Raw genomic sequence first — 72089 nt, 5'->3', positions numbered from 1 at the left:
ATTCTAATAAGTATCAAAAACACCCAACTTAGATTCTTTTATCCGTGAACTATCATAAATGATTTTATTCTACCATTCAACCAAGCATTCATTTTAATCCCCTCATCCAACACTTTTTCTTATTTTTGTATCCAAAATCTTGTCAATTCCTTCTGTCTTCTTCCTAGGATAATTTAGTGTATCAATTATTTCCACATTAGCTTCTTGGTATTCAAAGATGTCTAAACTATCAAACATAGGTGAAATATTCACATCTTCAAAAACAACTTCAAAAACATTATCATTACCATGTTTCTTCAAGATTCTAAAAGATCCACACTTCTTCATCATCAACTTATCATATGCACCAAATGGAAATATATTCTTTTTCTAGTGCATCATTATCAGATTACCAACCCCAAAACTTTTATTTCTCCTCTTTTATATGTGCTATGCCTTTTATATCCTTAATCAGTACCATGTAGATTGTTCTTTACTCTCTCATGTAGATTCTTCTACTTCACCACTAGTCTATAGTTTAGTATCTTACATTCTCAATTCAATAGTTCCTCTAGGATTCATTCCATTTACAATATTAAAATATATTCTTTGTACTTATATTCACTCAGTTATTATACCAAAACCTTAGATGTTCACTCAACTCATAGCTCAAGGGATCAAGAAATGTCTCCTAAGGTTCCACTGCTTGAATGTAAGTGTGATCTATATCAAATAAAATACATATATCCTCCTTGAATCTATCTACAACTGCTAGTGAAATCCTAAATCTTTGGTTCATGTCATTTTGGAATTTTTTCATTATTAAGTTTCCACTATCTAGTATCTTTTCTATAGGTTGCCTTCTACATACTTCTATAATCTTTTTGATAGTGCTTCTATCACTACTCATTATATCTATAAGGGAATCTCTTTAGTACATGAAATAATATGTGATTTATCAATTATTCAAATCTAAACATAGCATTCTTTTTCCTCTTAACCTTTTCAAGTTTTTCCAATAGTTTCATTCTTAGTATTTCCTTCAAATTAACTCACTCTTTCTTGACACATATCTTATAAGCTACATAAATAAATCTTTTTCAAAGTTCATCGATCTTAAAACTTGCACAAACTAAATAAGCAATAATTATACTAAGAAATATCACATCAACTTTCTTGATGGAGCTAATTACCATAGCTTTCCCATTTTATATTGCCTTAGTGTAATATTCCACTTTCTTCTTAACCATCTTTTCACCTATAGGTATACTACCTTGTTTGCTAAGACTAGTTACCTCATGAATAAGGTTGGCTAAGACATATACTTTATTATCTTACATCAACAATTTTCTATCATATATCCTACTCAATATGATTTAATTCCATTCATCTGTATGTAGCTTGTGGTAGAAATGATGCATATGCAAATCAAATTCCTTTAAGTAATCAAATCTAGGCTTCATAGTCATGTCATGGTTAAAGACTAGCTCCATATCTTTATTCATATATTCACTGCTAATTGAATCAAACTTGGAATTCAAATAATTTTCTACATCTTCAAGGTAAATTATGTTATTTAGAGTTATAGACAATTTAGAGTTAGGGTTTCCATCACTAGGCTTTATGAAAATTATCTTAAACTTAGTACTATCCTCATTTTCATCATTATATTCCCCTAACATATCCATAATTCTTATTGATATGAACATTTACTAAGGAAAGTTGTGGAAAAAATGATAAAATAAGTCTTTCTAAAAATAGGGATTACTTCAAAATCACTCTGACAAGTGGCTTTTGAATGATCTTTACTTAGAATGTGTTCGCAATGAAGTAAAATTAGTTATGTACTCCATTTATGTTTCAACTTGAAACTTGCATTAATTGCATACTTTGTAAATATGACAAGTTTTCAATTATGTCCTATAATTAGATAACTTCTCAAACTCATCTATCCAATCTTCAAATGTCACTATGTCACTCAAGGTTTACTATAGCCTCCTTCTAACATGACTATCATCCTCAATACTTCACATCACAAAGTTTTTTGCAAAAACTTTTGTTCATCTTTTGTTATAGAATTAGCCTTTACTATAATACCAGTAACTCTAAATTCCATCATAACTTATTTAGATGAGCTCTAAATCACAAGGAAGCCTAGCTACAATGTAAACACAACCAAATACACCTGTCTTAACTTCACTACTTCTAGTTTGGTCTTTGAATGAAGTTCTCAAATACTGATGTTGTGAACAAGCTTAATTCAACTTGATTGAATCAATCTCAACAACTGAATTCATTCTTTCTATCTCATCATCATTTAAATTTTCTTTTGAGATTTTTGTTCCTTTCACAAAAGCTTCATTATGTTTTGGAGTTCATTTTTGTTCATTCACAATGTTTCTTTGTTCTTCATTGTTTCTACTAGTTTTGGAGTTCATTTCTTGCTTCCTTTTATCATTCCTTTTGTTGCCCCAGTTTCTTCCATTGTTTCTTCTATCAATGAATTTTTTTTTCCATTTTATAGTATCTCATTGTTTTTCTAAAACTATTGCATAACTAACATATAGGTGCTCTACAGCTAGACTTCTATTGATCATCAGGTGCATGATAATTCCAAGCAATGTGTCCTAAGTTTTTATACTTATAACACACTATATATCTTCTATCTTCATAAGATCTTCTTTCTCTTGATGTTCTTTCATTATATCTTCTTCTATCTATAGGGTTAGTATATCTAGAGATGCTACTATTTCTCTTATCATTATCATACTTAGGTTTCCTACAATCAATTACATTATGACCCATACCATGACAATTATGACAATAAAAGTCCTTAACATGATTAAATGACTTAGTAGTACAATCTCTTTTCATATGACCTATTTCATTACATAAAAAGAGCTTACCTCTAAATTCATACCTAGTTGCCTTAGAAGTTTCCACTTGCTTTGGTTTATCCAAGATTTCAACTTCTTTATTTTGATCAACTTCATTAGGTTTCTTAGAAGATTGACTATATTCAATCGGATCATTAGATTTGTCTTTTTCTTTCAGATCTGATCTAATCTCAGCTTTCTTTGTAGACATGTTAATTAGTTAGCCAAGACTATTCATTCCATAAGAAGGTCTCTATATAGACATAGACTCATCGAGCTTTACTTTGCCAGAATAAAGTTTCTCTAGCTATTGTTTGCATTGTGTCAATTTAGCTTTCACAATAGTATTGTACTTATGCAGTTCTTCATGATCTTCTTTCAATGTTTCAAACTTAGATGTTTTCTTTGCTGGACTTGCTCTTAGATTTATATTTTTAGTCTTCGAATCAGATTCAAATTTACTAGGATCGTTTCTCAAAGTCAACTTTAGATTTGTTATCTTCAATTCATGGTTCAAGATCTTGTAATATTTCCTCAACATTGAACAATCATCATCACTAGTTCCAAATTTAGTAGATTCAAGATTTGATTTAAGATGTTTAATTTTTTTCTTCAATTAACCAATTTATACTTTGGAATCTTCATATCTATCCTTCAGCTTATCTCTTTCTTCATTAAGGAGATCAATTTTTTCAAGAGCTTCTTCAAGGTTCTTCATCAATTATTCGATATCCATAGGGATCTTATTTAAGCCATTGGGCCTCTTCAAAGTAACTATGCTCTAGTAAAATTTGTTAGAGATAGGGATTAATAGGGTGCGGGGTGTTAGTGCTCAAAATTGTAGCCCTAATTTTGAGCACCGTTGAAAAAATCAAGCCCTTAAACGCTTTTAAAATGCATATGTGCCTGGTTGTACCCGGCTGTCCATTTGAGACCCCTAAGGTGTTTAATGCTTATAGCACCTTTCATTCAGCATGCCTAAGCATTTCATGAAGTTAAATTGATTTTCTGAGTCATTTGGGAAAGTCTTGTTTCAAGCATTTGTCAAATTTGCAATTCTGCCCTAGTGTCAAACAACAACAGGAGGCTGTGTTTGCCAATGAATATCTTGCACCAAGATTTGCATAATGACTTGCCACTTTGGGAGTGCCTAGTATCCATACCCAAAAACCTATGTTTTAAATTTTGAGTCATTTCGAGTCCATTTGACTAGGTTTTGAATCCCTCAAATTTGGCAATTTAATGGTTTCATGCTGATGCACTTTGCACATAATTCTGGGAAGCCCTATTTGATGTGCTATAACTTTGACCCAGTTGACCCAAATGATAAAATTCCTTTTGTGTTATATTGTAAATGTTAGAGACTTACCATCTTTCAAGTTTTAGCTTTTGACAAATAATTTTGATCAGTTTTCAGACATGATTCCAAACGCAATCTGTAACTTTTTACTAGTGTCAGCATTTGCAGATTTCTCAGTAACCTTGTTCGTGATGCCATAACTTGGGATTCATGATTGATAAGATTGAATGGATTGCACCACTATGATGTACTCTAAAAATACTCCAAGTGTGCCATTTTTTAGAACTTGATAAATCCGTATGCACACTTATCTAGATCAATTCCATTTGCAAAAAATTGTTATCTCGTCAATGTTTCTAGTCAGCAATTCGAGGTAGCCTACATTGCACACTTTCCAAATGCGTCCTATGATTCGTCATGAGGTAAAATTGTAGAATCATACTCACCACATGACAATCTACTAGTACCCCATTTTTCAGAGCCTCAAGTGCCCATTTGCTCAGTTTTCCAAGCCATTTCAAAATGCAATTTTAAGCTTTTTGACATGTTTATTTGTAGGTGAAATTAAGTTGGAAACTTCGGGGGTCGATATCTTTTGACCTCGATGTTTTCATGCAACGAGATCTGGCAGGCTTATTGTACATGTTAGAGAGATGTTATATCCAGAGTTCCAGAGCTTGGGTAGGTGTTTGAATCAATTTTTAAGATGAGCTTATAGGCCCTGCCATTAGAAAATCACACTTTGAAGAGAATAGTCAAACTGAGTCTTTAATGATCATTCTATGATCAAAATTGATTCTAATTAGTTTGAGAAGGTCAGTGGATCAATTTAAGGATTCAGTTGTTCAGAAACAAAATTTTTGTAGTTGGAACTACTTTAGGCCCAACTAATTCCAGGTGGAGAATCCGAGTTTTGTAGAATCTTGAAGGTGCCTTGATGATGTAAAGAGGGAAAGTTTGTTCTTAAGAAAAATAGAACCTCATGCTATAAAAGGATGCATCAGTGAAGGAAGCTATAGTACAGGCCATGGCATGAGAATAAGGAGAAAACCCATGCAATTTGATAAGTAACTCACGTGAGCAGAACAACATGAGGACGCCAAATCAAAAGCACAAGCTAACAAAAGTATAAAAGTGCAAAGTTAAAAGTAGCTTCCATAAAGACAGAGGCCCGATTAGCAGGAAAAGAAAAGAACCTCGCATCTTAGCATGAAGATCTAGCACTAAACAAGGAATAAACATGTAAGCAGGGCCCCATTTTAACAATGGAAGATGCCATTATTTTAAATCAGTTAACGAATGTTTAAAATAGAATCCCACGCTATGCATGAAGTAGGCATCCACGAATTGATCAGCAGACCCATAATATTTCTAGAAGCTTGCATGAAAGGGCAAGAGATGTAACAAACAAAGCTGGTGCTATGAAGAACGCAGAAGACAACCTCCATGTGTGAGAGAGGAACCAACATTCTAAATAGAGGAGCTTACAATTCAGAGTTAGGAAAAAGAAAAAAATAATGCCAAGAGCTGATAAAACACCCACAGACAAGTGCCAAAGCATAGATAGGTACTCCACAATTTGGAGAAGACGTTGAAGATAGAGGACCACATTTTGAGAAAAAGGAAACGCATAAAGTGAAAGCTGTAGCATAAAACTAAAAATAATATCCATGGCTTTTATAAAGGTGAGGCTAGTATTTGAACATGGTGAACTGATTGGAGGAGGCGCTCAAGTTTCTTGCAGAGAGTTACAATGTTAAATCCCACATTTCTTGTGTGGTTAGCTTCTAAAGTGTTTAAATAACATAACACTCACAATGATGAGTATCTAATAAGATAGGTTTTTATGGAGCCATGCGACTGCAGGTGGGTCCGACCTGAACATTAGAGGTTAAATTTTGAATAGTCACACAAGTCAAAGTTGATGACATCAGTAGAATAAGATGATCAGAAACTCAGATTTCCAGCTAGTCGCCACTTCGCTAGCCGAAAAAAATCTAGGAACTTCGGTTGGCAAAGTGGCAAGGTCACCGGAGAACTCAAAAATTTGGTGACGGTGAACAAGATCCAATGGGCATTGCTACTTCGCTAATGTAGAAGAGGCACGAGAATCAACATGGCAAAGTAGTGAGAGGATTACACATGGCACATCTAGAGGTTCTCGTTATGTCACTAACCAAAGTTTCTCATCGGTTAACCATAGCGAAGTGGTGAGAAGACAATACGTGGCAGATGATGTGAACCATGTGGGCCAATGAAATGCAGACACATGGTAGCTGGTTAAAGTTAGTTTGACCCCAGATTCAAGGGCAAGGAAAAAATTGTAGAAAATAAAAATTAATTTTTTATTTTTTCTGGGCAGTGGGTATGCACATTCAAAAATTTCAAAGAGAAACATTTTCTAAAGTTTATACTTTAGAATTTTTTTAATTTTATAAAAAATCAAAGTTGCAAGCCTGAACCTTTTAGCAGGGGACTAATTTTTGAAATAAGATTTTGGAGGTTTTCGAGAGGCTAGATAAGCGATGTTATAGATCGCTAGAATTGAGAGAAGACAAACTTTCCAATTCTGGGGTCAGTTTTTGCACAGGTAGCAGTTAGTTTGAGCTACACGAGGTTTTCTATGAGATATTTTGGTGATTCAAAAAGCTTTCATCATTAAGCAGAGATATTTTGCAAATCAGTTGTAGATAATGATGAAACAAAATCAGATCAGATGGGATGAAAGAAGAAAGAGGTTACTTAGTTGCACAGGATTGATTTCCAAGTGGATAGATGGCAATTGTAGATCAAATCCAAGAATTCATCTGGGCTATATCATTCTTTCTTTTTGTAATTGTAAGGGTTCCAATTTTTGGGAAGTCCCAGTTCTTTTGAGAAAATCTACACATTACTGTGATACCAAGGTCTTGGATCTAGTTCTGGTTGCATTCCCATGACTATACACCATTTTCCTTCAACAATATTCTTCTTGTATGAAAAGTAATAGGAAGATAAATACAGATAGTTCAGATCTGTTACGTTGTTTCATGTCTTTCATTCCATGCATATGATTGTATATTTTCAAGGAAATAATGCAAAGAGCAGCAGATGATTAAGTTTCAATTGAATCTTGTCTCCATTCTCATTGAATTTCAATGTTTTACGATCTCTGAACAAAGAGTTTAGGTCATAATTGCAGTCCCCTAAGACTGTATGTTGTTTCTTTGTTGTTGATAGTTCAAGGAATTGTGTAAATGCTTCATAGAAATCAATAGGGTTGTAGATTTATTGAGGAGGATATCATGTAAGAATGAGATTTTAAACTGAACATTGATGTCTATTTACAAGTTAAATAGATATATCTATATCTGAAGATACACATATGTCTCAGATATTCATATGTATGTTTGCGATCCATGAATTTTCCCAATGGACTAGACACTGATCAGCTACAAGGTCATTACTTTCTTACTACTGCATATCTGAGGGTTGTTGAAATCAACATTATAAATCAAATGCTTTTCCCCTTTCATGTTGAAGAGCTATAATAGAATGCCCTCACTCAGCTTATGAGGTTCCTAGATCTGCATTTAGCTACTATAGATTGATGCTACTTCATGAGTTATCAGGAGAAATAAGGGTTTTATTTCCTTTACATTAGATTAAGTGTATGCTTTGACAACTGGTACCATATAAGGAATCTATAGGTCCACCCACCTAGGTTTTGCAGAGCCTAAAGAAGAAGAAGGGTCTAGCCTTATAGTTGGCCTAGTGTCTAAATGGATGTGTTGATAATGGGAGTTAGCTACCCCTAGATGCGTTTTGTTCTCATCAGGGTAATTGGAAATGGGTAACATTTTCAAACACCAACAAAATGGCGACTCTACTGGGGAGTTGCATATAGAAAGAAGTAAACTCTTTGTCGTGAAACAGATTGGATATGGTAAATCTACAGCAAGATGTGTTCCTTTTCCTTGCTAAAGTTTCATGTTCCCCAGTTAAGCTTTATTCATTATTAGCAGTATGTCGAAACTAGATGAAAATTGTGTTCTATGAATTTCTTAGGTCTATCTTCAATTAGTCTAGTTTGTAAATACTGTTGAAAAAGTTTCAGAGTCAAGAATTCATTTATAAAATGTAAATTCTTTTCAGGATGTTAGTGATCTGCAATTTTCCTACATTGAAGGTCTGGTTCAAATTTGTCAAGTGACAAATTATGTTTTATTTCTCACCAAGTGTGAGTGGTGACTATCCAATATTTGTACCAATTTGTTCCTAGTTGATTTCATTGCAGAATTTTGAAGGATTTTCAGTTGTATGGGTAGATCTGAGACTGTTGATAGATCTTGGAAAAGAAGTTTTAAATTCTTGATAAGTTTTAAAGTGTTGTTTGAAATCTACTGTTATAAAGAAATTGAAATGTAAAAAATCAATCACAGCAGTGGTTATTTTATTCCTCTTGCAAAGAGGTGGTGACTCTACAAAGTTTGATCAGTGGTGTGAAGGAATTCCAGTCTTGCACCTGTGCCAAATCAGCAGATCAAAGTTTAGCATCAGCACTAGAGGTATTTTGATTTTCATGCTTCTTTTCATGAAGGTCAAGTGTTTTAAAACGGTTGCCTCTATTCAGTGGTTTTAGCACTAGGATAAAGAGGTAGAAATTTCATTCTCAAAATGGATTCAGATTGTAGATCTGATAATACTCTATCAAGCTATGAAGAGGTACATGAAATTTTTTTTATGTTGTATGGAAAGCTTCATAGTCGAGTCATTTCTTCTTTCTGAAGGAATGTGGGAAGTGTAGATGACTTGGATACAATTCAGATTTATATGCAATTCAAGTTGGAAATCTTAGAGCTTCCCATTTCAGCAAGACCCAGTGAATTATCATGGGCTTTTTTGTTTTTATTAGTCTTCATGCCGGATTCAGTACATTGGATAGCAAAAGCAAGATTTGAAAAGATCCAATACTTTGAGAGAGTATTTAAAGAATGTGAAGGATATTTAGAAAAGAATGGCTATAGTATTGTTGAAATTAAAAATGTTGATAGTCATAGTGAAAGCGATGAGTCCTATGACAATATGTTTGAGAATAAAAAGGGTTATAACAGTAGTCTTGAAATATCCTCCTGCAATGAAGTTGAATGTAGTGAAGCATCTAATGTCCAGATGTGGTGTAGGGAAGAAGATATGTATTGTGAAAGTACTACTAATTGTTCAGATTGTATGACTAATGGTGTTACTGTTATAAGTTCTTCAGATTATCTAAGAAATGTTTGCAATCAAGATGAAGAAGTTTGCGAAAGAGATTTGTTGAATACAAATGAGGTCTCAGCCTTGTTGCAACATGATTTTGAAAGGTATATGTCAATGTGTGATTCAACTTAGCCTTTATTAGTGCATGCATCTTGTAAGGACGATGTAAGGTATGATGTATACCCCTATGTTTGGTCTCCTGCATATCAACATTGTTATTCTTTTGAAGATTTTCAAAATAAGCATGAAGATTTGTTTGAAGAAATGAAGACCAGTAGAGATGTATTTACTACTGTCATGAGTGATGTTAAATCAAATCTATGTTATAGAGATGATAATGAGAGGTTGTTGATATCTTTTGATTATGATTTAACATTTAATGAAAAAATTCCTATGATTAATGTTACTAATGATGATGAGAGATCAGTTGGTTTTTTATCCGATCTAGATGGACTATATGACAGTAATCTACAGTTACTTGAGATGAGATTTGATGATTCATGCAGTAAAGTGAATACTGACAATGGTACACATGAATCTATAGTTAAACCTTCTCTACATGTTAGTGAGTCTTATGCTAGTGAGTTTGATACATTCACAAGTATCTCTAGCAATTTCTTTGATAAGAATATTGACTGCAGTAGAGTTCCTACTTATGAGAATGTTAATGAAAATGCTTTTCATATGTCTAATGAACCTTTTTTTTGAAGACTCTGGTGGTAATTTTTCAGTAAGTTTCAGATCTGATTCGGTATGTGATGACATGATACATGAAGTTGATTCAGATCCCTTGTATTTTTTGAAGTTGGAGGCACAAGGTGAGTTGCAAGCCTTTAATACATGCAACTTGGTGAATGATGTAGAATATGGAGTCTTTGTGTTTCCGATCAGCATGCACGAATCATCGTTGGATTTTGATTCTCAGTTTAGTTTGTGTAGTCATGAGCATGCTGATGCCTTTTCTTATAGTGAGCATGAAGATGAAATGGTCTTTGAATTTTATATGCACTATGAGAATGAAGGAAGTTTTTTTTTTTTTTTTGGCAAATTATTTGTTTCAGTATGGTGATCTGATTGGTGAAACAAATGATAATGAGAATTTCAGTTTACCTCAGGGAGATGTAAATGAGAATTGGGTTTATGATAGAGGTACGAAGCTCTGAAACTTTCTGATGGCTCGGGTCATTGTGTGTACATAGTAGAATAGTTTCCCTGCTTTCAATAAAGTTGTTCAAGAAAGTTTTCCTGTTCAGGAGAGTTTTGAAGTCTCAAAATGGTCTGCTTCTTCCAAAGATCTAAAATCTTGCAATTCCCACAAGGGACATGCATCCCCAGACAAAGCCACTGTTAGTGCTCAAAATTGTAGCCCTAATTTTGAGCACTGTTGAAAAAATCAAGCCCTTAAATGCTTTTAAAATGCATATGTGCCTGGTTGTATCCGTCTATCCATTTGAGACCCCTAAGGTGTTTAATGCTTCTAACACCTTTCATTCAGCATGCCTAAGCATTTTGTGAAGTTAAATTGAGTTTCTGAGTCATTTGGCGAAGTCTTGTTTCAAGCATTTGTCAAATTTGCAATTCTGCCCTAGTGTCAAACAACGACAGGAGGCTGTGTTTGCCAATGAATATCTTGCACCCAGATTTGCATATGACTTGCCACTTTGGGAGTGTCTAGTATCCATACCCAAAAATCTATGTTTTAAATTTCGAGTCGTTTCAAGTTTGTTTGACTAGGTTTTGAATCCCTCAAATTTGGCAATTTAATGTTTTCATGTTGATGCACTTTGCACATAATTCTTGGAAGCCCTGTTTGACGTGCTATAACTTTGACCTAGTTGACCCAAATGATAAAATTCCTTTTAGACATTAGAGACTTACCATATTTCAAGTTTTAGCTTTTGAAAAATCTGTTTGATCAGTTTTCAAACGTGATTCCAAACGCAATTTGTAACTTTTTACTGGTGTCAGCATTTGGAGATTTGTCAGTACCCTTGTTCGTGATGCCATAACTTGAGATTCATGATTGATAAGATTGAATGGATTGTACCACTATGATGTACTCTAAAAATACTCCAAGTGTGTCAATTTTTAGAACTTGACAAATCTGTATACACACTTATCCAGGTCAATTCCATTTGCAAAAAATCATTATCTTGTTAATGTTTCCAGTCAGCAATTCCAAGTAGCCTAATGTGCATGCTTTCCAAATGCGTCTTGTGATTCATCATGACCTGAAATTGTAGAATCATACTCACCTCATGACAATCTACTAGTACCCCAATTTTTAGAGTGTCAAGTGCCCATTTGCTCAATTTTCTAGGCCATTTCCAAATGCAGTTTTCAGCTTTTTGACATGTTTATTTGTAGGTGAAATTAAGTTGGCAACTTTGGGGGTCGATATCTTTTGACCCTGATGTCATCATGTGATGAGATCTAGTAGGCTTATTGTACATGTTAGAGAGATGTTATATCCAGAGTTCCAGAGCCCAACTAGGTGTTTGAATTAGTTTTTAAGACTAGATTATAGGCCCTGCCATCAAAAAATCACAATTTGCAGAGAACAGTCAAACTAAGTTTTTAACGATCATTCTATGATCAAAATTGATTCTAATCAGTTTGAGAAGGTCAGTGGATGAATTTAAGGATTCAGTTGTTCAGAAACAAAATTTTTTTTAGCTGGACCCACTTTGGGCCTGACTAATTCCAAGTGGAGAATTTGAGTTTTGTAGAATCTTGAAGGTTCCTTGATGATGTAAAGAGGGGAAGTCTGTTCTTAAGCAAAATAGAACCTCACGCTATAAAAGGTTGCATTAGTGAAGGAAGCTATAGTACAGGCCATGGCATGAGAATAAGGAGAAAACCCATGCAATTTGATAAGTAACTCACGTGAGCAGAACAACATGAGGACACCAAATCAAAAGCATAAGCTAACAAAAGTATAAAAGTGCAAAGTTAAAAGTAGCTTGCATAAAGACAGAGGCCCAGTTAGCAGGAAAAGAAAAGAGCCTCACATCTTAGCATGAAGATCCAGCATTGAACAAGGAATAAACGTGTAAGCAGGGCCCCATTTTAACAATGGAAGATGCCATTATTTTAAATCAATCAACAAATGTTTAAAATAGAATCCCAAGCTATGCATGAAGTAGGCATCCACGAATTGATCAAAAAACCCACAATATTTCTGGAAGTTTGCATGAAAGGGCAAGAGATGTAAGAAACAAAGCTAGTGCTATGAAGAATGTAGAAGATCATCTCCATGCGTGAGAGAGGAACCAACATTCTAAATAGAGGAGCTTACAATTCAAAGTTAGGCAAAAGATAAAAATAATGCCAAGAGTTGATAAAACACCCACAGACAAGCGCCAAAGCATAGATAGGTACTCCACAATCTGGAGAAGTTGTTGACAATAGAGGACCACATTTTGAGAAAAAGGCAGTGCATAAAGTGAAAGCTGCAGCATCAAACTAAAAAAATACCCATGGCTTTTATAAAGGCGAAGCTAGTATTTGAACATGGTGAATTGATTGGAGGAGGCACTCAAGTTTCTTACAGAGAGTTACAATGTTAAATCCCACATTTCTTGTGTGGTTAGCTTCTAAAGTGGTTAAATAACATAACACTCACAATGATGAGTATCTAATAAGATAGGTTTTTATGGAGCCATGCGACTGCAGGTGGGTCCGACTTGAACATTGGAGGTTAAATTTTGAACAGTCACGCAAGTCAAAGCCAATGACATCAGTGGAATAAGATGATCAAAAACACAGATTTTTGGCTAGTCGGCACTTTGCTAGCCAAAAGAATCTAGGAACTCCGGTTGGCGAAGTGGTGAGGTCATCGGAGAACTCAAAAATTTGGTGATGGCAAACAAGATCCAATGGGCATCGGTACTTCACCAAAGCAGAAGAGGCACGAGAATCAACATGGTAAAGTAGTGAGAGGATGACACATGGCACATCCAGAGGTTCTTGTTATCTCGCTAATCGAAGTTGCTCATCGATTAACCATAGCGAAGTGGTGAGAAGATGACACGTGGCAGATGATGCAGACCATGTGGGCCATCAAATGCAGACACATGGGAGCTAGTCAAAGTTAGTTTGACCCCAGATTGAAAGGGCAAGAAAAAATTTGTGGAAAATAAAAATTAAATTTTTATTTTTTTTGGGCAGTGGGTATGCACATTCAAAATTTTCAAAGAGAAACATTTTCTAAAGTTTATACTTTAGAATTTTTAAAATTTTATAAAAAATCAAAGTTGCAAGCCTGAACTTTTTAGTAAGGTACTAATTTTTGAAATAAGATTTTGAAGGTGTTCCAGAGGCCAGATAGGCGATGTTACATATCGCCAGAATCGAGAGAAGACGAACTTTCCAATTCTAGAGTCAATTTTTGCATAGGTAGTAGTCAGTTTGAGCTACATGAGGTTTTCTATCAGATATTTTGGTGATTCAAAAGCTTTCATCATTAAGCAGAGATATTTTTCAAATCAGTTGCAGATAATGATGAAACAAATTCAGATCAGATGGGATGAAAGAAGAAAGAGGTTACTTAGTTGCAAAAGATTGATTTCCAAGTGGACAAATGGCAGTTGTAGATCAGATCCAAGAATTCATCTGGGCTATATCATTCTTTCTTTTTGTAATTGTAAGCATTCTAGTTTTTGGTAAGTCCCAGTTCTTTGGAGAAAATCTGCACATTACTGTGATACCAAGGTCTTTGATCCAGTTCTGTTTGCATTCCCATGACTGTACACCATTTTCCTTCAACAATATTCTTCTTGTATGAATAGTAGTAGGAAGATAAATAAAAATAGTTCAGATCTGTTAGGTTTTTTCATGTCTTTCATTTCATGCATATGATTGTATATTTTCAAGGAAATAATGCAAAGAGCAGCAGGCAATTAAGTTTCAGTTGAATCTTGTCTCCATTCTCATTGAATTTCAATGTTTTATGATCTCTGAACAAAGAGTTTAGGTCGTAATTGTAGTCCCCTGAGACTGCATGTTGTTTCATTGTTGCTGATAGTTTAAGGAATTGTGTAAATGCATCATAGAAATCAATAGGGTTGCAGATTTATTGTGGAGGATATTAGGTAAGAATGAGATTTTAAACTGAACATTGATGTCTATTTACAAGTTAAATAGATAGATCTATATCTGAAGATACACATATGTCTCAGATATTCATATGTATGTTTGTGATCCATGAATTTGCCCAATGGACTAGGCACTGATCAGCTACAGGGTCATTACTTTCCTACTGCTGCATATCTGAGGGTTGTTGAAATCAACATTATAAATCAAAAGCTTTTCCCCTTTCATGTTGAAGAGCTATAATAGAATGCCCTCACTCAACTTATGAGGTTCCTAGATCTGCATTTAGCTATTGTAGATTGATGTTACTTCATGAGTTATCAAGAGAAATAAGGGTTTTATCTGCTTTACATTAGATTCAGTGTATGCTTTGACAACTGGTACCATATAAGGAATCTATAGGTCCACCCGCCTAGGTTTTGCAAAGGCTAAAGAAGAAGAAGGGTCTAGCCTTATAGTTGGCCTAGTTTCTAAATGGATGTGTTGATAATGGGAGTTAGCTACCCCTAGATGCATTTTGTTCTCATCAGGGTAATTTGAAATGGGTAACATTTTGAAACACCAACACGGGGGGTGTGGGGTGGGGTGGATGAGTCAATAATCTACAAACTTTAGTCGCCAACTAGATATTATTACTTACTTAAAACCATGCATAACAAAGAAATAAATTAATGTTCAACAGTAATAATAGCAATGCACAAAGACAACTCATAACACTAGTTTTTTAAATTAGGGAAACCCTAGTGGGGATGATACCCACTAGAGAATATTCTGACATATATGTTCCTTGTTAGAGGATGGACACTATTAGGAGTTAATGAGAAAATTTAGTATAAGAAGTCCCTATTAGGAGACTTTAAATCCCTGTTAGGAGATTACAACCCTGTTAGAAAGTGTAGTATAGTGTATGCAAGAAGAGAACACTATCCAAATATGCAATTTCAACTGCAAGGAAAGCTCACTGCTCAAACAAGTAATCTAGTATTATTTCCTTCCATGGCTGATCTTTGATCTTTAGCTCCATCTTAGATCACTAGATAGTTCATACAAAAAAATTCATATATCACTTTCACAAAAGTTCACTCACTTCGTAGTCTTACTTGCTTAAAAAATGTTACACAAATAACAAATCCAAGCATACTTCTTCTTGCAAGATGTCTTTTTCATAAATACTATGCCTTTACACAAATTCTTGTTGGGTCGACTAAGACCACAATTCACTCTTCCAAGTCAAAGTAAACATCTAGGATGTCTCCCCTAATTAGACAAGTAATTTATTGAAAAAAAACAATTCTTTCCTTCAATTCCACTATCCTATATTATCAAAACATGATTAACTTTGTTCCATACAATCTATACAAACTTTCAAGGTTATACACATCATCACCAACATGAATACTATCTCCATGTAACTTCTGTTGTAATAATATGATATATGCAACATGTTATAAACAAAAGAATACACTGTTGTAAATCAAATTCTATACTTAGACAGTATTTTGATAACCAAACACTAAGTATCTTTATTTTTGAGGTTTCTTGTCAACATGTACATCATGTGTTGCCATTAATGACAAAAATTACATTTCACTAATAGCCAATTGTCAACAGTAAACCACATGGGGGCCTTCATTGAAATAATCTATGAAACTAAGCTACAAACTGCCACCCAAAGTTTTCATAGACAATGTTTAGGGTTTTCTTAAATATGCAATTTTATGTCACCTAGTAAGGCTTTAGATTCTCAAACTTAATACCTAGGGCCAATAGACCCTAACAATACATATAGTGTTGGCTAAAATATATTTTTGACAAATTATTTTACAAATTTTGGTAGCCCAACTTCCGAAGGCCATAACTCTTGAACCATTGCTCTAATTGTCTATTATAACCACTTTATGGAAATGCCAGGTAGTGATCTATATGCTCGAAATTGTGCAAGAACCCTTCGATGAATTTTTTGGATTTCTTCTGGGCTCTCTAAGGCCTCCAATTGTGCGCATGAAGATTTTTCTCTAATTTTTTCCACTAAAAATCAGCAATAACTTCTTTGATACTTAAGCTCGAGTAATGAGATTTTTATGGCATACTTATAATTCCAAAATGAACCTTCATGTAGGAAATGAGAACATTCTGAGCTCATATGAAAAACATACAAAAAATAGAAAGTGTTAGGAAACTCAGGTGCAGAAACAACTTACTAAACTAATCCCTTAAAGCAAGTATTGTGCAAATTCTTTCAAATCCTTACAATTTCAAATTCAATATTATGTAAATAATAATATTTTTATCAACCATGAATACAAAAAATGGATATAGAAATAATAACACATAAACAAAAAGATATGTTGTTCAGGAAAAACCTTTCAGTAAAACAACTCCACCCCTGTAAAACTTGCACAATGTGTTATCTTCAACTCAAAGGTTACAACATGCTTATAGTGCAAGCTCTTGTAAGAAATGAAAAACTTATCTAGTAGCAACATACAATCCACTACTCACACTCACACTATTATCTATGGCCTTCAAAGTGCTTATATAAGACACTTTCCATTTTTAGGGCATCTTCCAAAGATAGCTCTTACATGTCATAGGAATCTACCACAACCATTTTAGTCATGATTTCATTACACACAATTAAATCTTCCAAAAATAGTTTTTATGCATCATAGGAATCCCTCATAACTATTTCAATCATGATTTCCTTACACACAATTAAATTTTCCAAAGATAGCTGTTATGTGTAATCATAATCTATCATAATTATTTCAGTCATGGTTTCCTTACAAATTTACCTTTCCATCTTCCACCATATCTCTCACAAAGTGAAACTGCACATCAATGTGCTTTATTCTAGCATGGAAAGTTAATTTCTTTCCAAGGAAAATAGCATTCTATTTGTTGCAACAAATTGTAATTTATCCTACATCAACACCAATATCAGAACACAATCTCCTAAGAAAAATGGCTTCTTTACAAGCATGAGTCACAGCCATGTACTCAACTTCTTTAGTGACTAAAGCAACCATAGGTTGTCACTTACTCATCCAACTAATGGCACCACCAAACATAGTAAACACATAAGTGCTGGTGGATCTCTTGTCATCAACATCACCTGCCCAATTTGAATCCACAAACACATGAATAAAAAATGAATGTGAAGCTCCAAAATAGTTACCATGATAACAAATGGAGTAATCTAATTTACCCCTCAGATATCTAAATACTTACTTAATTGCATCCTTATGTACCCATCCAAGATTAGCCATAAACTGGCTCAGAACTCCCACTACTTGGGCAATGTCTAGTATAGTACAAACCATATCATACATAATACTACTAACTATGCTAGCAAAAGGTACTCTACTCGTGTTCTCCACCTCACTAGGAAATTTTTGACAATCATCTATACTTGTTCCCATAGAAACAGGAACACACAATGGTCTACAATCTGCCATCTTGAACCTTTCCAACACATACTTTACATACTTACTCTGAGTCAACCAAAGCTTTCTATTAGATCTATCTCTTTTGATTTCCATACCTAAGATGTACCTTGTTGCCCCAAGATCTTTCATCTCAAATTGTGCTGACAATTGAGATTTAAAATCAGACATCATACCCTTACCCTTCCTAGATAGCAACATATCATCAACATATAATGCAACAATAAGAAGGCAATCATTTTCAACTTTGAAATAAACACAATTTTGATCTTACAAATCCAATTGACAACACAAAGGCATCAGACTTAAGGTACCACATCCGAGGAGATTGTTTCAAACCATATAGAGACTTATTTAATCTGCAAACCAAATATTCTTTACCTTTAACAATGTACACTAAAAGAGGGGTAAAAATTTTATTGAATATGAAAGAAAGCTAAACAACACAAGAAACAAAGATAACTACATAGCTTTATCTTGGTCCACAAGTTGAACTAGCATTTGAGATAAATCAAGGGGAAGCATCCTATGATCAAGAATATTCCAAGCCGACCCCTACTCAGAGGCCCATTTAGCCAAACAATCAGCCACACCATTCCACTCATGAGGGATATGCATAAAAGATACAAAATCTAGAGAATTGAATAACTAAATGATCTGCTGAATAACCAGAGCCAAATGCCAATCCACATGCACAACGTTCCTATTATGAAATAAGTTCACAACCACCTATGAGTCAGTCTCATAGATGATTCTTTTCCAGCCATGTTGGCAACACTATTCAACGAAGATAACCAAGGCTTCCATGATGTTATTAGTATGGTAACCCTTGTATATAGAAAATAGAAACTGCACATCAAGAGGAGACCAATGTCCTTGATGATTAACACAATGAGAGTATTGCTTAGCTCTACTCCGAGAGTGGGTGTGGGGGATCGAGGGAGAGAAACCCTAAAGAGGAAAGAAGAGGCTAGAGTAAATACCAGCATTAGTAGGATCCAAACCCCCACCATTGCGACATTTAGCTAGGAGTGTTTCCTGATGAGAATTAACAATTTTCCACCATAGGTGCCTGATCTCAAACTACAAATCGTGAAAGATCCTCCTATTCCTCTCAAGCCAAACATGCCATAAAATAAGGGAATGACTAATAGTCTAAGCAACTTGAAGAAAAGAAGTATTGGAAGGGGAATAGTCCAAATGGTCCTAGAATTTAGACAAAGAGGAAACATGCCAACACATGCATCCCCACACACTCCACCAGAAGTGCTAAATCTGTTTGGCAAAGGGGTACTAGAAAAAAAGGTGAGATACAATCTCTTCACTATTGTGACAGAGATCACAGATGGAAGTCCCCTAGAAGCCTCGCTTGCAAAAATTATCCCAAGTGAGATAATGACTGTAAACCAAAATTTGAAGGAAAAAGTTACACTTAGACCATGAAAATCTATTCCAAACTTTCTTCCACCAAGAGACCTCCACCTCCCCAAAAAGCTACTTTTTCAATGCAAGGTACCTAGAAGAAATAGAATACTTGCTAGAAGAAGCACCTTCCCAAGCTAAAACATTAGGTTCTTGTAATAAGATGCACTCCCTAGAAGCCAATATCTAAGATAGTTCCAACTGATCTCCCGGTGAGCCACCCACAGGCTAATTAGAAGAACTCTTCCATCTATAACCCATAACAAGGCCTAGGTTACAAGCCTCCTTATAATGAGCCACCTTATTCCATCCAGTAGAAAGGAAAGAATCACAAAGAGCCTACAAGTGAGGATGATAGGATAGGAGAGGAGGATGCCCATTACAAGAATCACTCCAAAATAGAGCCTCTGTGCCTCTGTTGTAGATCCAAAATAAACTTCTCTTCACTAAGTGAGAACCAATCTTGAGGGTATTCCACACCATAGAGCCTCTTCCCTCAAGAGAAAACCTAGAAATATCTGAAGGTTCAACAGTAGGTGGATACTTGTGTGACAAGATACAGGCCCAAAGCTGATACTGGCTAGTACACAAACGCAAATAGATCTTGGCAACAAGAGCTTGACTGCACAAGATAGTAGACTAAAGGCAAAGGTCTCCTTCCTTTTTTGGCCTGCAAAAAGTATCCCAATTGATGAGGCTCCATTTGGTATGTTACAAATTACCATTCAAAAGAAATTGATGAGAGAGGGCACCAAATTCCTTAAGAAAATATACCGGGGCAGCCTGAACCATGGTTTTGTATATGGGAAGAGCCTAAATAATAGATTGAAGGAGTGTCACCCTACCAGCAGTAGAAAGCCACCTATGAGTCCAATGATTGACCCTTTTTCAATGTTTGTCAAGCAAGCTTTGCCAAAAAAGCCTAGTCTGTCTACCCACCACAATAGGGACCCCCAATAAGTCAGAGGGAGAGACGCAATTTGAAATCTCGAGATATTAGCAATCCTCCACTAGATTGGATCAAGAGTGTTGAAGAAAAAAATAGAGGACTTGTGGTCATTAATTTTCTACCTAGAGACAACCAAATAAGTATCCAAGGTGAGTCTAAATGCTTTAGCTTCCCGAATCTAAGCTCTCCTAGCAAGAGCAGTGTCATCAAAAAATTGGAGGTGAGAAAGAGTAGGCAAACCATTTCCCCATTGTCATCCTTGAATCAAATTTTGGAAACATGAAACTTGATAAGTCTACCAAGTTCCTCAGCCATAATGATAAAAAAATAAGGAGAGATGGGATCCCCCTGCCGAAGATCTCTAGAAGCTCCAAAAAGCTCTGTCAGTTCACCACTAAGAAGGACCAAGAAGGAAGGAGTAGTAACATAGCTAAGAGCCCATCTAACCTAGTCTTGACTAAAGCCAAAAGTTAGAAGAACTTTCCGCAAGAAATCCCAATTGACTCTGCCATAAGCCTTAGCCATATCAAGCTTAATAAACATAGCACATTCCTTGGAAGAACACATAGAGTGAATAGCTTTAGAAGTAATAACCACCCCATCCAAAATTTGTTTTCCTACCACAAAACCCCCTTGTTCCTCAGAGATAAGCATGGGAAGGAAAAATTTAAGCCTCTTTGCTAGGAGCTTAGTGATGATTGTATAGAGCACATTACAAAGAGCAATGGGCCTTAAAAAGTCCAACTAATTAGCCTCTTCTTTCTTTGGAATAAGGATAAAGAAAGTAGCATTTAAGGCTCGAAGCATTTTTTCTTAGAAAAGGACTCCTAAACCACATCCAAAACATCATGATTGATAATATCCCAAAATTCTTGAAAGAATTCAATAGGGAAGCCATCGAGCCCTGGAGCTTTGACCTTTTGTAGGCCAAAGACTATCCCTTCCAGGTCAGACATACTAATTGGCCTCATAAGAGAATCATTCATCTCACTAGTCACAATAGAGGGAATACAAGACAAGATAGTATTCTTCTCAATCTTTGTTGGAGGTTAATCATCTGAAAAGAGAGCAAAGTAAAATTGAATAGCTTCCCTAGAAAAAACTTGAGAAGAAGTCAGACGCATCCCGTTAGAAGTAACTAGAGAAGAAATATAACTCCTTTTACATCAAGCCAGGATAGATTTATGGAAAAATGTAGTGTTCTTGTCCCCTTCCTAAAGCCATTCAAATCAAGCCTTCTGTTTCCAATAGATTTCTTCTTTAAGATCCCACTCAGCTAAATCAGCAGAAGCTCAAGATTCTGCAATGCCAAGAGCTTCTAAAAATAATAGATCATGAATCTACCTAGTAATAACCTCAAGATGATCCTAAGCCCTCTTCTTCATAATATAGAGATTAACAAAGCAATTCTTGTTCCAATGCTTCAGCTTCCTTTTAACATATTGAAGTTTTTTAGAGAAGAACATAGTAGTGCCATAGGCAGGGCTTCCTTGTCTCCACGAGTGAGCCATTAAGTCATGAAGAGAAGAGTCTCAAAGCCACATCAGCTAGAACTTAAAGGGAGCCTTCTTGGAGAGAGCAACATAACTAACTATGAGCTTAATAGGCCAATGGCCAGAACCTCTCCAATCAAGAATTTCAAAAGAGAGTGAAAGAGATACAAAGTTCAAAAAAAAAGAAACAAGGAACCTGTCCAAGCATTATGAGATAGCATCATTACTAGCCCTTTGATTCTTCTAAGTGAAGAGCCCATTGAGAGGTTTGACATGAGAGAGATGTAAAAGATCAATAGTTTATCGAAGAAGCTTAAAAGAAGGACCCAAGTGGGCCAACCCACCCCTCTTCTCCTCCAGACTGAGAATGGAGTTAAAGTCTCTAGCCACAATTCAAGGTAAGAAAGGATAATAGCTTCTAACATGCCTAATATGATCCTACAGCTTAATCTTGCTAGGGAGATCAATAGGAGCGTACACATTAGTAATAAGAATCAGCTCTCTAGTTTCTAGAGAGGAAGCAACCATTGAGAGAGCCAAGAGGCAAGAGACCTAGTAAAGCGGCATTACTTTCCTTAGATCCGAAAAAATAGCAAGACCACTAGAACTCCCCAAAGAACCAACACACTAAGATTTTCCTAGAAACCAAATGTTAGGAGCACATCTAAACATGAAGTCCACAAAAAGCTTGGTCTCCTAGATACAAAGGATAGCCAAAGAATGCTCAACCACTAGCTCATGAATAGGTTTTTGCCTGGGGATGCTATTCAACCCCCTTACATTCCATGAGAGAATAATCATTGAGTAGGGTGGGGAAAATTCTCATCCAAGGTCTTGACAGCCCCAAACTCTACCAGTAAATCTCCTATAAGTTTAATTTTTTCCTGATCTTGCTTTCGACCAACTCTTGAAGGAGTATCAAAAGAGACCTTAAATGGTCTTTGCATCAGACACAAATCAAGAGAAGATCCCTTACCTTTACCAAAAGCAAACACATCTTTAACAAAATCTAATAAAAGAACATCCTTTTCATTTGGAGCAGGAGAAACCACAAGGGCACGAGACTTGAGGCCAATAGAAGTCTCTAGTAAGTACTAAACTATAACATTCTAGTTGCCACTAAGAGTAGAACTCCTCCCCTCTGAGCCAATAGCAACACACTGAGCCTCTACAAGAATACCCTCTTCTATGACCATGTTGTCAAGAACCTCAAAAAAAATTGAACCCTGAATCCACTTACTGATCTAGATGAGATTGCTTCTGAGCCTGCCCCTTAACATGGGTTCAAGATGGGATAAAACCATCCTGATTAGTACCAGAAGAACTAGATGTCCCTTTCCCCTGACTTGAAGTATTCATTTGAGCTTTCCCTTTTCCTATACTATCAGTCTGAACATTTCCTTTTCTAGAACTAACATCATGACCATTCCCCTTACCATTATTGGCCATCCTTAGACTAGAGAACCTAGTAGGGGTCCCACTACATTTCGAGGCTTGAGGGCATTGATGCTTTAAATATCCATATGCATGAAAAATGAAACAATAGAAGGGAATAGATTCATAGTCTATCTGTTGGATCCAAGAAGCAAAACCTAGGCAAATTTCTAAAGAATCTAGCAAAGGATTATTTAAATCAATATCAACACAAATATAGGCATAAGAAATAACCTTTTTGTCCAGTGATTGATGTTCTATAGCAGTCAGCTTTCCAAGCACAGTAGAAATCTATCATAGGATATCCTCATGCCAGAACTCCAAAGGAAGCTACGATAGGAAGACCCAAACAGGCACCCTCGAAGGAAGATCCTCAGTAGAATTGAACCCTATATGCTAGGGCTTGACAAAAAGACCAACACGGTCATAAAAATATGGGCCTTCCTCAAAGACCTGGTTCCAATCTAACATGCAAAAGAAATTCACCACAAAATAGCTTTTACCAGCCAGCATAATATCCATATCACCTTTCACCTACCATGAACGATGAATCCAGGCTTCCAGAGCCAATAGGGAAATTTGAATACCAAGATACCTGCATATCAATGCATGTGTGACCTAATAGTCCACATCTTCCATTACTTCTTTCAAAGGAATAACCAGCACAGGCTGACCCTAACTACACAAAAAGCATCCGTTAACCTTATTTATCTTATGACGCTTGCTAACATAAAATGGATCTTTCTCCTAAGAACTCACCATAGGAGTAGATCCATCACAACTAGCTCTAGCAAGAATGAGACTCTTGGAGACCCCATTCATGGCCATAAGAGCCCAACAAACAAACTTAGAAATATAGATGATTGAAAAAACTTAGAAAAACTGATTCCCACAATTCCCACAATGCAATCAAACCCTGCTCAACAAAATTTTGTCCAAAATATCAAGGCTGCAAAAGATCACAACAAATTACAGAGAAATGGGAATATTTCACTATGTTTGCATAGTCCAGAGGAAGCTAAACCAGCTACCAAAATCCTCATGCATAGTCGCATGCAATTTCTATCCTTTGATCATCGCAGACTCTTCAGTAACAATTACCTTTAACAATGTAGTAATAAGGTTGTGAGATATAAATCTATTCCTCCAAATCACCATGAATGAAACTTGTCTTCAAATCCATCTGTTCTATCTCTAAATCATATGATGTAGAAATAGATAACATAAATCTAATGGATATCAACATTACACTGGGAGAGAATATTTTACCATAATCTATTCCCTCTACCTATGAATACCCATTTGCAACCAATCTAGCTTTGTACCTTTCAACAGTAACATCTGCACAAAATTTTTTCTTGAACACCCATTTGCTACCAATAGGTTTTCATCCTTTAGGAAAATTTACAAGGTCCCAAGTTTTGTTTTCATCCAACAAAGTCATCTCATCATCCATGGCCTCAATTCAATAACCTACATCTTCCATATCCAAAGCCTCTTTCATAAATCTAAGCTCATAAATGTTAGTAATCATAGCAAAGGCACAACTAGAATATAACATAGAGTAAAAAAACCTTTCTGGTTGCTTTCTTTCTCTCATGGATCTCCTCAATGTTTGAGGTTGAGTTTTTTTCTTCCTCTTCTTCTAAACTATCAGAGCTACTAGAGCTATCCTCATCATTAGAGCCAACATGATCTTTCTATTTAGTCTTTTAGAGATAGGAGGAAATTGAACAATATATTCCTTCTTTTCTTTTTCATTTAGTTGTAGTACAATAGGAGATGTTATCTCTCTAGAAATAACATTTCTACTATACAACACCTTACTTGTCACAAGGTTCCAAAGCTTGTATCCTTTAATACCAACACCGTATTCGATGAAAATACATTTGATAGCTTTGTTTTCCAACTTAGATTTTTTCTCCTTCAAAACATATGCATAAGCTTCACAACCAAAAACACAAAGATTTTTAATTGAAGGCTTCCTACTAGACCACACCTCCATGGTTGTCTTACCAACAAGAGCTAATGTAGGAGATCTCTTAACTAGATAGCAAGTAGTGGCCACATCTTTAGCCCAAAACATTTGCTCAACACAAGCTCCACTAACCATACTACTAGCCTTCTCTATCAGTGTCTTGTTCATTCTTTCTACAACTTCATTTTTTTGTGGCATATAAGGATTTTTCTTATGACTATCGATACCTCATTCTTTATAGAATTGTTTGAACTTTGCTAAGAAAAGCTCACTAGCATTGTTAGTTCTCACACACTTAATCTTCTTACTAGTCTAATTCTCTATAAGGGATTTAGATTCCTTGAACTGACTATAGACTTGTATCTTAATTTTTAGGAAATAAATCCATGTCCTTCTACCATAATCATCTATGAAAGATACAAAAAATAATACTTGGAGATTGAAGGAACTATTAAAGACCAAATACAACATAATGAATAAGATCCAAAAAATCAAAAGATTTGTGAGAACTAGAGTAGAATTGAATGTGATTTTATTTAGTATGGACATAATCTTTGTAGAAGTCAAACTCAAGATTACAATCATTTAAACCCTCAATGAGGTTTTTATTCTTTAGGGTTCTAAGACCCTTCTCACCAATGTGGCCAAATCTATTATGCCACAACATTGTCTTTTCTATAGGAAGCTTTTCTTCCAATGTGTTTGCACCCTTAGGTACACATGCTACACTACCATTAGAACCAATAACCATAGTCTTCTTTACTCCTCATTCATATGGTGGGGAGAATGTGATAGCTACTCTCTTCTTTGAGACAGAAGAGCTATTGCACTGAGAAACGCATGCATCAAGTTAAAATAGAGTATCTCTCCTTGTACCCTTAGCAAGCCCTATAGCTCCTCTCATAATCTTGCATCCATCTTTAGAAAAAACAACCTACACAACTACATCATTCAACATACTTATAGATAATAGGTTTCATGCCAAACCAAGGATGTGTATTACCCTATTGATCCCCTTTACTTGTCCATCAGTGAATTTGATAGTGATCCATTCTCATACAACTATCTTTAGGTGAGAATCATCACCCAAGTAAACCTTTCCACCATTGAAAATTTCATACTTTGAGAACCATCTTTGATGAGAAGTCATGTGGAAAGAAGAACTGAAGTCTATTAACCACGCATCATCAAATGCATGCACTGCCAAGGCTACAATGAAATCATTTCCATCTTCTTGTTTTTTTTTGAACCTAAATCTAAGGCCTTCTTCTTCTTCTTTCACTCTTTATAGTCTTAATAGAAGTGTCCAATCTTATCATAGTTCCAATACTTCACCTTGGACATTCTAGGAATCTTTTATTTTCCACAAGATTTGTATTTACCCTTTCTAGACTTGCTGTCATTTTGATTGTGTTTTTCATTGGATCTACCACAAACAACAAGAGCTTCCTTAGCTAAATTTGATGAATTTCTCCTCATCTCCTTAGATAATAGCAAAGACACCACATCATCCATTCTAAAAGTGACTAAAGTACTTCCAAGAGCTATAACAAGATGGTCAGATGAATCTAATAAGGAACATAACAAGGTCATACATCGACCATCTACCTCTATCTTGACACCAAATGATGTCAACTATGTAATCATTAAACTAAAAGCATTTATATGATCTATAACAAATCGTCCTTCATCAATTCTTAGAGAATATAAGTTCTTCCTTAGGAACAACTTATTCACTAGAGATTTTGCCTAATACATAGACCTGAGCTATGTCCACAAACTATTTGTGGTCTTCTCATCAAGAAAATTTAGGAGGATTGAATCAGCTAGAAAAAGTCTAATAAGACCCTTACCTTTCCAATCCTTGAGATCCCAATCTACTTGAAATATTATTGTGGGTCTCACATCAAGTGAAGTCACCTCTCATAGATCATAATCTTCAAGCAAGTCTTCTATCTTAAGTTTCCACAACTCAAAATTATTAGCATTAAATTTCTACACCTCCATTTTTTTGTATGGTGAGCTAGCCAACTCAATCTACAAATAAGATTCAAAATTCCCTACATAAAACTCCCACTTCACTTGAGTTTAGATCAAAAAGCCCTATCCAAAAACTAAGATCAAAATTTTATCAAGCTTTTATACCACTTGAAAGGAAACTCAAGTGTGGAAATAGCTTCCTACACTAATCCCTTAAGGAAAGTATTGAGAAAACGATTTCAAATCCTTACAATTTCAGATTTGATATTATGTAAACAATAATATTGCAGTCAACCATGAACGCAAAAAAAAAATAAAGAAATAATAACACATAAACACGAAGATATGCCAGTGGGGGAAATCCTTTTGGTAAAACAACCACACCCCTCTAAAACCTACATAATGTATTATCTTCAAATCAAAGGTTACAACACATAGTGCAAACTCTTTTAGGACATAGAAGAATTATCTAGTAGCAACCAACAATACACTAGTCACACTCACACTACTATCTATGGCCATCAAAGTGCTTGTATAATGTTCTTTCCATTTTTAGGGAATCTTCCAAAGATAGCTCTTATGTATCATAGGAATCTGTCATAACCATTTTAATCATGATTTCCTTAAACATAGTTAAATCTTCCAAAAAAAGTTCTTACGCATCATAGGAATCTGCAATGACCATTTTAATCATGATTTCCTTACACACTATTAAATATTCCAAGGATAGCTCTTATGTATCATAGGAATCTGTCATAACCATTTTAGTCATGATTTCTTTACAATTTAGGATGTTGACATATGCAAGTGGAGTGACACATGAACATGCCAAATAGACATGTGCACTCACACTTAATAACATTATTTGCAAAAACCACGTTTATAAAAAAAATAATAAGAATAGGATTTATCAAAGTTTGAGACACCTTATTTCTAATAGAAAGTTCCCATAAATAATAACCACCCTATCTACTAGTCCTTATTGAAATAGAGAAGACTGAAAAGAAAATATTTTTGCGTGATGCAAGATTGCTCTTACACCCTTGATGATCCTACATTAGATAGTTAGAATTGCATAGGTAGATTTGTAAAGTGAGGTCAGAGAGTGAATATTTATGTTGTGTGAGCATAAAATCATGTTCATAGATATTTTTTCTATGTTTGGAAAAGATATTTTAAAGGATTTCTTGAATCTTGATAGAATATGTGAAGATTGGTCACAATGTAGTTTGTAAGAAACCATTGACTTGTAAATCAATTTTATTTATTTAGTGAGATGCAATTTTCTTTAGTAGGCTTGGATTATGGTTGAAGATGTGTTTCATATGATGCATTTGGGGTAGAAAAATCTAGAGTTTAATTAGTGAAGGTCATTGGTAGTTAGTGTGTGATCAATTCATGGTAAGGAGACTTTATTGTTATATTATTTTGGAAGCTATAAATGTAATGTAATTAGTAGATTAATATCTTAATGAGGTCCTATATTATTCGTTATACATCATAGAAGCCTCAAGGCTACATCAATTACCTTTTAGGAAAAGGTATAAAGAAAATATGTTTTCCTTCATTGTAAGTGTCATTGGGTAATTGTCTTAATGTTGAGCATACAAATTTGATGACATTAGAGCCAAAAAATATTGTTGAAAATGAATTTGAAAAATTCAAAGAAAATGTATTGGAAAATAAGTTGTCATATTGGCTAGTTCACCCATTGGTATGTTATCCTAGAGATTTTGGATTGTGAAACAGTTCTCAAGCAATTTGTACAGTGTATTTAGTTCACTTCCTATAAGATCCTAATAGGGTCAGAACAACTCCTAACAAGATTTGAATATTTTCAAAGGGATCCTAATAAGGAATCTTATGTACTAATGTATGTGATTATCTCCTAAAAAATTTATATATCCTTTTGCAAAGAGTTTTCATATTAGTACATCATCTTATGGAAATAATCCCAATTAGAGTTATCACTCTTATCAAGGGTTTCCATAGTTAAAAAATCTTGTGTTATTGCATATGATTTTTATCTTATGGTTATTACATATATATTGGTAATATGTTTAATTTTTAGCTTTGATGTTTTTAATTAAATTTATTTAAGAACATAAATGATTCACCTCCACCCCTCTTAGTCGTGTCGGTGGACTTTAGTTTCTAAAAATGGGTATTAGAGAACAAGGTGCTTAATAATGATGTTTAGAAACTTAAGGAGATCCATGAAATTTGTTAATGAAAGTCAAAAATTTTATGGAGAGAACTTTGATAGTTGGAAGGATTAAAAATACACATTTTCTATGCATTGGATTTGAATATTGGTTGACCAAAAGAGATATTAAAAAAAAAATTTAAGAGAAAGATTCCGTAACATTCAATTTTGAACATAAGGAACTATTCATGTTTAGCATGTATGGGAAGGAGGCCTAATCACTAAACTACCTGAATCATAATTTATTTAGTAAAGAAGTTGCAACTTTCTCATGATATTTGGATTAGATGACAAGATCATTTTGAAGATGATGCGTATTGAAATAAATATCAACTATAGAATTATAATGATATGCTTGGAAGTGCTAGAATGGATGAGGATGAATCTATAAGGTCATATTTTCAAAGTGTATTAAAGATTTGTGTAGCAATCAAGAGTTGTGGTGGACCAATAAAGAAGGATGAAATACTATGAGAATTTTTGAAATCATTTCAACCTTCTTATGATGAAAAGGTATTATCCATGGAAGATATTATTACTATCACATAAGGTTTTAACAGTAAAAACTAAGAACACCTATAAGGAAATAATTATAAAACTTTTTCTTCATTGCTGAAGATGACGAATTTTATTTAAAAGAAATAAATGTCTTTCAAAGTTATGATAAAGATGACAAAATGGAATTTGTTTTGATTGAAGAAGAAATTCATCAAGGAGAAGAGACAACATTAGTATCACATGTAGAAAAGAAAAAGTAAGATTGGATCATAGATATTTGATGCTTGCATCATATGAATATCACATGAATAAATTTATTGAATATAAAAATTATGACTCAGTAGTTAGAGTTGGTAATAATGAACCATATCATATCAAGGAGAACATATCTATTATTCTTAATATGATAAATAAAATTAAAGATGTCTATTATATTGATAGATTAAAATATAACATGTTGAGTGCTAGACAACTTGTTCACAAGGGATATATTTTACAAATAATTGATAAGTCTTTCATAATCAAATAAATGAATGGTAAAATTATTTGAATAGGTAAAAGCACTAAATACCATTTTTTTCAACTGAATGCTAGCAAGATACATGTCTGGGTTCTAGAGTGGATGATACTAGGTCGTGACATAAGATATTCTATGAGATAAATTTGATAACATTATAAATAGCATTATTAAAAATGTAGTAAGATATCATAAAAATTTTCTTAACCCCTCTAACATGGTTTTCAAGGAATTGTGATAGCTAGAATAAAAAATAACAATTTTTTGAACAATTTATTTCCTGCATCATGTCATCTAGAGATTGTGAACATGATTCATGTGGTCCTAAAAGAATAAGAGAAATTTATGGTGAAAAGTTCTTTATTATTTTTATTGTTTCATTTAAAAGAGTGATATGGGTTGCATTTATTAGAGACAAATCTAAACCTTTTGGGAACTTCAAATTATTCAATAGTAGAGGAGAAAATAAATCTAGATCTAAGATAAAATAATAATAATAATGATTAGATTAAGGAAAAAAGTTTAGATCAAAATAATTAGATATTTTTTGTGAATGTAATGGGATTAGAAGAAAAGAAAAATTCATTAAAACACCACAATGGCATAGGATAGTAGAAGATAGGAACAAATTATTGAGTGGAATAGCTAGAGCTATTATTATTAAAAGTAATATATCACATATATATTGGAGATAAGTAATGGAAATGATAGTATACACCATGAAAAAACTAAACATCAAAAAATCTAATGGTAAGAGACCCTATGTAGTCTAGTATGACATACATCTACAATGAAATACTTTAGAAACATTGGAAGAAAATATTATATGAAAAGATAAGATAATATAGTTAAGTTTGATCCTCAAATTGATCTAGCGACATAGCGAGGGCCCAATCATTGCAAAACATGATGTTCTTTTATAGCTAGAAATGATTTTGAGGATCCCAAAGAAAATCTTGTGCAGACTTTTCTTTTACTTCTGTGCAAGTGGAGGTTTATTTCTAGATGTCTATTTACAGAGAGGTCACTGTATTGTTTGATAGATATTCAATGTTTTTCCAGTAGCGATGTAGCGACCTGCCTGGAAGACACAAATGCGACAAGGCCAACAACATTTGATGTAATTAACAGATACAAAAGGAGTACATGTGTGTGCCAACATGTTCAGTCATCTCAGTGACAGTAGTATATGGACCCACTCCTCATGTATAAAGAACACAAAGAATTGTGATCATTAGATCAAACTAGGATAAAAGGCCATTGTTAATTCACTATGGAAAAATGCTTGAAAGTTAGGCATAGTGAGTTAGTGAGTGATGGCCCACCACTATGCAGTAAATTGTTGTCCACAAGATCAAGTATTGATTGTTGTTGCTCGTTAACTTGCTATGAAGAGATGTGTGATGAATAAGTATAGTGAGTTAATAAGCAAGGGATCCACCATTGTTTTCTTAAAAGTCATTTCAAATATCTACCATATGATCAAAGCAAGATCAGTGGTTATCGCTAGCTCACTATGGAAAGGTGCTCAAAAGATAAGTATAGCAAGTTAGCGAGTCAATGACACGTGTCCTTGGTCATCCATGGACCTAGTTTGAAATGCCAACTTTGAAGGAAAGATAAAGATGGAGGTAGTTTATTGGTTTGACTGCCAGCATGCTAAAAGGAACATTAAGTTAGGCTAGTTCGCATTCCTAGATCGTAGGATTTTTCAAGGATGAATGAAAGATTTGTGTGTGAAAAAATAGAGTATAATAGAGACAATTTTCATTCATTCCAGTCCCATGCCAACAAAGATTTCATGTTTTTTGAGCATAAGAACTTGTCGATCACATTGTGCTAAGCTTGATAAAGACATGAAGCAATCCCACATCTGTTTGACAGCAACTATAGAAGTTAAAAGAAGGATAATTCTGGTGAATCAAGTAAGTACTCAAACATAACCTCTGTGACATTCTAGTTCCCATTATATCAATCAAGATTCCTCTTGAGAAAGTTTTTTCTGGGAAAGTTAACTATATGGATAGGAATGTCCATGATGATTTGTTAGAATTACTCCCAGGATCCACTACAGAGCCTACATAGGTTAAAAGGTTAATTTTATTAAACCCTAGGCTTGAAATTGATGATGGCTTATATGACAAGGGGAACTGGGTTAGGGATCTAGTAACTACTTAAAGTGGCCTTGTTTTGTTTCAGAAGTGGTTTTCATAAAGGAAGTTGTTTGCCCCTAATGCTAATATCTGGAATTTTGATTTGGGAAAGCTAATAGTTCTAAGTGTTTTCATGGATTATGATTTACTAGAAGACATTGCTGAAAACTATGATCAAACCATTAGGGTTGTGAGAAAAAATGATGGTGTGCCTCTGGTCTCAATTAGCCTTGAAGAAATTAGAGAAGTTTTTCACTTAGAACCATTATCAGATTACAATGTGCCAATCAATTTGCTAGAATTAGAAAAAGAATACAAAGCAAAGAGAGATGTAATTAGGGGAGGTGCACTGAGGGCACACATTGGTACTATAGGAAATCTACTAGTAATTACTGTAGCCTCTAGAGAACCTTTTAAGAAGAGTCTTTTCACTTCCCGGGCTATAGAGATATACAGGACCCTGTGCTATGTTTTTGGTGAGGATGAGCAAAATTTCATGCCCATTGGCCTAATGTATGTGATGGTTCAAATTTCTTCTTTCAGTGTAGATGTTATCTTTTATTTTGCCTCCTTTTTAGCTAAAGAAATTCACATTGGTTTGGTTGGAATTGCGAGAAGCAAAGTGGAAAAAAATTTTGGCCACTAGTCTCTATTGATGCATATGTTCTTGTTCAAGGGGGTGACATATTTTAGTAATGAGATGGAATTGAATAGAGAGGAAAATGGGGAAACACTTTCAGTCTAGTTGTGGAGCATAGGTATGACCTGAGATGCAAATAATGCCAGTTTTGTCAGATCTGATAAATATTTTGCTTCTAAATTGAGATGTCTCATATTGAGTAACAATCCTAGAATCCCTAAGGTACTGATGAGTCCCATCAGGCCTATCGATAGCCCCCACAATTTGAAAGTTTCACATAATTGGGGAGATATTATTCCTTACCCTATTTCTATTATTTTTAGAATGTATGGTTTTAAGAGGAGTCCTCATGTCTTGCCTTACCAAGTACCTCTAGAGGTAGGAATGGAAGAAGTGTTGTGGCAAGTAGGAGGAATAGAAGAAATTTTTTTGTTGAAGAGGCAACAAGGGTCAATTTCCCTACCTTCATAGTGGCCTATTAGTTCATAATTACCAAAGGGGGTTGGCTCTTTTTGTATAAAATTTTGGATTAGTATATGATGGATGTCTCCCATTCCCATTTTTGTGATTTTGAGGGGTTTTTCACTCCAACTTTAAGGCATAGGATTAAGTTGGGACTGGTCAAACATGATTCATATTATCCAGAGGACATTATAAGAAATGAATTCTCATTACAGGAACAAGAAGCTAAAAAAGAAAAATTAAGAGTTTACTCCCGAGTCCTAGAATTCATTCATTTTTTTTATCAAAATTATAGTAATTTAGATAGTGCTAATACAGAGGCTAACAGAATAAATAAACTCATGAGTAACTTCCCTCCAATAATGGAAGCCATGAATGAGAAGAAACAATTTGTATTTGATTCTCATCCTGAGCAGGCCAGAAACATCATGAGGAGGTTGGTTTCCACTCCTAATATAGGAGTTGGTCAAATAATTGTATAGAGGAAGCTTGGTTACACTGTAATTCAAAATAAAAGGGCTCCTATAGATAAAGGCAAACAAATAATGGGATCTACTAGTAAAATCCTAGAGGAGAGACCTGATGAGCCTAGTCCCAAGAGGTAGAAGGTAATAAGATAAGAGAGGCCTCAAGTTGGGGAATATTCACCCAATCAATCTCCTTTGAGGATTGGAGAAGAAGAACTCACAGGTGAGAAAGTTGAGGAGATGGGGTCACAGGGAGATATTTTTATTACTCAAGTAGAATTGGATGAAGGTAACCCTCCAGAGTCTCCTCTACCGAGTCTGGACCTAACAATAGTTGATTATAGAGGAAGGGAATTGGACCTTGTGTTAGAACAAGCAAGTCATCAATTTTTTGCTAATGACAGTTTTGTGAAATGTAGGGCTTTTTAGCTATTTGCCAAGAGGGAAAACATGAATATGTTTGAGAAAAAGTGCAAAAAATTGAAAATAGAGAATTTAGAAATATATGAAGCCTCCATCCAAAAAAAAAAAAAGGAACAAATGATGCAAGAGTTCCAGAACATTAACCCTAAAGAGGGAAGACAAATGGTAAAGACTTCTAACATACTATTGTTGGCTAATTGGGGTATTGTGCATGCATTAATTTTTAATTCTGTTTCAAATAGATTGGAGTCATAAGACCAAAATAAAAAGGACTTCCAAGGCACTACATTTACTGAGGATCAAGCTACATCGGAGTTGGTCATTGAAGAGAGGATCTAGAGCCACATCATCACAACTAGATGAGTCTAGATTAATGGGGAATATACTTGTGAGAAGGGCTGCTGACACCTCCCATGTACATGCCGCATATTGGAATGTGGATTCTTTCAAGTTTCTTTTGGCCACTACTAAGAAGGAGGAACAAGCCATCTTTGAATTACAGAACAAGTATGAGATAGTGGTGGATGCTTATAATAAGGAGGTAAGAATGAGAATTAAGCTTGAGAACAAGCTATTGGGAAGATCCATCAGACCTAGAATAACATACCCTCACCCCCCAATTGAACCTTTCAAACCTACCCCTCTCATAGGATTGCCAAATACACCCCAAAGGCTGTAGTACTACATTGCTAAGGATTTTGAAGAAGAAAAGAATAAACTGTGGGCCTTAAATGTGGAGCTAGAATCTAAATATCAAGATAAACTAAGAAAAGCTCTCACATATCTGGTGGACAAAGTTGAATGGCCATGAATCCATAATCAATTGGCCAGGGTGATTAATATCTAGGAGGAGTTAAAAGCAAATGATGTGGCTCTAAAGCCTATTGTGAACAAATAGGCAAGAAGCAAGAAAGTAATGGCCTTTTTGTGTTTATCTGTTTTAAATAATTCTCATGATTAGATTGAAAATACCTTTTACATTGTTTCTGATCTTGCCAGTTTTGAAAATTAAAGGATACATTTATAGAAGAAAATAATAGGCTACTTAAACAAATACAAGAGCAAAAAATTTAGTTTATTTCCTCATGCCTTAGATACGAAAAATAATTTGAAAATAAAAGAGGAACGGGCAAAGGAACTTGATGATATATTCTATTTAAGAATGAATCAAGTCATAAATGAAACAAGGCATGCATGGTGGGCCACCACAGTAGAAGAAATGGTGAAAGCCCATATATTTTTTCATTCTTTAAAAGAGGAATTTGTTGATATTAATAGTGAGGCTGATTATATACTAAAAGGAAAGAAGGATATTTTGCATTTTAATTGGCTAGATGACACATTATTTGACAAGTGGATGGCAGAAATGGCTCTTAGTGAATAGTTCAATGAAGATGTAACTAATAGTGATGAAGTACAGGGTGAGGAGATCCAAATAATTGACCCCATCACTACACAGGCCCAACTGGAAGAAGAAGACAAGAATAATCTGTCACTTTCAGTTGTAGACTGGGCGGGACGACAAGATGTCGATACAACCAAAGAAGGGGAAAAGGTAGAAGTTACTCCCACCAAACAAAATAAAGATGGTGAAAGCCCATAGGTGGAGGTTGACGTACCATCATGAAAACAAGTTTCGTCATTAGCTAATATAGTAGTTGCATACAAGGAGAGATCAGAATGATAGCCAACTCAGTAGTGAAAGAAGATGTAACAGAAGCTGACCCACCAAAAAGAATGTTTTGATATCTTCTATTACCCACATTTTTGTCATTTTGTGATAGGTGTATGTAAATATTTCTTGTAAAGGACACCTATAACTTTCTCTTAGCCTGAAGCTTGTTGTATCTCACACTATTTAAGTGAGATTCAAGGGCTAGAGAATGGTCCAAATTCTATTTTTCTAAGTGATACTTAGTCTATTTTTGGTCCATTATTTTGAGCAAAGTGGTGTATTTTCTCTATCACATCTTGAGAATACATGAATATAGAATGAGTTATGTTTCTTTCTAAAGGTCATTCTAAGTTTACTATAAATTGTGTACAATTTTCAAGGAAAATGAATACAAATTATGAGCTATTCCCATATTAGTTCTTACTAAACTTTGTCTCCTTTTGATTACTTGGTTATCTTGATGTTGTATGAGTAAAGGCTTGTGAAATTGAATGCAATTCAATTAGGTTTTATATATGTTCATCACTGCTATTAGTTCAATGGATTAAGTAAAAGCTTTGATGAATTTGATAAGGTTGCTGTAGTAGTGGAAAGGATTTTGAATGATGAATTCTGATAAGAATTGCTGATAAAATTTTTTGTAAGGTAACAAATTAGATCTAAAAATTTGTAGTAGACTTTGAACCCTAATGGATTAGGAAATAATCAAATTTACTCTAGCTTGAAGAGAAACATGTCACAAATGGTTGTCAAAAATATAGAATTAAATCAATTTTACTTTTATTTCTTATAGATCTTAAAAGTTGGTCAATACTTGTTTGCATGGAATGTTTTAGCTTTAGTTAGCCACTATTGCTAAGAACACCTGCAGATCTATACAAGAATTTTTGGCCATATATGTTATATGGGATGTGTTTATCAAGTTATCAAGAATTGTGTATGTATTTGAGGATTTGAGATGAGAATCAGAATGAAACTAAAATAATTCTCCCATAGTTTTCCTAGTCTTGTATCATCCTTGGGTATATCCACCCTAGTTTTGTAGAGCTAGAAGAGTAGAAAACCACCCTTGGTTTTGTTGAAGTTGGGCCCAAATGCTTTGCACATGCAATTGTTAATAAGAATTAGCTAATCTTTAGATTGTGTGAGTAATGTCATCTTGGTATTGAGCATTTTGTTGTTCAATATTTTTTAGTTTCTTTTTAAAAACCAACAAAATGGTGATTCTGTTGGGGAGTTGTCCAACACATCTGTGAAAAATACTGCAATTTCTTTGGTCCTGTTGTGTATGTGTGTGTAAGGTTATCTAAGTTTTGCATGTGGTTATAAGGGAATATTTTAGTGGAAAACCTTGAGAATTTAAAGAGGGTATAGCCCAAGTACCATAGCTACACACTGACATATTTAACCTATCTAGGTGTCTTATCTAACAAGCAAGAGTTGTAATCTTATGATCTCAGTGATTGGTCTATCTGTGTCAAATATTTCTATTTCTATTTGTGTGTTGTTTTCCTTGAGTCAAAAATAATTGTCATTATGTATTCTCTGGAGAATAGGGTGGAGATTCAATCAAGGTTTTGAAGCTAGTGCTTATTTTAACAAAAGGTGAATATGGCTGACAAGAGAAAGAACACAAGAGCTTACATGAGAGCCAATCTTGATGTACCAATGTATAATGATTTACCCCAAGGTGGTAGGAAGAACCAAAATAAGAAAAGGAGAGATCCAAATCCCACCTGGAAACCCAAAGGTAATGCATTCGTCAATTACCAATATCAACCCATATTAGGGAGAGACTCTTCTTCACTCAGTTCTAAATACGAAACTACAAGACTCTTAGGAGGCATTTTCATGCATTACTAGATAAGATCATTTTTAAGGATAAAGATGTGTCCAAGGTAGGAATTGCTTCATCAAGGCTAGATCCCATAGCAGATATGAACTATAGGTTAAGATTTAGGAGTTCATTTGATGATCCTTTTAATCCCATAACAGTCCCACACGTAGAGCCCAATCTTATAGATCTAGATGATCTTGCTAATTGAGAGACTACTTCTACAGATAATAAAGAAGTGCATTCTGAGATGAAGTTTTGAAGAAATGGATTGTTAAGGAAGAAGCTAAACATATTCATCTTGGAAAGGAAAATGATTCTTTGCTAAGAAGGATGGCTTCCTTGAAGGAGTAGAATAAACAATTAGAAGAAAATACCACAACTCTCCATAGTGATGTATTTGGAGATGTAGACAATCTAAGAGCTAAAGTTCAAGAACAAGAAAAATGACTAAATCAAAGGCAAGAACCAGTTATTGCTTAAGTCCAAACCTGTAAACCTATTCAAGTGGACCCTGTAGAGCACACTGCAAATGTGAAAGATAAACTTGACACAAAATGTGAAAGATAAAGGTACCCCAAATCCCCTGCAAAGGAACACTATGAATATGAATGATGATGTACCATGGTGCATTGTATGTCAATCACCTCATTCTACTGATTATTGTGCTATTGCTTAGTCATTTTCCCAAGATAAGGGCATGCAACTTGAAGAAGAAATTGAAGACAAAAGCCATGATGATATAAGTTGCAATATAATAAGCATGTGTGATGATTCTATAGATTCTAATTCTGAAGAACCTGAAAGTGATATTACAAGTTAGAGAATTTCTTATCATTTACATCATCAGAAAGTGCTTTCAGATGATGAAGGTTATGATAAAAATAAAGTATGTGTTACATCCTCTGATGTAGGTTACAAAAGCTTAAGAATGCCTTCCAAAGAAGAGATTGATAGAATTAGAGCGAAAATGATTTCCCAAGTCCATAGTAACTCCAATTTGAGAAGTAGAAGAATAAATAATGATGCTGGAAAGCCATCCAGTGTATTCATCAAAGATATCATCCATTAGATGAATGATCAAAATAAGAAACTCAATGTAGATGTGCCTAAGATTAGAGACAACAAGGGTAAGAAGTGGGAACCAAAAAAGAAAGTTCAGTTTCAAACAAATGAAACAACGAAAATAGTTGTGCAAGTAAAGAAATTAAAACTTGATACTATCAAACAAATAGTGGTGCCTATTATCCCAAAGACTTCAACTCCAGGTAGTCTTGTAAAACAAACTATTGTTGAACCTATTGATATGTCATCTATGTTGTCCCAAATTACTATAAAAATGCCCTTGTCTGAACCTCTCAGAATTGAAGAGCATAAAAGCAAGGCTTTATCATGGTTGGGTAGAATAGGAAATAATAATATTGTTGTAGATCAAAATATTGCCCAACAAACCCCATTAGTACCAAAGGATAGTGGTATCATATCCCAGATTCCCAAATGTTTTTAGATGATTCCTCAATGGCATTTATAAAAGAAATTGACCCTTTTTTCCTTAGTGTACTCATAAAAGGGAAGACCCTAAAAAATTGTATTGTAGACTTGGGACCTTCCAACACCATAATGCCTTTCAAAGTAATGGAAGCCTTAGGATTGAAATTGGATACCAAGTAGGGCAGATGCAGAGGAATGGATGCTAGGGAAGTGCTAGTTATAGGTACCATAAATTCTTTACCATTCAAATTAGCTTCATATCCTAAAGTAGAGTTAACCATGTTTGTCCTTGTAGTGGATATACCTCAACACTATGGAATGTTGCTCTCTCGCAAATGGAGTGCTACCATGGGGGGAATCCTACAATGTGATTTGACTTATGCTACTTTCCACATAGGGGATAAAGAAGTCAAGGTAAATAGAGAGCCTAGGGTTAGTCACATTTTAGGGGAAGAAATTGATAGATACTCCACTTCTTTCTTGGACATTGGTGTCGATGCTTTCAGAGATGAATTGATTATTCAAGAAGTTGAAAATTTAATTGCTCTCATTGAACATGAAGTTGAGTGTTTCACTAACTCACCTGTGTTATGGACAATGTTTTTTGATGGGGCAAGTTCAAAAGATGGTGTAGGGGTAGGTGTAATTTTTGTTTCCCCTAAGAAAAATACTTTTAGATATTCATTCACTTTGAAGTTTTATTGCACAAATAATATTTCAAAATGTGAGGAATTATTGCTAGGATTGAAAGTTTCCACACATCATGGAATTAAAAAATTACATGTCGTAGGGGATTCTAAGGTAGTTATCTCCTAGATAAAAGAAACTTATGCATCCAAGAATAGGAGATTAAAGTAGTATAGAACTGTAGTTTGGGATCAGATAGAATCTTTTGATGCATTTGGTATCTCATGGAGAGATAGGACTCTAAATAAGATAGTTGATTTCTTAGCAAATGTAGCAATCAAGCTTGAGGAGATATCATTTATAGGAATGTCTCAAATTGAGGTACAAAATAGACCTTCCATACTTGATAAAATTGAAAATTGGAAAGTCTTTGAAGATCACAAAGACATTATAATTTTTTTGTTAAATAAAGACAAGTACCATGGTTAGGAAATGGATTACAGTGATTTAATTGAAACCATAGATGGTAAGGAAACCATTTTTGGCCAAGAGATTATGAAATTGAAAACCAACAAGATGCCTAAGGGGTTAGTGGTCTTGGAAAGTATTTTTGATAAGCAAGATAGAGTCAAACTAGGAGTTAAAGACTCTAGGCCTCAGGAATTAGAGGAGATAAACCTTGGTACTAATGAAGCTCCCAAAAAGGTTTATGTTACCCAAAATTTGCCTGCTAAAATTTTAAAAAAACCATTAATTGACTTGATTAGGAAGTATAGACATGTTTTTGGATGGTCATATGTTGACCTTAAGGGTTATAGGGAAGATTTTTTCTAGCATGTCATACCATTAAAAGATAATGTAAAACCCATCAGACAGAAACAAGGACTAGTAAACCCTACCCTAGCTCCCAAAATGCAAGAAGAGTTGATGAAACTAAGGGATGGGGGGATAATCAAACCAATTAGACATTCCACCTGGGTTTCAAATTTGGTACCTGTCAGAAAGAGGAATGGAGATATAAGATTATGTGTGGATTTTAAGAATTTGAACATTGCATCTTTGAAAGATAATTATAGATTACCCAATATGGAAACCATGTTGCAACAAGTGATTGGTTCTTAGCTAATGTCAATGATGGATGGTTTCTTTGGATACAATCAAGTTTTGGTAAAGGAAAGTGAACCATTCAAGACAACCTTCACAACCCCATGGGGAACATATGTATATGTAACGATGTCGTTTGGCCTGATTAATGTAGGAACTACTTTCCAAAGACCCATGGATGTGGCATTTCATGATTATATTGACAAATTTATGGTTGTATACTAGGATGATCTTACCGCATAATATAAGAAGGCTAAGGATCACTACAAGCATTTGGACAAAATTGTTATCAAAGCTCTGGAGTATGGAGTATCCTTGAACCCAAAGAAATGCACATTTGGGGTCACAGAAGGCAAATTACTAGGACATATAGTGTCCAAGGATGGGGTGAAAATAGACCGTGAGAGAGTAGCAGATATTCATAAAGTCACCAAGCCAAAATTTGTAAAAGGAATTCAATCGCTCTTTGGCCAAGTCAATTTTCTTAAAAGTTTTGTTACCAATTTTGTTGAAATCAGTAGACTTGTCTCAAAGATGCTCAACAAGGGAGCTACTATAGATTGGAATGGTGAGCCTTCATAAGCATTCCAAGATATTAAAACTGCAATAAAAAATGCTCTAGTACTAAGAACTCCAAATTATACAAAGCTTGTGCATATTTTTTCTTTTGCATCCTTTCACACTATAGCTGTAGTCTTGTTGCAAAAAAATGAAGAAGGATATGAGCAGCCCATTGCCTTCATCAGTAAGTCATTGCAACCTACTGAATTAAAATATGAGATAAATGAAAAATAGGTATATGCTTTGGTAAAGGTTGTAAAGGCTATTAGATGCTACCTAGTAGGTGTTATTGTTATTGCCTTTGTACCTAGTGCAGTTGTGAAGCACATATTCTCTCAAGAGGAAGTATTAGGCAGAAGGTGTAGACGGATCAATAGGATCCAAGAGTTCAATATTCAAATATAGATAACTAAGTTGGTAAGAGGTCAAGGTTTGGCAAAAATCATGGCTGAATCTAATTTGGATGCCAATCAGATAAATGTGGTAGTTAATAACCTCAAATCAAACTTATGTGACATGGATCATTGTGATTGGTACACCAATGTTATATATTACCTGCAACACATGGAATGTCCTCCCCATTTTCTTGAAAAATGAAAAGAGGAATACTAAATTGCAAGCCATCAGATACATAATTGTCCAAGGTAGTTTATGGTGGAGAAATTTTGAGGGAGTGTTGCTGAAGTGTATCAATTAACAAAAGGCAAAAGAAGTCTTGAATGAAATGCATGCTGGAGTGTGTGGAGTACACTATATGGTCAAGACCACTACATGTAAAGTAGTGAGGGCTGGATTTTGGTGGCCCTTCCTTTTCACAGATGCCCAAATTATGATTAAGAAATGTGACCCTTGTAAAAGGTTTGCTGGAAAACTGAAGTTCTTAGGTAATATTCCATTGAAGCTAGTAGAGGTTCAAGCACCCTTTCAATAGTGGGGTATGGATTTCACAGGAGAGATTTCCCCCAAGTCAAGCACTAGCTATTCTTTGATTCTAGTGGCTACTGACTACTTACAAAGTGGGCAGAGGCTATTCCCACAAGAAATGCAACAAGTAAAGTTGTCAATAATTTCCTACTGAATAATATTATTTCCAGATTTGGTTGTCCTTAAAAAATTGTAACAGAAATGCAATGTGCTTTAGGTCTAAGGAATTCATTAAATTTTGTGTTAAATATGGAATCACAAGATCATGATTCTCTCCTTATCATCCACAAGGAAATGGACAAGCTATTTACACCAATAAAAGCCTATTAAAAGTCATTAAAAGAACCTTGGATGATAACAAGAAAGCATGGGATTCCAAGCTACAGTTAGCAATATGGGCTAATAAGGTAACTCTGAAGAAAGCGATTACTGTAGCTCCATTTGATATGGTGTATGGAATTGAAGCAAGAATTCCCCTGAACAACATGGTAGGTTTGTATAACTACATACAAATGTATGATGAAGATATCAATGATTATATGCAAGAAAGGTTGGATGAATTAGTAGGGCTAACTGAGACCAGGAGAGAAGCATCTCTAAAGAACCAAAAGTTGTAACTACAAGTTAAGACACTCTGTGATATGGTAAACAAAAAGTTTGAAGATGGAGACCTAGTCTTAATATGGAATGCTAGAATTAAAGATAAAGGGAAACATGGCAAATTTGATCCTATCTAGTTAGGCCCTTATTTGATTGAAACTACTTGGGGTGAGGATTCTTATGTACTCAAAGATCTATCAGACAATATTTTTGAACTACCAATTCATGGATAGTTCTTGAAGAGGTGTTTTTCTTGAAAAAATAATTATTATTTCCATGAATAGTAGTTTAGGATTTTCTTGTACATATGTGTAAATCCTTTCGTCTATGTATAGTTTCCTGTGCATAGTTTTCCCATGTGTGTTATTCTCTTAATAAGTGGTTGATTTGTTGGGAGCCTGTATATGGTCTTCTTATCCTAGCAATTCTGAGACCTCACTTGAATCTAGAGAATTCAATGTCCCTAGATAGAGCCACTGTTGGTTTGAATTTTTGCATAATAAAATTTTTTTGTCCAGGTAAAAAAAATTGAGATTGGAATCCATTAATGGTGAATAGGATTTCTAGCTAAGTCATATTTTTGTTAGCCTTTGAAATTTTTTGTTAAAACCCTGTATCTCATTCCATTTAAATTTTACCTGGCATAAAATATTTTAAAAATAGGAGGATAAGAGAATATTATTTTCCCACCTGTGTTGAGTTCATTGTTTAATCCTTGAGAAAGAAGTTTTACCCCACCGTCGGATCCTTTTGAATCTACGGTCATTGTTAACTCGCAATGGAAAAATCCTCGATTGTTATGTATAGTGAGTTAGTGACATTGACGACACGTGTCTGTGATACTGAAATGTGAAATCTAGCACTAAGACTTATGTTAACATGAGGTAAATTTTGGCATGTGCTATGTCCCAGGCTTGTTAGTCTTAAGAATAAATGCACGTGAAGAAAACTGTGAATGGTGTCACCGACATCAAAGTTTTTCTGGCAATTCGCTAAGTTGCTATTGAAAAAATCCATGTGACTTGCCAGTGGCAATGTAGCAAATGCTCAAATTTTGCAAAAAGGCAGTGTTCTTTTAAAAGGTTGATATGACCACGAAAGTTCCCACACAGCAATATAAATGTGCATGGCCACCTTTTTAGACACTGGTGTTAATTGGTAGGGTTTTCAATCAATGTGTGTTTTGTTTTCTATCACTAGAACTGAGAATCCATGAAAGGTCATTATATCGCTAGATGAAATAACACCACTTTTCTAGTAGCAACATATTGAGGGCTTAATCATTGCAAAACATGATGTTCTTTTATAACTAGAAATGATTTTGAGGATATCGAAGAAAATCTTGTCCAAACTTTGCTTTTATTTCTGCATAAGTGGAGCTTTATTTCTCGACGTATGTTTACTAGGAGGTCAATATATCGTTTGACAGATATTTAATGTTTTTTCGATAGTGATGTAGCGAACCACCTAGAAGGCAAAAATGTGGCAAGGTCAACAACATGTGATGTCATTAACAGATATAAAATGAGTACATGTGTGTGCCAGTGTGTTCAGCCATCTCAATGATAGTAGTATATGGACCCACTCCCCATGTATAAAGCATACAAAGAATTTTGATTTTTACATCAAACAAAGATCAAAGGCCATTGTTAATTTTCTATGGAATAAAGCTTGAACGTTAGGCATAGTGAGTTAGCGAGTGATGGCCCACCACTATGTAGTAGATTGTTGTCCACAAGATCAAGTATTGATTGACGGTGCTCATTAACTCGCTATGAAGAGATGTGTGATGAATAAGTATAGCGATTTAATGAGCAAGGGACCCACCATTTTTTTCCTAAAATTCATTTCAAATATCTGCAGTATGGTCAAAGCAAGATCAGTGGTTATCACTAGCTCGTTATGGAAATGTGCTCAAAAGATAAGTATAGCAAGTTAGTGAGTTGATGACATCTGTCCTTAGTCATCCGCGAGCCTAGTTTGAAACACCATCTTTGAAGGAAAGATACAGATGGAGGTAGTTTATTTGTTTGACTACCAATATGCTAAAAGAAAAATTGAGTCAACCTAGTTGTCATTTCTGGATCGTAGGATTTTTTAAGGATCAACGACGCAAATTTAAAAGGAAGTGTGATGCTATTCTATTTTTCTATTATGCACATTTATGACGAATGAAATATTTGTGTGTGAAAAAATATAGTATAATGCAGATGATTTTCATTCATTCCAGTCCCATGCCAACAAAGATTTCATGTTTTCTGAGTATAAGAACATGTCGACCACATTGTGTTAAGCTTGGTAAAGACGTGAAGCAATCCCACATCTATTCAAGAGAAACTACAAAAGTTTAAAGAAGGATAATTCTTGCGAATCAAGTAAGTACTCACACATAACCTCTATGACATTCCAGTTCCCTTTATTACAATCAAGATGCCTCCTAAGAAAGCATTTTTTTGGCAAGTGAACTATATGGATAGGAATGTCCACGATGATTTGTTAGAATTACTCCCAGGATCCACTAATGAGCCTGCATAGGTTAAAAGGTTAATTTCAATAAACCCTAGGCTTAAAATTGCTAATGGCTTATATGACAACAAAAACTAGGTTAGGGATGTAATAACTACTCAAATTGGCCTCGTTTTGTTTAAGAAGTGGTTTTCAGAAAGGAATTTTTTTGCCGCCCACGCTAATATCTAGAATTTTGATTTGGGAAAGCTAGTAGTTCCAAGTGTTTTCATGGATTATGACTTGATAGAAGACATTTCCAAAAATTATGATCAAGCTATTGTATTTCCACTTCCTGCCAAAATTTGCATTTTATATTGCCCTTCCTGCCTTCAATATGCCCATATTCAAATACCCGTGGAGATATTAGAATTACCAATGTTTTAAACCTTATAATATATTCTTATGACCCACAAGTTTCTGGCCATCAAATCAACTGGGATTAGCGAAGGGCGCTATCTCTCTATGGCAGAATTGTGGGAGGATTATATCAGCGACATCGTGCCCAATTGACATGTGTCTGGTGGACACGGTGAGTGGGCTACAATGGAGGGTAGGTCAGGAAAGTTTTTGGTGCCTTAGGCACTATGGCGCTATCGCACATCAACCGAAAAATCTCCATGGCGACATAGCGCCCTCCGGAGATGCTCACGTCGGCGAGCAGGTCACGTTGCCAAAAATATGTTGCAGCGGCTGGGTAAAGGTTGGCAGGCCAGAGAAGATAAATAGCGAGAACTTTAGGCAAAACATTGGGCCCCATTATGTACCTCATCTGCCCAGTTGGCGGAGCCTGGTGCCACGGCAGTGAATCAGAAGGGACCACGCGCGGATAGGGACATGTCATTGGTTGGGCACTATGGCGCTATGGGAATTTAACCTCAATTTTTCCATAGCGATATGGCGCTTGGTCGACACGTGGTCACCCCTATGAGGCCAAGTCGTAGGTTTTCCTGGTGGTGTTTCACTGGCTAGTAAGGAACCACCACGTGTAACTAGGCTAGAATTTCTAACAGCACAGCTAGCATAGCCAGCTTTAGGATCTCCCCGATAGATCAGGGCCAATCAATGACAGGTGCCATCGCATTATAGTGAAGCTGCAGGATTTTTATCATGGCGACATAGCGCCCGTGCGTCGCATGTCCTGGTGGGACCAATTTCATGCAGTCGAGGATTAAATGACCGATAGACCAATAGGAGGATGCCATATACTAGCGGGCCTGGTGAATCAGTAGAAATGGAGGGTTACGGGAGGTCAAGTTTTGTGACCGTTAGATTAGAAGAGATCGGCGGCAGGCGCCATCTTGCCATGGTGAAGCTGCGAGTTTTTTATCATGGCAACATAGCGCCCATTTACCATGTGTCATTCAGGTGCGATACGGATGATGAGGTGTCACCAAATATAATAGGCCTGGGGTAAAGATAGCACAAAGCACGATGAGTCTTCATGATCGTCGGATGGAGACAGATCTACGGCTGGCGCTATCTCACCATCGAGAATTGGTCAAACTTTAGCATCAACGACATAGTGTCCGTGCGCCACATGTCCTGGTGGGGTTGCATTTCATGCCACTAGAAGTAGTTAGGGTTGGATGACTGACAAACCAACAGATAGATGCCACATGTCCGCGGGCCCGACGAATCACGAGAAAAGGAAGGTCACGAGAAGTCAGATCTGTGACCGTCAAATGAGAAAAGATCAACGGTAGGTGCCATGTCGCCTTAGTGAAGCTGCAAGATTTTTACCATGGTGACATCATGCCCAATTGATGCGTGTTGGTGGGGTCAGGTCTCGCCGGATGCATCACTGAGGTGGCATCAGTTCGGATGGGTCCAGTCGTAGGAAAGAGGGTCCACATTGAATCAAAAACAACCATGTGTACCGAGTCAAAACACAGATATGTCGAGGGGCCAAATTTCTTGATACGACCAGTGCATTAAGGGGTGGGTTCTCCACCATTAGATCTGCAGAGATCCAGGGTCGACGCTATCTCGCCATAGAGGAACTACGTGGATTTTACAATGGCGAGTTAGCACTCGAAGGGCACGTGTCCTCACGGGTCTAGTTTTCGACGTGGCGATTACCTAACGGCCAGCAGTTAGATGGTAAGGGTGGCATGGTTAGTTCGATGAAGGTGGTCAACCGCAGAGGGACTCTCCAGGTGGCAAAACAAAGAGATACGATTGGCTCACATGGCCTAGTCAACATATAAGAAGCCTGGTCAACTGATAAGCTAGGTTGATTCAAAACCAGGAAGCAAAGATGATCGACGTTATCTTGTGATCTGATCTTTGTGATCATTTTTGACCTGCCAGGAATAAATGCAAGATATAAGGACACTCCACCCATTCAGTCGGCTCATCTACCCTGTCAGGGAATGTTGTGGCACCGTTCTGTCTCCCTTGGGCTCCTCCTCAGAAGGATATGAGATTTCTTGGTATGCAAGTAAGGATTCAATTAGACCTTTGATTGGATTTTCAGTATGGAGTTAATGCCAGTAGGTGAGAAGTGAATGTAATGCAGAAATCTTCAGTTATGCCTGAACTATAAAGGCAATTTTGTGATCTATTCTTGAGTGGACTCTTCCTGATTTTCTCTGCTACTGCTTGTAGACTTGCAGTGTAAAATCCCTTTGCCTCTGAGCCATGTAATACCCTATATCATCTCTTTCAACCATCAGTGTGTATGAGCATCATTTTGCCTTCCATTGGTGTATTGTTGAGATCAGTGATCTACATATTGTGTCTATCTTTGGCCTATTGGATAATTTACAAGTGAAATCCCCTTTTTTTGGTGTCTTTCAGTTGGTCCTTTGATCTATATGTGATTATTGATCAATATAAGTTTGGATGTGTATGCCTTTTGTATGTTACCCTAGTTTTGTAATGTATATATGGGCAAGAATGAGTCTAAACACTCTGTTTTGGTGCATCACCGCCTTAGATTAGACTAGGTAGATTTGCTTTAACACTCTCTTTCTCCCTTTCCCTTTTGAGAATAGATAGGTGCGCCCTGACAGTAAGAGGAAGTCGGCCTTCTTCGGAGACTCAACCTCGTAGTTCAAGTCCCACAGCTTGGAGGTTGTTTCAATGTTTCACTAGGTTGTCCTTGTGCATAGGCCTTGGACAAGGGTGCAAACCTAAGTGACAACAGTTTTTGGCATGCCCAGTGGGACCCATACCAGAAGATTTCATGTCTACTGGTGTGAAAAGAAGAAAGAGTTTTGAGATTAATGCTGAAGAAGTACTGTTGGCTTCAGTATTCAAGCCTTCAAGAGGCTGAGTCATCAAGTACTTGGTGACTCTGAACATCAACAAATCTGGTTTCAGGCCATAGTTGCAGAAATTCATGCCCAGGGCTGAAACAAGGGCGTCTTATAGAGGTAATTTTCAATATCAAGAACTCCCACTTTCAAGTCCTAGAAGAAGGAGGGCTAGAGCTTCATTATCACCAGTTAGAGGTGGAATAACAGTTAATATACCTATAAGATCTATCTCTACTCCTCCTACTGTCCGAACTCAGCCTAGACTGCCATCAACACTCATCAATAGAACACTTGCGTATATGGCACACCCTTGAGTTCATGCTTTTGCCACCTTTAATGGTTGAAGTCCTCTATTGTTAGCCCAAAGACATGATATACCAGTAGCTGCACTAAAAAGCATACCTAATTTTACTAGTGAAACTTCTATTTTCCCCCTAGAGCATATCCAGGAGGTAGCGAATGTCTGCAATATTCATGGTATTATAGAAGATGATGTTGCCGTCAGACTTCTAGCCTCATCTTTAAAAGGAAAAGCATTACAGTGGTATAGAGGCTTAGCTCATGGTTCCATAACTGATTGGGATGGACTAGGAGCAGGATTATGCAAACATTTTGAGGATAAGAGTGACCATTTGTCACTACTAGAGCAGCTGACTACAATAAAAAGAGCCCCCCATGAATGTATGATTGATTTTAATTAAAGATTCCAAAAGACATGGGATAGAATACCTACTATAGTGAAACCTACCCCTGGTAATGCCTTCTTGCATTACCTTAGAGCTTTTAATAGTGATATTGCCACTACAATCCAAACTATGGGAGGAGATGCATTACCTAATGCTTATGAGATAGCTATAAAAGCTGAGAATATCCTAATACAAGGTGGAAAGTTGGCTCCAAGGCCTCCTATGCCTTTCTTTCCTAATGTTCCCAACCACCAACCAGCAATAGCCCCTCTCACTACAACTCCTACATCACAAACCCTTACTCCAGTTCCCCAAGCTTCCACATCCTCAAACGGAATAGATGAACTCAAGGAAATGCTTCAAGGTCTAGTGCTGAGCACAGACAAAAAAGAGAAGACCCTGGACAAAAAATTACAAGAGCAAGGGAGGGAGTTGAAGGACCAAGGGAAGAGATTAGAGGATATTTTTTCTCTAATACAAAAGATGGGTAACAAGGTGGTGGCCTTAGAAAGGTAGCAGGCCCAAGGTGGAAAGCCTCCCCAATTGCAATATCAGGCTCCAAGTGGTGGTAGGCCTCCTAATCAATGGAATAGCTCTTTTGATCAGAATAGGCAAAATAGTCATGCTGCTGCTTCAAGCCCAAATCAGAACAGAGCTTTAGTCCCTCAAAATAACTTGGCCCAAGACCAAGATTTTTGTCCCTCATGTAACTATTCTTATACCTACTGCCTATGTTAGAAAGCAGAATCTTATTTGGCCCTAACTATCCAGGAGTCCACAGTAAAGCAATCACGTAAGGAAGATCATCCCAAGGAGGCCTCATATGTTCAGAGGCAGGGTGATTGCTCTTTTATGAATCACCAGATGGAGGAGCATTGTAATCTAAACCAAGATTTTGTTGCTACTAACAGAAGAAACAAGAAGAGAGCTATGGAACATGCTGCCCCCCCTTCTCCCAATCAGGCCTCAACTTCAAGTCCTACACCTCATACACAAACAACAAATGAGTAGACAAACACTTCACAATAGCAAAAGAAAGGTCTAAGAAATGAGGATGCAAGTGATCCTTTTGTTGCCCCATCTCAACATCTTATAAGTGCAGCCCCCAAAGTTTCTACCAAAATTCCTAGCGCACCATTGAGTATGGTAGAGCAAATGAAGAAGACCAATGTAAATATTTCCATGTGGGATGCCGCTGTTACCATACCAATGCAGAGGAAGATGCTGCAGCAAGAATTGGAGAGGATTGAACCCAAGGATCAGTCGTCTACCATGGAGAGTGCCACTAGTTTAGTACAACCAACAGGAGATGTGGAGGCAAATAAAAAGGTTAGACCTCATCCATTTTATGTTTCTCTGATTATAGGGGGTAAATTAGTCCATAATTGCATGATAAATTTGGGGGCTAGTAGCTCAGTAATGCCTAGGTGTGTTGCTGATGCTTTAGGGATGAAATATGAGCCCATTGTTAGGGATGTGTTACAACTAGATGGGAGTACTATCAAAACTATAGGCATCCTTAGAAGTGTGGAAATGGCCCTACATGCATGCCCTGGTTGTACTATGATTCAAGACATATCTGTTGCTGAGGTTAAGCCCTATTTTACCATCTGTCTTTCAAGAGACTTCACTGCTCAAATTGGTGGACTCATATCTGCTGATTGGTCTTACATGTCATTTAAGACCAGATATGGGGCCAATGCTTCAATAAGAGCAGAACCTCAAGCCCTTCATCACACTGAACCATACACTCCCAACTTCATCAATATGAATTGCCCTATCCTAGAGGTGGACAAAAATAACATAGTAAATGAGCCTGTCACTTCCACAGCAGAGATTCCTCATTTCTTCTTAGATGAGTGGGCAAATACATGTTAGTCTGAGCCTATGTCGAAAACCCTTGAGACAGGCCTTAGTACATATTGCATAATAGAGAAAGAGGTTCAAGTTCCTGACCTTGTTAGGACTAATGATGACATAAATGGAGTATGGAGTATGTACTTTGATGGCTCAATGAATAGAAATAGATCAAGGGCTGGTGTTATGTTGATCTCTCCTACACAAATAAGATACTACTTCTCTTTTTGGTTCCAATTCAGTTGTACCAATAATGTGGCCGAGTATGAATCCTTGATTCAAGGTCTCCTACTTGCCCAAAAAAGGGGAATTCAAGCCTTGAAAGTTTATGGGGACAATGAGTTGGTAGTGAACCAAGTGAGAAATCAGAATATCACCAAAAATGGCCTGCTCAAGTCTTATAAACACAGAGTCTAGGATTTACTTGAGGGTTTCCAAGCATTCAATATTCAAAGCATTCCTAGGAAAGAAAATAAATATGCTGATAGACTTGCAGCGGTGGGTGCATCTTATGATGTGCCAAGGAATCTTGAGGAAGAAAAGAAACAACAAGAAAAGGTAGTGGTAAGGCCTGCTGTTCCTGATAATAATACTCATTGGCAAGTGTTTGAGTCTGATGAGCAAATTGTGAGCTTCTTGCAGAATGAAGCAAAATTTTTAGAGAGAAATCAGTCAAGACTACAAGATCAATATGGTGATCAGATCATTCATCTTAGTTCGAACAAGCTTCCCAAGGGTCTCATCACCTTGGAAAGTGTCTTCAATCCTGATGATCAGTCAAGGGATAAAGGAATGAATCTAGCTACAGAAAAGGATGACCATGTCCTAGTTACTATTTCTGATGGAAAATCTCTTAACATGGGGAAGGTATGTTCTGAAGCTGAGAAAGAAAATTTTAGTCATCTATGTCAAGAGTTTAGTGATGTATTTGCTTGGACATATGATGATTTAAAAGGGTTTGACCCTAGTTTGTTTCAGAATACCATAGATTTGGTTGATAGGGTCAAACCAGTAAGGCAAAAATAGAGGCCAGTGAATCCCAAGATTGAACCTTTAATGAGGAAAGAACTATCCAAACTGATTGAGGCTAACATATTTTTTCCTATCAAACACTCATCATGGGTAGCTAACCTTGTCCCTGTAAGGAAGAAGAATGGACAAAATAGATTGTGTGTGGACTTTAGGGATCTTAATCGGGCTTCCCTTAAGGATCACCATCCTCTCCCTTCTATGGAGAAAATTCTGTCCAAGGTCAGTGGGTCAAGGAGGTTCTCTTTTCTTGATGGATTTTCTGGTTATAACCAAGTGCTAGTTAAAGAATCTGATAGATATAAGACAACATTCACTACTAAATGGGGCACCTATGCTTATTGTAAAATGCCATTTGGATTAACAAATGCAGCTGCCACATTCCAAAAGGTAATGGAGGTAGCTTTCAGAAGATTAATTGACAAGTTTGTCTTAGTATACCTTGATGATATAAATGTGTATTCCAAGAATGTGGAAGATCATCTTGATCATTTGAGACAGGTATTTCTAAGATGTAGAGAGTTTGGGGTATCTCTCAACCTAGCCAAATGTGTCTTTGCTACAAACCAGGGAAAACTATTGGGACACATTGTATCTAATGATGGATTAACCATTGATCCAGAAAGAACAAAAGCAATACTTGCCCTTCCTCTCCCTAAACACAAAAAAGGGCTGCAAAGTTTCCTAGGTAGGATAAATTTTGTAAGAAGGTTTATTCCTAATCTTGCTACCATGGTGAAACCCCTTACAGCCATGCTCAAGAAAGAGATGGTCTTCTCATGGACCAAAGAGGGGAAGGAGAGTTTTGAAAAGATCAAGGCAGCCATAGCATCGGCCCCTACCCTCATGAACCCAAATTTTGGGAAAGATTTCACCCTCTACACTTTAGGTGGTGAGTCAAGTATTTTTGCTGTCTTGACCCAAACCAATGACAAAAATGAGGAGCATCCCATAGCCTTCTTTAGTGAAGGGCTCAAGGAATACGAGGATAAGTATAGCTTTGTTGAGAAGCAAGCCCTTGTAGTCATTAGAGTCTTGAAGAAGTTCAGACACCTCTTATCCCATAATAGGATCCATTTGTCGGTGCCACATGCTAGTGTAAAAGATTTCCTTTTGAGCAAGGACATTAGTGAAAAGAGGGCTGGATGGATCACTAGGGTAATGGAATATGATGTTGATATTTAGATTACTAAATTGGTAAGAGGAAGAGGATTATGTGAAGAAATGTTATCAAATCAGAATCCAGATGAAGAAGTTGCCATGGTAATAGCAGAGCAGCAGGGGGAAAGAAATGATGATGGTCCAAGGAGCTAGATAAATGACATGAAGAATTTCTTATCAGGGAATGGATACCCTCAGGGATTGGACAGAGCTAAAAGAAGACAATATAGACTGCAGTCCATCCCTTATGTTGTAATTGATGGCATCCTATTCAAAAAGGATTTTAATGGGATCCTGTTGAGATGTATTGAAGAGGATCAGGTTGAGAGGATGATTAAAGAACTTCATGATGGCCCTGATGGTGGCCACTTCTCTGCAAGAACAACCGCCATGAATATCATGAGGGCTAGATATTATTGGCCATCTCTATTCCATGATTGTTACAAGTATGTGAGGAAATGTGAGAAATGTGCTTTTTTCTCAGGCAAACAGAGACTTGCAGCTCTTCCTCTAAATCCTATTCAGGTGGATCAGCCCTTCACCTAGTGGGGGTTGGATTTTATAGGCCCCATTAATCCTCCATCTAGTGCAGGTCATAAATGGATCTTGACTGCTACTGATTATTTCACTAGGTGGACAGAGGCAGTTGCCTTGAAGGATGCCATAGAGCCATCAGTTGTTGAATTCCTTGATGGAATTGTATCTAGATTTGGTGCTCCTTCTACTATCATCTTAGATAATGCCAAGTCTTTTGTTGGAACCCAGATTTGTGCATGGGCCATGAATCACAATATCTACCTGAGCACATCATTGAACTACTATCCTTAAGGTAATGGTTTGGCTGAATCCTCCAACAAGAATCTGATCAGAATTATGAAGAGGACAATAGAAGACAATCAGAGGGCCTAGCACAAGAAATTAAGGACTGCTCTATGGGCTGATAGGATAACACCCAAGAGATCTATTGGGAATTCACCTTTTGTGCTAGTATATGGTAGGGAAGCTAGACTCCCAATCTCATTGGAGTTCCCATCCTTGGAGTTAGCTCAACAGCTGGAACTAGTCGAAGATGATGCCATGTCAGTAAGAATGGCAGAACTATTTGAGTTGGAAGAAAAGAGAAACAAAGCCATGAAAACTCTAGAGATTCATCAACAACAGATGAAGAAGAATTTTGATAAGAAGTCAAGGACCAGAATCTTTAGAGAGGGGGATCTAGTCCTCAAATGGGACTCAGACAAAGCAAAACCAGGAAGACATTCCAAATTTGATGCACTATGGAGTGGCCCTTATCTAATTTCTAGTTGCAAACAAGCAAATGCATTCCAACTAAGCAGACCTAACAGTGAAACCCTGCCCATTCTAGTCAATGGGATCTATTTGAAGCCCTATTTCTAAAGGGTTGTGAGTCCATGTACATAGTTAATCTAGTTGCTTCCTGTTTGTTTCTGTTTTACAATAAGTGCACGTGCACATGGCTCTCATGTTGAGTCGCTATTTTCCAAAGTTTTTACATGTCTCAGGCTGCTGAGGAGGTTCTATTTTTTTTTTCTTTCCAATCATTGAAGCAGAGCTAGAACCTTAAAGGTATTTTAATGTTTTAATTTACTCTTTAATGGTTAGGGTTTCTTGCAGTTCTCAGGATTCGTACCTTTCAGACCCATTTCTTGACTCCATAGCCCAATGAATTTTCTGCAGGCACTAGTCTTATGCACTGAGCAGGCCCATGCCCCCTGTGAGTCGCCAGAAATGTTGTATTTCCACTTCCTGCCAAAATTTGCATTTTATATTGCCCTTCTCGCCTTTGATATGCCCATATTCAAATACCCGTGGAGATATTAAAATTACCAATGTTTTAAACCTTATAATATATTCTTACGACCCGTGAGTTTCTGGCCATCAGATCAACTGGGATCAGCGAAGGGCACTATCTCTCTATGGCAAAATTGCATGAGGATTATATCAGTGACATCACACCCAATTGACACATGTCTGGTGGACCCGGCAAGTAGGCTACAATGGAGGGCAGGTCAGGAACATTTTTGGCATCGTAGGTGCTATGGCGCTATCGCACGTCGATCGGAAAACCTCCATGGCGACATAGCGCCCTCCAGAGATGCTCACGTCGGCGGGCAAGTCACGTTGCCAAAAAAATGTTGCGACAACAGGGTAAAGGTTGGTGAACTGAAGAAGATAAACAGCAAGAACTTCAAGAAAAACATTGGGCCCCATTATGTACCTCATCTGCCCAGTTGGCAGAGCCCGGTGCCATGGCAGCGAATCAGAAGGGACCACGCACGGATAGGGACATGTCATCAGTTGGGCACTATGGTGCTATGGTAATTTAACCTTGATTTTCCTATAGCAATACGGTGCCTAGTCGATACGTGGTCACCCCTACGAGGCCAAGTCATAGGTTTTCCTGGTGGTGTTTCGCTGGGCCAGTAAGGAACCACCACTTGTAACTAGGCCAGAATTTTTGATAGCACAGCTAGCACAGCTAGCTTTAGGATCTCCCCAACAGATTAGGGCTGATTGACGGCAGGCGCCATCAAGTTATAGTGAAGCTGCAGGATTTTTATCATGGCGACATAGTGCCCGTGCGCCGCGTGTCCGCGTGGGACCAATTTCATGCTACCAAGGATTGAATGACCAATGGACCAATAGGAGGATGCCATGTACTAGCAGGCTTGGCAAATAAGTAGAAATGGAGGGTTATGGGAGGTCAAGTTCTGTGACCGTCAGATTAGAAGAGATCTGCGACAGGCACCATCTTGCCATGGTGAAGTTGTGAGTTTTTTATCATGGCGACATAGCGCCCATTTACCACGTGTCATTTCGGTGTGATGCAGATGATGAGGTGTTGCCAGATACGATGGGCCTTGGGTAAAGACAGCACAAAGCATGATGAGTCTTCGTGATCGTCAGATGGAGATAGATCTACGGCTGGTGCTATCTCACCATCGGGAACTGCTCAGACTTTAGCATCAGCGACATAGCGTCCGCGTGCCACGTGTCCTAGCAGGGTTGCATTTCATGCCACCAGAAGCAGTTAGGGTTGGATGATCGATAAACCAATGGACAGATGCCACGTGCCCGCAGGCCTGATGAATCACGAGAAAAGGAAGGTCACGAGAATTCAGATCTATGACCGTCAGATGAGAAAAGATCAATGGTAGGCACCATGTCACCTTAGTGAAGCTGTAGGATTTTTACCATGGCGACATCACGCCCAATTGATGCATGTCGGTGGGGTTAGGTCTCACCGGATGCATCACTAAGGTGGTGCTGGTTCAGATGGGTCCAGTCACAGGAAAGAGGGTCCACGGTGAATCAGAAACAACCACGTGTGCCGAGTCAGAACACAGATATGTCAAGGGGCCAAATTTCTTGATACGACCAGTGCATTAAGGGGTGGGTTCTCCACCATCAAATCTGTAGAGATCCAGGGTCGGCGCTATCTCGCCATAGAGGAACTGCGCAGATTTTACAATGGCGAGTTAGTGCTCAGAGGGTATGTGTCCTCGCAGGTTTGATTTTTGACGTGGCGATTAGCTAACGGCCAGCGGTTAGATGGTAAGGGTGGCGCAGTCAGTTCGATGAAGGTGGTCAACCATGGAGGGACTCTCCAGGTGGCAAAACAAAGAGATACGATCGGCCCAAGTGGCCTAGTCGACATATAAGAAGCCTGGTCAACTAATAGGCTAGGTCGATTCAAAACCAAGAAGCAGAGATGATTGACGTTATCTTGCGATTTGATCTTCACGATCATTTCTGACCTGCCAGGAATAAATGCAAGATATAAGGACACTCCACCCACTCAGTCAGCTCATCTACCCTATCAGGGCGTGTTGTGGCATCGTTCTGTCTCCCCCGGGCTCCTTCTCAGAAGGATATGAGATTTCTTGGTATGCAAGTCAGGATTCAATCAGACCTCCTATTAGATTTTCAGTATGGAGTTAATGCTAGTAGGTGAGAAGTGAATGTAATGCAGAAATCTTCAGTTATGCCTGAACTATAAAGGCAATTTTGTGATCTATTCTTGAGTGGACTCTTCCTGATTTTCTCTGCTACTGCTTGTAGACTTGCAGTGTAAAATCCCTTTGCCTCTGAGCCATGTAATACCCTGTATCATCTCTTTCAGCCATCAGTGTGTATGAGCATCATTTTGCCTTCCATTGGTGTATTGTTTAGATCAGTGATCTGCATACTGTGTCTATCTTTGGCCTATTGGATAATTTACAAGTGAAATCCCCTTTTCGTGGTGTCTTTTAGTTGGTCCTCTGATCTGTATGTGATTATTGATCAATATAAGTCTGGATGTGTATGACTTTTGTATGTTACCCTAGTTTTGTAATGTATATATGGGCAGAAATGAGTCTGAACACTCTATTTTGGTGCATCACCGCCTTAGATTAGACTAGGTAGATTTGTTTTAATGCTCTTTTTCTCCCTTCCCCTTCTGAGAATAGATAGGTGCGCTCTGACAGTAAGAGGAAGCTGGCCTAAGTGACAACACAAGCCATTAGGGTTGTGAGAAGAAATGATGGTGTGCCTCTAGTCTCAATTAGCCTTGAAGAAATTAGAGATTTTTTTCACTTAGAACCATTATCAGATTACAATGTGCTAATCAATTTGCTAGAATTAGAAAAAGAATACAAAGTAAAGAGAGATGTAATTAGGGGAGGTGCACTGAGGGCACACATTGGTACTGTAGGAAGTCTACTAGTAATTACTATAGCCTCTAGAGAACCTTTAAAGAAGAGTCTTTTCACTTCTCAGGCTGTAGATATATACAAGACCCTATGCTGTGTTTTTGGTGAGGATGAGTAGGATTTCATGCCCATTGGGCTAATGTATATGATGGTTCAAATTTCTTCTTTTGGTGTAGATGTTATCTCTGATTTTGCCTCCTTTTTAGCTAAAGAAATTCACATTGGTTTGGTTTGAATTGTGAGAGGCAAAGTGGAGAAAAATTTTAGCCACTACTCTCTATTGATACATATGTTTTTGTTCAAGGGAGTGACATATTTCAGTAATGAGATGGAATTGAACAGAGAGGAAAATGGGGAAACATTGCCAGTCTAGTTGTGGAGTGGAGATATGATTTGGGATACAAATAATGCCAGTTTTGTCAGATTTGATAGATATTTTGCTTCTAAATTGAGATGTCTCATATTGAGGGACAATCTCAAAATCCCTAAGGTACTGATGAGTCTCATCAGGCCTATAGATAGCCCCCATAATTTGAAAGTTTCACATAATTATGGAGATATTATTCCTTACTCTATTTATACTATTTTCAGAATCTGTGGTTTTAAAAGGAGTCCTCATGTCTTGCCTTACCAAGTACCTCTAAAGGTAGGAATGGCAAAAGTCTTGTGGCAACTAGGAGGAATAGAAGAAATGTTTTTTGTTGAAGAGACAACTAGGTTCAATTTTCTAGACCTGCACAACGGCCCATCAATTCATAATTACCAAAGGCTGTTGGCTCTTTTTGTATAAAATTTTGGATAAGTATATGATGGCTATCTCTCATTCCCATATTTATGATTCTGAGGGATTTTTCAATCAGACTTTGAGGCATACGATTAAGTTGGGACTAGTCAAACATGATTCTTATTATCTAGAGGACATTATGAGAAATGAATTTTCATTACAGGAACAAGATACTAAAGAGGAAAAATGGAGAGTTTACTCCCAGGTCCTAGAATTCATTCATTGTTTTGATCAGAATTATAGGCCTTAAGATAGTGCTAATACAGAGGCTGACAGAATAAATAAACTCATGAGTAACTTCCCTACAATAATGGGAGCCATGAATGAGAAGAAATCATTTTTATTTTTTTCTCATCCTGACAAGGCTAGAGACATCATGAGGAGGTTGGTTTTCACTCCTAATATATGAGCTCGTCAAATAATTATTCAAAGGAAGCTTGGTTATACTATATTTCAAAATAAAAGGGCTTCTATAGATAAGGGCAAACAAATAATTGGATCCACTAGTACAACTGTAGAGGAGAGACCTGATGAGCCTAGTCCCAAGAGGTAGAAAATAATAAGAGAAAAGAGGCCTCAAGTCGAGGAACATTCGCCCACTCAATCTCCTTTGAGGATTGGAGAAGAAAAACTCACAGGTGAGCAAGTTGAAGAGATGGGGTCACAAGGAGGTATTTTTATTACTAAAGTAGAATTTGGTGAAAGTAACTCTCTAGAGCCTCCTCTACCAACTCTAGACCTAACAATAGCTGATTATAGAGGAAGGGAATGGGACCCTTTGTTAGAACATGCAAGTCATTAATTTTTGGCTGATGATAGTTTTGTGAAATCCAGGGCTTTTCAGTAGTTTGCTTGGAGGGAAAACATGAATATGTTTGAGGAAAAGTACAAAAATTTGAAAAGAGAGAATTCAGAAATGGATGAAGCCTCCATCCAAAAATAAATAAAGGAACAAATGTTGCAAGAGTTCCAGAACATTACCCATGAAGAGGCAAGGCAAATGGTAAAGACTTCTAACATATTATTGTTGCCTAATTGGGATATTGTGGATACATTGATTTTCAATTCTATTTTACATAGATTGGAGTTGCAAGACGAAAATAAAAATGACTTCCAAGGCACTACATTTATTGAGGATCAATCTGCTTTGGTCAGTTGGTCATTGAAGAGAAGATCTAGAGCCACATCATTGCAACCAGATGAGTCTGGATTAATGGGAATATACTTGTGAGAAGGGTTGCTAACACCTCCCATGTACATGCAACATACTAGAATGTGGATTCTTCCAAGTTTCTTTTGGCCACTGCTATGAAGGAGGAACATGCCATTTTTGAATTGTAGAACAAGTATGAGATAGTGGTGGATGGTTATAATAAAGAGGTAAAAAAGAGAATTGAGCTTGAGAAAAAGCTATTGGGAAGATCCATCAAGCCTAGAATAACATACCCTCACCCCCCAGTTGAACCTTTCAAATCTACCCCTCTCATAGAATTGTCAGATACACCACAAAGGCCATAGTACTACACTACTAAAGATTTTGAAGAAGAAATGAGTAAACTGTGGGCCTTACATGTGGAGCTAGAATCTAAATATCAAGATAAACTAAGAAATCCTCTCACATATGTAGGGGACAAAGTTGAATGGCCACTAATCCATAATCAATTGGCTAGGGTGATTAATATTTGGGAGGAGTTAAAAGAAAATGATGAGGCTCTAAAGCCTATTGTGAAAATATAGGTAAGAAGGGAGAAAATAATGACCTTTTTGTGTTTATCTATTATAAATAATTCTCATGATCAGATTGAAAAAACCTTTGACATTGTTTCTGATCTTGCTAATTTTTACAATAAAAGGATACATTTATAGAAGAAAATAATAGGCTGCTTAAAAAAATACAAGAGTCAAAAATTTAGTTTATTTCCTCATTCCTTAGATAAGAAAAATAATTTGAAAAGCAAAGAGGAGTGGGAAAAGGAACTTGATGGTTTATTCTGTTTAAGAATGAATCAAGTCATAAATGAAATAGGGCATGCATGGTGGGCCACCACAACAACAAAAATGATGAAAGCCCTAATATTTTTTGATTCTTTAAAATAGGAATTTGTTGATATTAATAATGAGGTTGATTATATAGTAAAAGGATAGAAGGATATTTTTCATTTTAATTGGCCAGATGACACATTATTTGACAAGTAGATGGCATAAATGGCTCCTAGTGAATAGTTTGATGAAGATAAAACTAACAGTGATGAAGTACAGGGTGAGGAGACCCAAATCATTAACCCCATCACTACTCAGGCCCAACTAGAAGAAGAAGAGAAGAATAATCTATCACTTTCAATTGCAGACCTAGGACCACAAGATGTCGATACAACCAAAGAAGGGCAAAAGGTAGAAGTTACTCCTACCATATAGGATAAAGATCAGAACAAGTTTCATCATTGGCTAATTTAGTAGTTGCATACAAGGAGAGATCAGAATGATAGCCAACTCAGCAGTGAAAGAAGATGTGACAAAAGCTGACCCACCAAAAAGAATGTTTTGATATCTTCTATCACCGCACATTTTTGTCATTTTGTGATAGGTGAATGTAAATGTTTCTTGTAAAGGACACCTAGCACTTTCTCTTAGCCCGAAGCTTGTTGCATCCTACACTATTTAAGTGAGATTCTAGGGGTAGAGAATGGTCCAAATTTTATTTTTCTAAGTGATACTTAGTCTATTTTTTGTCCATTATTTTGAACAAATTGGTGGTGTATTTTCTCTATCAGATCTTGAGGATACATGAATATAGAATGAGCTATGTTTCTTTCTTAAGATCATTCTGAGTTCACTATAAATTGTATACAATTTTCAAGGAAAATGAATACAAATTATGGGTTGTTACCATAACAGTTCCTACTAAAATTTGTCTCCTTTTGATTACTTGCTTATCTTGATATTGTATGAGTAAAGGCTTCTGCAATTGAATGCCATTCAATTAGGTTGTATATATGTTGATCACTAGTATTAGTTAAATGGATTAAGTAAAAGCTTTTATTTATTTGATAAGGTTGTAGTAGTGGAAAGGATTTTGAATAATGAATTCTAATAAGAATTGCTGATGAAATTTTTAGTAAGGCAACAAATTAGATCTAGAAATTTGTAGTAGACTCTGAACCCTAATGGATTAGGCACTGATCAAATTTGATCCAGCTGAAAGAGAAATATGTCACAAATGGTTGTCAAAAATGTAGAATTAAATCAATTTCATTTTTATTTCTTGTAGATTTTAAAAGTTGGCCAGTACTTGTTTGCATGGAATGTTTTAGCTTCAGTTAGCCACTATTGTTGAGAACACCTGCAAATCTATAGAAGAATTTTTAGCCATATTTGTTATATGGGATGTGTTTATCAAGTTATCAAGAATTGTGTATGTATTTGAGCATTTGAGATGAAAATCAGAATGAAACTAAAATAATTTTCATACAATTTTCCCAGTCTTGTATCATCCCTTGGTATACCCACCCTAGTTTTGCAGAGCCAGAAGAGTAGAAAACCACCCTTGGTTTTTTTGAAGTTGGGCCTAAATGCTTTGCACATACAATTGTTAATAAGAAATGGATGGTCTTTAGATTGTGTGAGTAATGTCATCTTCTTATTGAGAATTTTTTTGTTCAATATTTTTTAGTTTCTTTTTAAAACACCAACAAAATGGTGATTCTATTGGGGAGTTGTCCAACACATCTGTGAAAAATACTGTAGTTTCTTTAGTCCTATTATGTACATGTGTGTTAGGTTATCTAAGTTTTGCCAGTGGTTATAAGGGAATATTTTATTGAAAAACCTTGAGAATTTAAAGAGGGTATAGCCCAAGTACCATAGCTACACACTAACATATCTAGCCTATCCAAGTGTCTTATCTAACAAGAAAGAGTTGTAGTCTTTTGATCTTAGTGATTGTCTATCAATGTCAAATATTTCTATTTCTATTTGTGTGTTGTTTTCTTTGAGTCAAAAATAATTGTCATTGTGTATTTTCTCGAGAATAGGGTGGCAAATTAGTCAAGGTTTTGAAGCTGGTGCTTATTTTAATAAAAGGCGAATATGGCTGATAAGAGAAAGAACACATGAGCTTACATGAGAGCTAATATTGATGTAAAAATGTATACTAATTTACCCCAAGGTGGTAGGAAAAACCAAAATAAGAAAAGGACAGATGAAAATCCCACCTGGAAACCCAAAGGTAATGCATCCGTCAATTCCCAGTATCAACCAGTATTAGGCAGAGAGTCTTCTTCACTCAGTTTTGAATGTAAAACTACAAGACTCTTAGGAGACATTTTTAGTACCCCATTACAAGATGAGAGAGTTTTTGAGGACAAAGATGTGTCCATGGTAGGAATTGCTTCATCAGGGCCAGATCCCATAGTAGATATGAACTATAGGCTAGGATTTAGGAGTTCATTTGATGATCCTTTTAATCCCATAGCAGACCCATATGTGGAGCCCAATCTTATATATCTAGATGATCCTACTAATTCAGAGACTACTTATGTCAATCCTAAAGAAGTGCATTCTAAGATAGGAGTTCTGAAGAAATGGATTGCTAAGGAAGAAGCTAAATGCATTCATCTTGTAAAAGAAAAGGAGCAAGCCACCTTGGTTGCCATAATAGAAAAGGATGCTATACTAAGAAGGATGGCTTCCTTGAAGGAGCAAAATAAAAATTTAGAAGAAAATACCACAACTCTCCATATTGATGTATTTTGGAGATGTAGACAATCTGAGAGCTAAAGTTCAACAACAAGAAAAATGCATGAATCAAAGGCAAGAACTAGTTATTTCTCAAGTCCAAGCCTATAAACCTATTCAAGTTGACCCTGTAGAGCCCACTGCAAAAATTCCAAATAAAGGGAAAGGCAAAGCTATAGGAATCCAAATAAATGAACTTCAAGCTCTACCAAGAAAACCCATACAACCCTCCATGTAAAAATTACATTTAGATCTAGAGAAGGCTAGAAAAGAGAAGGAAGATCTTGCAAAAGAACTTGAGAAGGTTGAGAATGAAGCTCAAGCTACAAAAACTAGGAGAAAAATCCAATTCATAAAATCTAATTGTGCATTGGCTTCATGGCCCAATTTGTCCATCCCACCTGCAACTCTTGCACTAGCTAGTGGTCCAATAATCTGGACTCAAGGAATATCCCAATCTTCCCCTACTTCATCATCTACTGTTAGCACCCAAATCCCCTTTGTCCAACCTCAAAATTCCCAAGCTACTCCTCTACACAAAGCTAACATAGCAAGTACCTCAAATGTTCTTGGTTTCAAGAAGAAACCTGTATTCCTAGAAAAGTATAGACAAATATCATTTTCTGGTAATCTTGGTGCTCCACATCCCATATCGTTTGAATTAAGAGACAAAGTGGTTAATTTTTTTTGGGAATAATGCAGTTATGGTGAAGAACATTTGAGAATTTTTATTGATATGTTAAATGATTATGAAGTTGAACATGAAGATATGGTAATGAAATTGTTTGTGCATTCACTAACCGAGGATGCAAGGGATTGGTTCAAGAGGCTACCTGATGATAGTATCAGCCGATGGAGTGACTTGGAGAAATTATTTAAGGAGCAATATGGAGACAAAAATAATGTAGGATTCATGTTGAATGAGTTCAATAACATCAAGAAAAACCCAAATGAGTCCACATTTGACTTGAATGTAAGATTCCAGAAAGGTATTTACAGACTGTGTCAAGTTATGAGGTTGAATGAGGATGTTTGTAGCACAACATATTTCAATGCCTTTGATAGTAAAATGGTTTATCAATTAAGGGATAAGGATCCCAAAACCCTAAGGGATGCTTATAAAGTGGCTATAAATATAGAGAATAATAGGAAAGCATCTAGAAAACTAGGTAGGAGCGATGATCCAAAGCTTTTTAATCCTAAGAACAATAACAAAAACGAGGGTGATCAAACTCCTATAGGAAAGAAGCCAAAAGAACCCACTATAGGCCAAGTTTTGGAATTGCTAAGGAAAATGAATCCCACTAATTTCAATAAGCCAAATGTTGTTAAGAGAACCCCTATGAATAACAATAGTTTCAATAGGCAACTTAGAATTCAAAATTATGCTTACACCACCCAGTGGAAAGATGGTAAGCCAGTCCCCAACCAGAAACAAAATGTGAAAGATAAGGGTACCTCGGATCTCCTACAAAGGAACACTGTAAATATGAATGATGATGTACCATGGTGCATTGTATGTCAATCACCTCATTCTGCTAATTATTGTGTTGTTGCTCAGTCATTTTCCCAAAATTAGGGCAGGCAACTTGAAGAAGAAAGTGAAGAGAAAAGGCATGATGATATAAGTAGCAATATGGTAAGCATGTGTGATGATTTTATAGATTTTGATTCTGAAGAACTTGAAAGTGGTATTACTAGTTAGAGAATTGCTTATCATTTACATCATTAGCAAGTGCTTTTAGATGATGAAGGTTATGATATAAATAAGGTATGCGTTACATCCTCTGATGTAGGTCACACAAGTTTAAGAATGCCTTCCAAAGAAGAGATTGATAGAATTATAGTGGAAATGATTTCCCAAGTCCATAGTAACTACAATTTGAGAAGTAGAATAGTAAATAATGATGCAGGAAATCCATCTAGTGTATTCATCAAAAATATCACCCATAAGATGAATTATCAAAATAAGAAAGTCAATGTAGATGTGCCTAAGATCAAAGACAACAAGGGTAAGAAGTGGGAACCAAAAAAGAAAGTTTAGTTTTAGAAAAATGAAACAATGAAAATAGTTTTACAACCAAAGAAATTAGAACCTGATACTATCAAGCAAATAGTGGTGCCTACTATCCAAAAGACTTCAACTCCATGTACTCTTGTAAAACCCACTATTGTTGAACTTGTTCATATGATATCTATGTTGTCCTAGATTACTGTAAAAGTGCCCTTGTCTAAACTTGTTAGAATTGAAGAGCATAAGAGAAAGGCTTTATCATGGTTGGGTAGAATAGGAAATAATAATATTGTTGTAGATCAAACTGTTGCCCAAAAAAGCCCATTAGTAGTAGAGGACAGTGGTATCATATCCTAGATTCCCCAAATATTTTTAGATGATTCCTCAGTGGCATTTATAGAAGATATTGAGCCTTTTTTTCCTTATTCTGATCATAGAAGGGAAAACCCTAAAAAATTGTATGATAGACTTAGGAGCATCCAACATCATAATGCCTTTCAAAGTAATGGAAGCCTTAGGATTGAAAGTTAGCTACATATCTTGAAGTAGAGTAAACCATGTCTATCCTTGTAGTGGATATACCTCCACACTATGGAATGTTGCTCTCTTGCAAATGGAGTGCTGCCATGGGGGGAAGCCTGCAATGTTATTTGACTTATTCTACTTTCCACATAGGGGATAAAGTGCTCAAGATAAATAGAGAGCCTAGGGTCATTCACATTTTAGGCGAAGAAATTGACAGAGACTCCACTAATTTGTTGGACACTAGAGTCAATGCTTTTAGAGCTTAATTGATTATTCAAGAAGTTGAAAATTTACCTATTATCATTGAACATGAAGTTGAGTGTTTCACTAACTCATTATATTTATGGACAATTTTTTTTGATGGGGCAAGTTCTAAAGAGGGTGGAGGGGTAGGTGTAGCTTTTGTTTCCCCTAAGAAAAATACTTTCAAATATTCATTCACTTTGAAGTTTTTTTTCCTAAATAATATTGTAGAATATGATGCATTGTTTCTAGGATTAAAAGTTGCCACGCATGATGGAATTAAGATATTACATGTCATAGGGGATTCTACATTAGTTATCTCCCAGATAAAAGAAACTTATGCATCCAAGAATAGGAGATTATAGCAATATAGAAAAGAAATTTGGGATCAGATAGAATCTTTTGATGCATTTGGTATCTCATGGAGAGATAGGACTCAAAAGAAGATGGCTAATTTGTTAGCAAATGTAACAATCAAGCATCAGGAGATATCATTTGCAAGAATATCTCAAATTGAGGTACAAAATAGACCTTCCATACTTGATAACACTGAAAATTGACAAGTCTTTGTAGATGACAAAGACATTATAAATTTTGTGTTGAATAAAGACAAGTACCATGGTCAAGAAATGGATTTTCATGATTTAATTGAAACCATAGATGGTAAGGAAACCATTTTTGTCCAAGAGATTATGCAATTGAAAACCAACAAGATGCCTAAGGGGTTACTAATCTTGGAAAGTGTTTTTGATAACTAGGATAGAGTCAAACTAGGAGTTAAAGTCCCTAAGCCTCAGGAATTAGAAGAGATAAACCTTGGTACTAATGAAGCTTCCAAAATGGTTTATATTGGCCAAAATTTTCCTGCTAAAATCAAAAAAACATTGATTGACTTGCTTAGGAAGTATGGACATGTTTTTTCATGGTCATATGATGACCTTAAGGCTTATAGGGAAGATTTGTTCCAGCATATCATACCATTAAAAGACAATGTAAAACCTTTCAGATAGAAAAAAAGACCAATAAACCCTACCCTGGCTCCTAAAATGCAAGAAGAGTTCATGAAACTAAGGGATTTGGGGATAATCAAACCAATTAGGCATTCCACCTAGGTTTCAAAATTGGTACCTTTCGGAAACAAGAATGGACATATAAGATTATGCATGGATTTTAGGAATTTGAACATTGCATCTTTGAAAGACAATTATGGATTACCCAATATGGAAGACATGCTATAGCAAGTGACTAGTTTTGAGATAATGTCATTGATGGATGGTTTCTCTATATACAATCAAGTTTTTGTAAAGGAAAGTGAACAATTCAAGAGAGCCTTCACAATCCCATGGGGAGCATATGTATATATAAGGATGTCATTTGGCCTAATTAATGCAGGAGATAATTTCCAAAGAGCCATGGATGTTGTATTTCATGATTATATTGACAAATTTATGGTTGTATACCTGGATGATATTATCACATATTCTAAGAAGGTTGAGGATCATTGCAAGCATTTGGAGAACATCTTTATCAAAGCTCTAGAATATGGAGTATCCTTGAACCCAAAGAAATGCACATTTGGTGTGATAGAAGGAAAATTACTAGGACATATAGTGTCAAAGGATGGGGGTGAAAATAGAACCTAAGAGAGTAGCAGCTATTGATAAAGTCCCCAAGCCAAAAAATGTAAAAGGAATTCAATCCTTCTTTGGCCAAGTCAATTTTTTTAGAAGGTTTGCTACCAATTTTTCTAAAATCAGTAGACCTATCTCAAAGATGCTCAAGAAGGGAGCTACTATAGATTGGAATGGTGAGCCTTCACAAGCATTCCAAGATATTAAAACTGCAATAAAAAAAGCTCTAGTACCGAGAACTCCAAATTACACAAAGCCTATGCATACTTTTTCTTTTGCATCCTTTCACACTATAGTTGTAGCCTTGTTGCATAAAATGAAGATGTATATGAATAGCCCATTGCCTTCTTCAATAAGTCATTGATGCCTGCTGAATTAAAATATGAGATCAATGTAAAAGAGACATATGCTTTCGTAAAGGCTATCAATACCTAGTAGGTGCTATTTTTATTGCCTTTGTACCAAGTGCATCTGTGAAGGACATATTCTCTCAATAGGATCCAAAAGTTCAATATTGAAATATAGATAACAAGTTGGTAAGAGGTCAAGGTTTGGAAAAACTCATGGCTAAATCTAATTTGGATGCCAATCAAATAAATGTGGTAGTTAATGACCTCAAATTAGACTTATGTGACATGGATCATTGTGATTGGTACACCAATGTTAACACATGGAAGCTCCTCCCCAGTTTCCTAAAAATGAAAAGAGGAGTACTAAATTGCAAGCCATCAGATACATAATTGTCCAAGGCAGTTTATGGTGGAAAAATTTTGAGGGAGTGTTGCTGAAGTGTATCGATCAAGAAAAGGCAAAAGAAGTCTTGAATGAAATGCATGTTGTAGTGTGTGGAGGACACTATATGGCCAAGACCACTGCACATAAAGTGATGAGTGTTGGATTGTTCTGGCCCTCCCTTTGCAGGGATGCCCAAATTATGAATAGGAAATGTGACCCTTGTCAGAGGTTTGCTAGAAAATTGAAGTTCTTAGGTAATACTACATTCAAACTAGTAGAGGTTCAAGCACTCTTTCAATAGTGGGGTATGGATTTCATAGGAGAGATTTCCACCAAGTCTAGCACTGGCTAAATTCTTGGATTCTAGTGGCCACTGACTACTTTACAAAGTGGGTAGAGGCTATTCTCAAAAGAAATACAACAAGTAAAGTTGTCAATAATTTCCTAATGAATAATATTATTTCTAGATTTGGTTGTCCTCAAAAAATTGTAACAGACAATGCAATGTGCTTCAGGTCTAAGGAATTCATTAAATTTTGTGATAGATATGGAATGACAAGATCATCGTCCTTTCCTTATCATCCACAAGGAAATGGACAAGCTTTTTCCACCAATAAAAGCCTGTTAAAAGTCATTAAAATAACCTTGGATGATAACAAGAAAGCATGGGATTCCAAGCTATAGTTAGCAATATGGGTTGATAGGGTAACTATGAAGAAAGCCATTGGTGTAGCTCCATTTGATATGGTGTATGGAATTCAAGCAAGAATGCCTAGAAAAATCTAGTAGGTTTGTATAACTACATAAAAATGTATGATGAAGATATCGATGATGATATGCAAGAAAAGTTGGGTGAATTACTAGGGCTAACTTAGACTTGGAGAGAAGCATCTCTAAAGAACCAAAAGTTGCAACTGAAAGTTAAGACACTCTATGATAGAAGACTAGTAAGTAAAAAGTTTGAAGATGGAGACCTAGTCTTAATGTGGAATGCTAAAATTGAAGATAAAGAGAAACATGGAAAATTTGATCCTATCAGGTTAGGCCCTTATTTGATTGAAACTACTTTGGGGTGAGGATTCTTATGTACTCAAAGATCTATCAGACAATATTCTTCAACTGCCAGTTAATGGATAATTCTTGAAGCAGTATTTTTCTTGAAAAAATACTTATTATTTCCATGAACAATAGTTTAGGGTTTTCTTCTACATATCTGTAAATCTTTTCGCATGTGTATAGTGTCCTGTGCATAGTTTTCTTGTGTGTGTTCTCATAGTAAGTGGTTGATTTGTTGGGAGCCTATATGTGGTCTGCTTATCCCAAAAATTTTGAGCCCTCACTTGAATCTAGAGCATTCAATGTCCCTAGATAGAGCCACTATTGCTTAGAATTTTTGCATAACAAATTTTTTTTGTCGAGGTAAAAAAATTTCAGATTGGAATCCATTAATGGTGAATAGGATTTCTAGCTAAGTCATATTTTTGTTAGCCTTTCAAATTTTTTGTTAAAACCATGTATCCCATTCCATTTAAATTTTCCCTAGCACAAATTTTTTTTAAAATAGGAGGATAAGAGAATACTCTTTTCCCGCCCATGTTGAGTTCATTTTTCAATCCTTGTGAAAGAAGTTTTACCCCACCATCAGATCCTTTTGAATCTACGATCATTGTTAACTCGCTATGGAAAAATGCTCAATTGTTACATATAGCAAGTTAACACAATTGATGACACATGTTTGTGATACTAAAAAGTGAAATTCAGCACTGAGAATTATGTTAACATGAGGTAAATTTTGGCACATGCTGTGTCCCAGGTTTGTTAATTTTAAGAATAAATGTATGTGAAGAAAACTGTGAATGGTGTCACCGGCATCCAATTTTTTCTAGCAATTCACTAAGTCGCTATCAAAAAAATCAATGCAGCTTGCCAATGGCGACGTAGTGAATCCCTAGATTTTGCAAAAAGGTAGTGTTCTTTAAAAGGTTGATATGACCACGAAAGTTCTCATACAGCATTATAAATGTGCATAGCCACCTTTTCTGATACCAGCACTAATTGGTAAGGTTTTCAATTAATGTGTGTTTTGTTTTTTGTCAACAAAACTAAGAATCCGTTAAAGGTCATTATATCGCTAGATAGAATAACACCAGTTTTTTGGTAGTTACATAGCAAGGGCTCAATCATTGCAAAACATAGCGTTCTTTTATAATTAGAAATGACTTCGAGGATCTCGAAGAAATTCTTGTGCAGACTTTGCTTTTACTTCTATGCAAGAGGAGCTTTATTTCTCGGCATCCATTTACCTAGAGGTCACTGTATCATTTGACCAATATTTAATGTTTTGCTAGTAGCGATGTAGCAACCCACCTTGAAGACACAAACATGGCAAGGACAACAACATGTGATGTCATTAATAGATAAAAAGAATTGCATGTGTGTGCCAGCATGTTCAGCCATCTCAGCGACAGCAGTAAATCGACCCACTCCCCATGTATACAGCACACAAAGAATTTTGATCATTAGATCAAACCAAGATCAAAGGCCATTATTAATTCACTATGGAAAAATGCTTGAAAGTTAGGCATAGCGAGTTAGCGAGTGATGGCCCACCACTGTGCAGTAAATTGTTGTCCACAAGATCAAGTATTGATCGACGATGCTTGTTAACTCGCTATGAAGAGATGTGTGATGAATAAATATAGCGAGTTAATGAGTGAGGGACCCACCATTGCCTTCTTAAAAGTCATTTCAAATATTTTCCATATGATCAAAGCAAGATCAGTGGTTATTGCTAGCTCACTATGGAAAGGTGCTCGAAAGATAAGTATAATGAGTT

The sequence above is a fragment of the Cupressus sempervirens genome, chromosome 7 (assembly GCF_028749045.1).
Source record: "Cupressus sempervirens isolate cs-2001-9-10 chromosome 7, ASM2874904v1, whole genome shotgun sequence".
Lineage (NCBI taxonomy): Eukaryota > Viridiplantae > Streptophyta > Pinopsida > Cupressales > Cupressaceae > Cupressus > Cupressus sempervirens.
Note: the sequence above shows the minus strand (reverse complement) of the source record.